Here is a 72,089-nt window from a genome sequence, read left to right as displayed (position 1 = left end):
GACATGTACACGTGCTATAATTACAATAAAATGCATTTCCATGGGGAAAAAAACTAAAAAGTATCTGCAAAACAAAATACATAATCAACAAATGAAAAAACAACCTAAAGAATGGGAGAAGATATTTATAAATCATATATCAGGTAAGGGGTTAACATACAAAATGTATAAAGAACTCATACTACTCAATAGCAGGAAAAAATTTTTCAATTTTAAAACAGGCAAAGGAACTGAATAGATCTTTTTCCAAACAAGACATACAAATGTCAACAGGTATATGACAAGGTGCTCAACATCGCAAAACATCAGAGAAATGCAAATCAAACTCACAATGAGATATTACTCAACATCTGGAGTAGGTTGCCATTTCCTTCTCCAGGGGATCTTCCCAACCGAGGGGTCAAACCCAGGTCTCTGGGTTACAGGCAGATTCCTTACCACTGAGCCACCAGGGAGGCCCTCTATTAGAATAGCTAGAGTCAAAAAGACATGAGGTAAGTGTCAGCAAGGACATGGAGAAGAGGAAATCCTTGTGCACTCTTCCTGGGGATATAAATCGGTACAGCCACTTGGAAAAACAATATAGAGGTTTTTCAAGAAATTGAAGGAGAACTACAAATGATCTAGCAATTCCACCTCTGGGTATATATCCAAAGGAAATGAAATCAGGGTCTAGAAGTATAAGAACTCCCATGGTCATTGTAGCTTATTCATAATGCCCAAGATATAAAAACAATCTAAGTGTCCATCAGTGAATGAATGGATAAAGATGTGGGTAAATATATATAATATATATAATATAAATAAATATAAATATATACTAAATATGCATTTAAACATATTTATATAATTATATATTTATATTTATATATAATATAATATATTATACATATAATATATTATATTATATTATAATTAAATATATATAATTATCATATTATTTTATTATTATATAATAGTATATGTTATATAATTACAGTATATTATATATTATATTATTTATATTTATATATTATATTATTATTATTATCTTATAATAATATAGTATATAATATAGTATAATTATATAACAGTATATACTATTATATATTTTATTGTATAATACCTTATTATATATTACAATATAGACAATATATAATATATTATATTATTATCATAAATTATAATATATATTATCAGATCAGATCAGATCAGTCGCTCAGTCGTGTCCGACTCTTTGTGACCCCATGAATCGCAGCACGCCAGGCCTCCCTGTCCATCACCAACTTCCGGAGTTCACTCAGACTCATGTCCATCGAGTCAGTGATGCCATCCAGCCATCTCATCCTCTGTCGTCCCCTTCTCCTCTTGCCCCCAGTCCCTCCCAGCATCAGAGTCTTTTCCAATGAGTCAACTCTTCACATGAGGTGGCCAAAGTACTGGAGTTTCAGCTTTAGCATCATTCCTTCCAAAGGAATCCCAGGGCTGATCTCCTTCAGGATGGACTGGTTGGATCCCCTTGTAGTCCAAGGGACTCTCAAGAGTCTTCTCCAACACCACAGTTCAAAAGCATCAATTCTTCGGTGCTCAGCCTTCTTCACAGTTCAACTCTCCCATCCATACATGACCACAGGAAAAACCATAGCCTTGACTAGACGGACCTTTGTTGGCAAAGTAATGTCTCTGCTTTTGAATATGCTGTCTAGGTTGGTCATAACTTTCCTTCCAAGGAGTAAGCGTCTTTTAATTTCATGGCTGCAGTCACCATCTGCAGTGATTTTGGAGCCCAGAAAAATAAAGTCTGACACTGTTTCCACTGTGTCCCCATCTATTTCCCATGAAGTGATGGGACCAGATGCCATGATCTTCGTTTTCTGAATGTTGAGCTTTAAGCCAACTTTTTCACTCTCCATTTTTACCTTCATCAGGAGGCTTTTTAGTTCCTCTTCACTTTCTGCCATAAGGGTGGTGTCATCTACATATCTGAGGTTATTGATATTTCTCCCGGCAATCTTGATTCCAGCTTGTTTTTCTTCCAGTCCAGCGTTTCTCATGATGTACTCTGCATATAAGTTAAATAAACAGAGTGACAATATACAGCCTTGATGTACTCCTTTTCCTATTTGCAACCGGTCTGTTGTTCCATGGCCAGTTCTAACTATTGCTTCCTGACCTGCATACAAATTTCTCAAGAGGCAGGTCAGGTGGTCTGGTATTCCCATCTCTTTCAGAATTTTCCACAGTTTATTGTGATCCACACAGTCAAAGGCTTTAGCATAGTCAATAAAGCAGAAATAGATGCTTTTCTGGAACTCTCTTGCTTTTTCCATGATCCAGAAGATGTTGGCAATTTGATCTCTGGTTCCTCTGCCTTTTCTAAAACCAGCTTGAACATCAGGAAGTTCACGGTTCACATATTGCTGAAGCCTGGCTTGGAGAATTTTGAGCATTACTTTACTAGTGTGTGAGATGAGTGCAATTGTGCGGTAGTTTGAGCATTCTTTGGTATTGCCTTTCTTTGGGATTGGAATGAAAACTGACCATTTCCAGTCCTGTGGCCACTGCTGAGTTTTCCAAATTTGCTGGCATATTGAGTGCAGCACTTTCATGGCATCATCTTTCAGGATTTGGAATAGCTCAACTGGAATTCTATCACCTCCACTAGCTTTGCTCGTAGTGATGCTTTCTAAGGCCCACTTGACTTCACATTCCAGGATGTCTATTAATTATTATTTATTATATGTAATATTATATGTATGTATTAATATAGTATTATATATAATATAATATAATTATATGATTATAATATATATGTAATGTGTATATATGAATTTTTTCATATGTACATATAATATATACATATATATTATATGTACATATATATTTTTATATATGCATAGATAATACATATATATTATTATTATTATTATTATTTACTGACTGAGCCACCAGGGCATAAGTCAATTATATTTCTACAAAGGTGGGAAAAATACTCATCTCAAACACACAACAAGTATACATAGAGTTTTTATCATGTAGACTAGTTTAATATACTAAAACAAAATCGAAAGCAGGTATATTCAAAGCCATCAGCATTCTAGAAATAAAGCACATTCTATATGAAATGAAACCGTTTGATGAATTGAATTGATATTAAATTACTATAATTGTGTGGACAACGTTACTAACGTCCTTATCTTGCTGTGTGGAAACAGAGTCCGCGTGGGTGCACTATTGAAAACAAGAACGCCGTGTGGTCCCCAAACATCACCTCAGTCGCGTTTCTCTCTGTGAGGAGACCCATGAGACTGCGAGCACCCTGTGCAGACTCCGAGACCAGACGAACAGCAAAGGATTTGAGGTCCAGTTTTCTTTTTCTAGCTTTTGGCAGTGGAATTAAAACTCACTGTCTGTGGTGTCCTCTGAGCCTAACACCCCAGCAACTGGACCTTCAGGTCTCTCGGAAACAGTCAGTGTCGTGTGTTAACAAAGTTCTGATTGAGCTGTGGACAAAGGCACAGATTTCACCAGCTGCCTCTAAATAATCTGGACACCAATTAAAATGTGTGTATGTTTGTGTGTGCATCTTGGTGACTTTTAATAGCTCCCACTGAAAATTCATCACCAAGGGCGTGCTCAGGCACCTGACTTCCCTTCCTTGTCCAGTAATATTCCGTCCCCAGTTCTTCTATGAGGCCAGACGTCAAGGGAGCTGTGCGTAAGACACACTGACAGAACCTGAAGATGTGAGCCTTTGAATCTGCCCTTTCGCTCCTGAAAGGGGAGAAGAGACACTAAGATATTTAGTCTCCAAAGGGCTTTACCTTCAGAAACAAAATTTTCAAGATAATGTCACCAGCTTTTTGTTCTGCACTTGACCCAATGGCACACACTTCAGACTTGGAGTTTCAGGATCAAAGGAATTAGGTAAAGACATTTAACTTCTAGCTGAGGTTAAAGATTATACACAGAGAAATTCAGATGTCATTACTGACTTTGTAAAAATAGTTAGATGTTTATACTTCTCAGTTCTATGAAATATTTCAGAGCTAAGATGGTCATCTCAGTGACAGCAAAGGTGGGTGTTAACCATTGGAAAGAAGGGTGTTATGTTAAGAGGAATCCAGAAATGTGATCCATTCGCTGTGATTTTCAGAGCCCCATTCTGCCAACAGCTTATCTTCAAACAGACTTTATCAAACACTTTTGTTATACAAAATTAGTATGTCTATATATATGTGTGTGTGTGTATTTAATATATATCATTCTAATGATACCAGTGTCTCTCCCCACTGTGACCCCCAGCTCTTTATCCTTGACCCACAGAAGGAGAGAGGCAATGGAGAGCTTGCCCGATACAGTCTAGACTACGTCTCAGAACGGGGCCGCTGTCCTTATTGTCTCCCTCAGATTCAAACAAGAATCACGTCAGTTATACAAGATGAACATGTTCCGGAGATTTGCTGCGCACGACTGTGGCCACAGTTAACAATAACTAAGTCTGCATGTGAAACTTTTGATGAGAGGGTAGCTCTCATGTTTGTGTTTTGACCACAATAAGAAATATTAAAACATCCTTGGAGGTTTCGATTTACACATTGTTTCAGCCTGGAGTATTGCAGTTCATGCGGTCACAAAGAGTCAGACACAACTGAGCAACTGAACATCGTTTCAGTCTGTTCTCCAACAGCAAATATAAAATATTTTCAAACACTTATTAGGTAAATTGTCTCATCAGTATAATCACAGTGACAAGTTACCTACACAAAATAGTAAACTGTAGTTCTAAGAAATTCTGTATAAAACAGCCTAGTCAAAGGAAACTGACTCATACACAGCAACACTGTAATCAGAAACAGGTGATATCTCTTTTTTTAGCACGTCAACAGAATATTTAGGGAATTCCCCAGTGACAGATTGGTAAAGTATCTGCCTGCAATGCGGGAGACCTGGGTTCAATCCCTCGGTCAGGAAGATCCCCTGGAGGAGGGCATGGCACCCCACTCCAGTATTCTTGCCTGGGGAATCCTCATGGACAGAGGGGCCTGGTGGGCTACACAGTCCATGGGGTCGCAAAGAGACAGTCACGACTGAGCTACTAAGCACAACAGAACATTTACTAAAAGCATGTTAAACTTGTAGACTATCGGTTCACAATGCCTAGAACTATGTCTTCTCTTTTAACAAAGATATGGTTTGAATATGAAAAATGCTTCAGAAAGCTCCTGACACCAGTGGAGAATGAACTTATGATTGCCAGAGGGGAAGAAGGGCAGGAAGAGATAGTTGGGGAGTTTGGGATGGGCATGTACACTCTGCTGTATTTAAAATGGATAACCAACAAAGCCCTACCGTGTAGCACAGGAATTGAGTTACCTGGGACCCTAGACGGGAGGTGCGTTTAGGGGAGAGTGGACACATGTGTATGTATTGGGCAAGTCCCTTTGCTGTCCAACTGAAATGACCACAATGTTGTTAACTGGCTATATGCCAATATAAAATAAAAAGCTTTTTAAAAAGTAAAGAAAAACATGATACAAATAAAAAAGAGAACATCTAATGAAAAATTAATTGGTGTGAAATTAAAAATGATAATATTTTAAAACAAAAGCATATTAAATGAAATTAGATGTAAATTAAAAGTCCCTACTTAACACAAATGCTTTTTCTTTTCAAAAATAGTTTTATGGGAAAACAATTAACTGAATGATTTCTCATATGATAATTTGATTGAGTCACCAAATGGATTGCAATCTTAAAAATTTGGACAATTCAACGCATTGCAAACACTGCAGCAACCTGAGGAATACCTGAATTGCCTTCATAGAAGAAAACAAAATGAATACGTGAGCACTGCCATATGAAGTAGACTTCAGAATACAGACAGAAAGAGGATGAGTCCATGGAGCTGGGAAACGGCACCAGGGTGAAAGAATTTATTTTCCTTGGCCTGACCCAGAATCAAGAACTGAGCTTGGTCTTATTTCTCTTCCTCCTTTTGGTGTACGTCACCACTCTGCTGGGAAACCTCCTCATCATGGTCACGGTGACCCGGGACTCTTGCCTTCACACCCCCATGTACTTTTTGCTCCGGAATTTATCTGTTGCCGACATCTGCTTTTCCTCCATCACAGCCCCCAAGGTCCTGGCAGACCTTCTGGTCCAGAGAAAGGCCATCTCCTTCAATGGCTGCTTCACCCAGATGTTTTTCTTCCATCTTATTGGAGGGGTGGATGCATTTTCTTTGTCGCTGATGGCACTGGATCGGTACGTGGCCATCACTAAGCCCCAGCACTACGTGACCGTCATGAGTCGGGGGCGGTGCATTGGGTTGATAGTGGCCTCCTGGGCGGGGGGCTTCGTCCACTCCATCATGCAGATCTCCCTGTTGCTCCCACTCCCCTTCTGTGGACCTAATGTGCTGGACACTTTCTACTGCGACGTCCCCCAGGTCCTCACACTCGCCTGCACTGACACCTTTGCCCTTGAGCTCCTGATGATTTCCAACAATGGCTTGATCTCTACCCTGTGGTTCGTCTTCCTCCTTGTATCGTACATGGTCATATTATTACTAATAAGGTCTCAGGCCAGGGAGGGCAGGGGGAAAGCCATCTCCACCTGCACCGCCCACATCACGGTGGTCACCCTGCACTTCGTGCCTGCATCTATGTCTACGCCCGGCCCTTCTCCGCCCTCCCCATGGACAGGGCTGTCTCCATCAACCTCACTGTCATCATTCCTGTCCTGAACCCCATGATCTACACCCTGAGGAACCAGGAGATGAAGGCAGCCATGAAAAGACTAAGCAGAAGATTCATGCAGTTTGAAAAGGGATAGTCTCCTTATAGGCAGTGGACCAAGATGCAAGTATACAACTGAGATATTTTTTAAATATTAGCTGTCATATACTGGGGCTCAACCATACATAGACAATTCACTATACCAGGATGCACAGATACAAGGGACCAGTGACCCAGCACATCAGTATCGAACAGGAACATCAGCAGGAATCCAGATACACAGAAGAACATATCCCTGGAGTGCAGTTGACAGCAAGCCAGGCACAAATGTGAACTGTAATGGAAGTGGGGTTCCGAGAAATGGTGAAGGATAGCACTGCAAGGTCCAGGCAGGGAGAAGGCCACAGGGACCCTTGTCTCAACAGAGCAGGGACCCAGCAGCTGGGCCCAGCTCAACAACAGTTACCCTATAACTGTTTCCTAATCCCTGGGCCGGGAAGATCCCCTGGAGAAGGCAATGGCCACCCGCTCCACTATTATTGCCTGGGAAATCTCATGGACAGAGGAGCCTAGTGAGCTACAGTCCATGGGGTCCCTAAAGGGTAGGACATGACTTAGTGACTAAGCACCAAAAGTACCAAACACTGTAAATCTTCTCTATCATTTCTGTTTTGTCAGCCACTTTGGGCCTTCTTTTTAGTCAGTTCATCTGTAAAATACACCAGCAGAGCCCACCACAATCATTCGGTATATGTAAAGAGTCTCAGTTTTTAAGGATTTCCATTGCTTTTCACTTCTCATGATTTTGTCAGACTTGCATGTGACCTGGGTCTTATACTGTTTGATTTTGTAAAGTCCCCATATGTAACGATAGCCATGGCAGCATCCGCAGCTGCCTGCCCTGCTGTTCACGTCACTTTCTCAGGCGTAAACTAGTTCGACTGGTTGAAAAAAGAAAAAGCCATACCAACTCAACAAATACTTTTATTTTTCCCTGTGTATACTTCTTCATCATTCCCCTTACCACTGTGCATTTTGTTTCTTTCTAATATTTTTATGAAATATAGTTGATTTACAATGCTCTGTTAGTATCTGCTGTACAGCAAAGTGACCAGTTACACATATACATGTATGCACTCTTGTGTAGATTCTATTCCTATACAGGTCATTACAGCATATTGAATAGTCTCCTGTGCTTTTCAGTGGGGTTTTTATTAGTTACCTATTCTATATACATATTAGTTATCTATTCTATAGATAGAATATATCTATTCTGTATATACATATCTATTCTATATATAGCATATGTCAAGTCCAGTCTTCCAATTTTTCCCTCCCCACAAATTTGCTTTCTACATCTGTGACTTAACTTCTATTTTGTAAATACATTGATTTGTACCATTTCTTTTGATTTAACATGTAAGCAATAGATGGGGAAACAGTGGAAACAGTGTCAGACTTTATTTTTCTGGGCTCCAAAATCATTACAGATGGTGATTGCAGCAATGAAATTAAAAGACGCTTGCTCCTTGGAAGGAAAGCTATGACCAACCTAGACAGCATATTCAAAAGCAGAGACATTACTTTGCTAACAAAGGTCCATCTAGTCAAGGCTATGGTTTTTCCAGTAGTCATGTATGGGTGTGAGAGTTGGACTATAAAGAAAGCTGAGTGCAGAAGAACTGATGCTTTTGAACTGTGATATTGGAGAAGACTCTCGAGAGTCCCTTGGACTGCAAGGAGATCCAACCAGTCCATCCTAAAGCTAATCAGTCCTGAATATTCATTGGAAGGACTGATGCTGAAGCTGAAACTCCAACTCTTTGGCCACCTGATGAGAACTGACTCATTGGAAAAGACCCTGATGGTGGAAAAGATTGAAGGTGGGAGGAGAAAGGGACAACACAGGATGAGATGGTTGGATGGCATCACCTACTCAATGGACGTGAGTCTGAGTGAACTCCGGGAGTTGGTGATGGACAGGGAGGCCTGGCGTGTTGCAATCCATGGGATCACAAAGAGTCAGACATGACTAAGTGAACTGAACTGAACTCATAAGCAATATTTGTCTTTCTCTGACTTTCTCAGTGTCACAATCTCCAGGTCCATCCATGTCGCTGCAGATGGCGTTATTTCATTCTGTTCTATGGCTGAGGAACACCCTGCTGCATACATGCACGTCTTCTTCATCCATTCTTCTGCCGATGAACACTCAGGTTGTTTCCACACCCCCACTCTTGTAAAGAGCACTGCAATGGTCACTGGGGTGCACCTATCCTTTCCAGCTATGATTTTCTCTGAATATATGCCAGGAGTGGGGTTACTGAACCATATGGTAGCTCTATTTTTAGTTTTTTAAGGATCTCCATACTGTTCTCCATATCCCTTTTCTCTACACCCTCTCCAGCATTTACTGTTTCTAGGGCTTTTTGATGATGGCCAGTCTAACCAGTGTGAGGTGGTACCACATTGTACTTTTGATTTGCATTTCCCTAATAGTAATGATGTCAAGCATGTTTTCATGTACCTTGAAATGAGAATATTCTCTCACATTATACACAAAAATAATTTCAAAGTGAGTTAAAGACATAAATGCAAGACTAGCTGCTATAAAACTCCAATAGGAAACATAAGCAGAACACTCTGACATAAATCATAGCAAGATCTTTTTGATCCTACCTCTAAGAGTAGTGAAAAGAAAAACAAAAATAAGCTAATGGGACCTAACCACGTGCATTTAGACTGGTGCACCACAACTAGAGAGCTTGCACACTGGAGCTGTGCACCAAAACGGAGACCCAATACAGTCAAAAAATAAGTGATAATTTTTTAAAGAATGTGGCCCTGGGATTTCTTTGGAAGGAATGATGCAAAAGCTAAAACTCCAGTACTTTGGCCACCTCATGTGAAGAGTTGACTCATTGGAAAAGACTCTGATGCTGGGAGGGATTGGGGGCAGGAGGAGAAGGGGATGACAGAGGATGAGATGGCTGGATAGCGTCACTCACTCAATGAGTTTGAGTGAACTCCGGGAGTTGGTGATGAACAGGGAGGCCTGGCATGCTGTGATTCATGGGGTTGCAAAGAGTCGGACATGACTGAGAGACTGAACTGAACTGAACTGAATGTAAACAAGACACTAAAAAGATAACAAAAGAAAAAAGTAGATTTGTAAAAAGAATGAAAAAGAACTCTCAGACATGAAGGCTATAAAACTGAATAACTACCTGAAACTACTGAAGAAGAGATCTTTGTGCCCTGTCGGTGGAAATACAAACCGACTCAGCCACTATGGAAAGTGGTACAAACATTCTTCAGGAAATTGAAAGGTAGAATTACAAAAGACCTAGCAATTCTACCTCTGGCTACATGTCCAAAGGAAAAGAAATCAGGATTTAGAAGAGGTATCAGAAATCCCATGGTCATGGTAGCATTCTTCATAACATCCATGATATGGAAATAATCTAAGTGTTCATCAACAGATGAACAGATAAAAGTGTGGGTAAATACATATATAATCAGCCATTTAAAAAAAAAAAAGGAAATCCTGCCATTTACAATAATATGGATGGACCTTGTAAAATAAGTCCTAATGAAATACATCAGCCAGAGAAAGACAAAGACTGTGTGATCTCATTTATATGCGGAATCTAAAAACCTAAATTTAAACAGAGCTGGTTTCCAGGTGTGGGGAGGGTGAAAGAAATGAGGAGATGTTGGCCAATATGCATAAAGCGTAGTGTTAGTCCCTCAGTCATGTCTGACTCTTTGGGACCCATGGACTGCAGCCTGCCAGGCTCCGCCATCCATGGAATTCTCCAGACAAGAATACTGGAGTGGATAACCATTCCCTTCTCCATGGGATCTTCCCAAATTGGGGTTTGAACCCAGGTCTCCTGCATTGCAGACAGATTCTTTACCATCTGAGCCACCAAGCAAGCCCCAATGAGCATAAATTTCCTGTTAAAATATAATAAAGTTTGAGAGATCTAATACCCAGTGAGGTGATTCTATTCACAATATTGTATCATTTGCTTCAAAGTTTCTAAAGGAGTACATCACAACTGTTGTTGTTTTGTTGTTGTTGAGTCATTAAGTCATGTCTGACTCTTTTGTGACCCCATGGACTGTAGCCTGTCAGACTCCTCCGTCCATGTGTTTCTCTAGGCAGGAGTACTGGAGTGGGTTGCCATTTCCTTCTCCAGCGGATCTTCCAGACCCAGATATTGAACCTGCAACTCTTGCACTGGCAGACAGATTCTTTACCACTGAGCCACCAAGAAAGCTCACAGCTTAAATGATCTCACCTCAGTAAAGAATTGGTATATAGGTGAGATGATGGAGTTTTTAGTTAATACTACTAAGATAACCATTTTGCAATATTCCATAGGGACCTGGAATGTCAGGTCCATGAATCAAGGCAAATTGGAAGTGGTCAAACAAGAGATGGCAAGAGTGAATGTAGACATTCTAGGAATCAGCAAACTAAAATGGACTGGAATGGGTGAATTTAACTCAGATGACCATTATATCTACTACTGCAGGCAGGAATCCCTCAGAAGAAATGGAGTAGCCATTATGGCCAACAAAAGAGTCCAAAATGCAGTACTTGGATGCAATCTCAAAAACGACAGAATAATCTCTGTTCATTTCCAAGGCAAACCATTCAATATCATAGTAGTCCAAGTCTATACCCCAACCGGTAACGCTGAAAAAGCTGAAGTTGAACGGTTCTACGAAGACCTACAAGACCTTTTAAAACACCCAAAAAAGATGTCCTTTTCATTATGGGGGACTGGAATGCAAAAGTAGGAAGTCAAGAAACACCTGGAGTAACAGGCAAATTTGGCCTTGGAATATGGAATGAAGCAGGGCAAAGACTAATAGAGTTTTGCCAAGAAAATGCACTGGTCATAGCAAACACCCTCTTCCAACAATACAAGAGAAGACTCTACACATGGACATCACCAGATGGTCAACACCGAAATCAGATTGATTATATTCTTTGCAGCCAAAGATGGAGAAGCTCTATACAGTCAACCAAAACAAGACCAGGAGCTGACTGTGGCTCAGACCATGAACTCCTTATTGCCAAATTCAGACTGAAATTGAAGAAAGTAGGGAAAACCACTAGACCATTCAGGTATGACCTAAATCAAATCCCTTATGATTATACAGTGGAAGTGAGAAATAGATTTAAGGGCCTAGATCTGATAGATAGAGTGCCTGATGAACTATGGAATGAGTTTCATGACATTGTACAGGAGACAGGGATCAAGACAATCCCCATGGAAAAGAAATGCAAAAAAGCAAAATGGCTGTCTGGGGAGGCCTTACAAATAGCTGTGAAAAGAAGAGAAGTGAAAAGCAAAGGAGAAAAGGAAAGATATAAGCATTTGAATGCAGAGTTCCAAAGAATAGCAAGAAGAGATAAGAAAGACTTCCTCAGTGATCAATGCAAAGAAATAGAGGAAAACAACAGAATGGGAAAGACTAGAGATCTCTGCAACAAAATCAGAGATACCAAAGGAACATTTCATGCAAAGATGGGCTTGATAAAGGACAGAAATGGTATGGACCTAACAGAAGCAGAAAATATTAAGAAGAGGTGGCAAGAATACATAGAAAAACTGTACAAAAAAGATCTTCACGACCCAGATAATCACGATGGTGTGATCACTCATCTAGAGCCAGACATCCTGGAATGTGAAGTCAAGTGGGCCTTAGAAAGCATCACTACAAACAAAGCTAGTGGAAGTGATGGAATTCCAGTTGAGTTAAATCAAATCCTGAAAGATGATGCTGTGAAAGTGCTGCACTCAATATGCCAACAAATTTGGAAAACTCAGTAGTGGCCACAGGACTGGAAAAGGCCAGTTTTCATTCCAATCCCAAAGAAAGGCAATGCCAAAGAATGCTCAAACTACCGCACAATTGCACTCATCTCACATGCTAGTAAAGTAATGCTCAAAATTCTCCAAGCCAGGCTTCAGCAATACGTGAACCGTGAACTTCCAGATGTTCAAGCTGGTTTTAGAAAAGGCAGAGGAACCAGAGATCAGATTGCCAACATCTTCTGGATCATGGAAAAAGCAAGAGAGTTCCAGAAAGACATCTATTTCTGCTTTATTGACTATACCAAAGCCTTTGACTGTGTGGATCACAGTAAACTGTGGAAAATTCTGAAAGAGATGGGAATACCAGACCACTTGACCTGCCTCTTGAGAAATTTGTATGCAGGTCAGGAAGCAACAGTTAGAATTGGCCATGGAACAACAGACTGGTTCCAAATAGGAAAAGGAGTACGTCAAGGCTGTATATTATAACCCTGCTTATTTAACTTATATGCAGAGTACATCATGAGAAACGCTGGACTGGAAGAAAAAGAGGCTGGAATCAAGATTGCCGGGAGAAATATCAATAACCTCAGATATGCAGATGGCACCACCCTTATGACAGAAAGTGAAGAGGAAGTCAAAAGCCTCTTGATGAAAGTGAAAGTGGAGAATGAAAAAGTTGGCTTAAAGCTCAACATCCAGAAAATGAAGATCATGGCATCTGGTCCCATCACTTCATGGGAAATAGATGCGGAAACAGTGGAAATAGTGACAGACTTTATTTTTTGGGGCTCCAAAATCACTGCAGATAGTGACTGCAGCCATGAAATTCAAAGACGCTTACTCCTTGGAAGGAAAGTTATGACCAACCTAGATAGCATATTCAAAAGCAGAGACATTACTTTGCCAACAAAGGTCCATCTAGTCAAGGCTTTGGTTTTTCCTGTGGTCATGTATGGATATGAGAGTTGAACTGTGAAGAAGGCTGAGCGCCGAAAAATTGATGCTTTTGAACTGTGGTGTTGGAGAAGACTCTTGAGAGTCCCTTGGACTGCAAGGAGATCCAACCAGTCCATCCTAAAGGAGATCAGTCCTGGGTGTTCGTTGGAAGGACTGATGCTAAAGCTGAAGCTCCAATACTTTGGCCACCTCATGCGAAGAGTTGACTCATTGGAAAAGACTCTGATGCTGGGAGGGATTGGGGCCAGGAGGAGAAGGGGACGACAGAGGATGAGATGGCTGGATGGCATCACTGACTCGATGGATGTGAATCTGAGTGAACTCCGGGAGTTGGTGATGGACAGGGAGGCCTGGCGTGCTGCGATTCATGGGGTCGCGAAGAGTCGGACACGACTGAGCGACTGATCTGAACTGAAGCATTTTGCAGTGTATAATGTGTCAATCAACACCTTGTATGTGCCCTAAACTTACACAACTCATGTGTCTGTTTGTTGTTGTTTTGTTCAGTTGCTCAGTCGTGTCCGACTCTTTGCAGCCCCATGGACTGCAGCATACCATGCTTCCCTGTCCTTCACGATCTCCTGGAGTTTCCTCAAGTTCATGTCCATTGAGTCTGTGATGCTATCCAACTATCCCATCCTCTGTTGTTCCATTCTCCTCCTGCTTTCAACCTTTCCCAGCATCAGTGTCTTTTCCAATGAGTCAGCTCTTCGCATAAGGTGTCCACAGTATCCTCTGCTAGCATCTTCTCCTTTGCCTTCAATCTTTCCCACCATCAGGGTCTTTTCCAGTGAGTCAGCTCTTTGCATCAGGTGGCCAAAGTATTAGAGCTTCAGCTTCAGCATCAGTCCTTCCAACGAATATTCACGGTTCATTTCCTCTAGGATTAACCGGTTTGACCTCCTTGCTGTCCAAGGGACTCTCAAGAGTCTTCTCCAGCACCACAGTTTGAAGATATCAATTCTTTATATCTCAAAAAATGTGGGGAAAAATACCCATCTCAAACACACAACTTGTATCTGGCAGTTTTTATCTTTGTAGATTAATATACTAAATGTACATATATCATATGTAGTTAATATACTAAAACAAAATAAAAAAGCAGGTAAATCCAAACCCATCAGCATTCTGTAAACAAAGTATGTTCTATATGAGATGAAACCATTTAATACATTGAATTAATCCTAAATTACTATGATTGTGACGGACAGCTTTACTAAGGTACTTATCTTGCTGTATGGAAATGAGAGATTCCACGTGAGTAATTTTGGAAAAAAAGAAAATTGTGTGTTCCCCAAAACACTATCTAAGTCATGTTTGTCTCCCTGAGGAGACTCATGAGACTATAACCATTCTGAGTAGACTCAGAAACTGGACTACTAGCCAAGGATTTGCGATCCAGTTCACTTTTCCTAGTTTTTTGGCAATATAATTAAAACTCGCTTGTCTATGGTGTCCTCTGAGCCTTGCACCCCAGCAAAATTGCACCTTTAAGTCTCTTGGGAACAGCAGCTGGCATGGATTGTGGATAAAGCCCTGGGTTTCATCTACTGTATTATGTGTTTCTTGGTGACTTTTTAATAAATCCCATTGAAAATTCATCACCAACACCACAATCAGGCACTTGACTTCCCCTTTCTTGTCCAGTAATAGTCCCTTTTCCATTCTTATATGAGGATATAGGCTGAGGGACTTATGGGTAAGACACAGTGAAAGGATCTTGAAGATGTGATTCTTTTTTCTTTCAGATGTGAGTCTTTGAAACTGCCCTTTCTCTCCTGAAAGTGGAGAAAGATGTTTAGTTTCCAAAGAGCTTTGCCTTCAGAAACAAAATTTTCAAAAAATAATATCACCATGTTTTGATCTGCATTCGACCCAATGGCATACAATTCACACTTGGAGTTTCAGGATCAAAGGAATTAGGTAAAGACATTCAACTTCTAGCTACGATTAAGGTCATGCATAGTGAAACTGAGATGTTGCTATTGGTTTTGTAAAAATAGTTTGACTTTAATGTTTCTCAGTTATATTAAATATTTCAGTACCAACACGGTCTTCTCAGTGACAGAGATGACAAAGGCGGGTCTTAACCATTGGGAAGAGGGATGTTGTGCTAAGCGGAGTGGGGAAATGGGGTCCATTCTTTGTGATCTTCAGAACTCCTTTCTACCTACAGTTTATCTTCAGACAGATTTTATCAAACACTTCTGTTATACAAAATTAGACTAAGTATGATTAAAGGGCTTTTAAAAAGATATTTTTTGTTTGTTTGTTTCTTCCCATCCTATTTCCATCTCTACCTTCCCTTCAACCAGATATAAACTCATAATATACTCCATATGAGAACTAAGAATAACATTAATACTTACTAAGTGATCAGTGTAAAATTAAATACTTTTAATATTTCTTCACTTATAGTAAGCTCAAAAAATAGTAGTTTTTTTATGGCAATAGAAATGAGAGCAGGGATTACCTCTTGGGTAAAATCAGGGGGGTGGCTGAAACAGTGCACCAGGAAACACTCTTGTGCAATGAAAATATTTACTATTTTGACTGTAATGACTATCTGGACCTATATTCTTGTCAAAACTCATTAAAATCTGAGCATTATGTTCTATATAAATTTTACCTTAATTGAAGAACCAGGAGGTCTTCCCTCACCATGAGTTGCAGTCACTGATTAAAACTGTAAAGGTTCTTTTAAAAGAAATTTTAAAAACCATTAAAAACTATTTTGGCCTTTAAAAAAGTAGCTTTTATTTCTGCTGGAAATTAAGACATCACTTATCACATGTCCTATTCCACCCAATTTTGCTTCTTCTCTTTTCATAACACATTTCACATTTCATCATGTGTTACATTCATCAATTTATACAACTCATTTATTTCATTAGGCTGTAAGCCTGATGAAATGGTTCAATTTATCTATATGCATTTGAAGATTGCAATAAATGGTCACTTGCTGAGTATAAGAAGGAACAAATAATAATTATAAGATCTCTTAAGAATGGTTAATTTTGTTATTCAGTGGCTCAGTCGTGACTGACACTTTGCAACCCCATGGACTGCAGCACACCAGGCGCCTATGTTCTCCACTATCTCGCGGAGTTTGCTCAAATTCCTGTCCGTTAAGTCAACCATGTTCTCTAACCATCTCATCCTCTGCTGCCACCTTCTCCTTTGCCTTCAATCTTTCCCACCATCAGGGTCTTTTCCAGTGAGTCGGCTCTTTGCATCAGGTGGCCAAAGTATTAGAGCTTCAGCTTCAGCATCAGTCCTTCAAATGAATATTCACAGTTGATTTCCTTTAGGATTGACTGATTTGATCTCCTTGCAGTCCAAGGGACTCTCAAGAGTCTTCTCCAGCACCACAATTTGAAAGCATCAATTCTTCGACACTCAGCCTTCTTTGCAGTCAACTTTCACATCATACATGACTACTGGAATAACCAGAGCTTTGACTATATGGACTTCGATGTCTCTGCTGTTACACACATTGTCTTAGTTTGTCATAGTTTTCCTTCCTAGGAGCAACAGTCTTTTGTAAATAAAAACTGGGCATTAATCTAATGATACTGGTGTCTCTCCCTGCTGTGATCCTTCCACTCTTAATCTTTGATCCACAGAAGGAAAGAGGCAGAGGATAGCATGCCTGATATAGTCTGGACCACCTCTCACAAGTGGGCCATTATTTTTAATGGCCCAGACTCAAACAAAGCTCACATTGGTTATACAAGATGAATATGTTCTAGAGCTTTGCTGTACAAGACCATGGTCACAGTTAATAACACTGTATTGTGCACTTGAAATTTTTCTTAAGAGGGTAGTTCTTATGCTTGAATTTTTATGAAAATTTTAAAAATTATGATATCATTTCAGATTTGGATTTACACACTATTTCAATGTTTTCTGATACCAAATTTTAAATATTTTTACAGAATTATTAAACAAATTATCCCATAGTATAAAGTAATCACAATGACAAGTTACCACCACAAAATTATGGGGTGCGATTTTAAGAAATTCAGCATAAAACATCCAAGGCAAAGGAAACTGGCTCATGCACAACAACACTGTAATCAGAAACAGATGATATCTTTTTTCAGCAAATCAACAGAATATTGCTAATAAAAATATTAAACTTGTAGACTACAATTCCACAAAGGCTGGGGCCATGTCTTACTTATCTTCAGATACACAGGTATGGTTTGAATATAAGAAATGCTTCAGACAACTCCTGACATCAATAAACTTGTGAGAAATTACAAATAATAATATTTTAAAAACAAATAAAATAGGCTGTATATATAAATGTCACTAACTCAACACAAACTTTTATTCTTTCCAAAATAGTTTTATAGGAAAAGAATTATTGAATGATTTTTCAGGTGATGATTTCGTTGCACCACCATACTGATGATAATATTAAAAACCTGGACAATTCAATAATTCAACACATTGCAAACACTGCAGCCAGATGAAGAACACCTGAATTACATTGATAGTGTGTAAGAGGAAAACAAAATTAGTAGCTGAGCACTTTTATGGGAAATAGCGTCTAATAGAACAGAGGAAAAGAGGATGAGTCCATGGAGCTGGGAAACGGCACCAGGGTGAAAGAATTTATTTTCCTCGGCCTGACCCAGAATCAAGAACTGAGCCTGGTCTTATTTCTCTTCCTCCTTTTGGTGTACGTCACCACTCTGCTGGGAAACCTCCTCATCATGGTCACGGTGACCCGGGACTCTCGCCTTCACACCCCCATGTACTTTTTGCTCCGGAATTTATCTGTTGCCGACATCTGCTTTTCCTCCATCACAGCCCCCAAGGTCCTGGCGGACCTTCTGGTCCAGAGAAAGGCCATCTCCTTCAATGGCTGCTTCACCCAGATGTTTTTCTTCCATCTTATTGGAGGGGTGGATGTAGCTTCTTTGTCGCTGATGGCCTTTGACCGCTACGTGGCCATCACTAAGCCCCTGCACTACGTGACCGTCATGAGTCGGGGGCGGTGCATTGGGTTGATAGTGGCCTCCTGGGCGGGGGGCTTCGTCCACTCCATCGTGCAGATCTCCCTGTTGCTCCCCCTCCCCTTCTGTGGACCCAACGTCCTGGACACTTTCTACTGCGACGTCCCCCAGGTCCTCACACTCGCCTGCACGGACACTGCTATCCTTGAGCTCCTGATGATTTCCAACAGCGGACTGCTCACCACCCTGTGGTTCGTCTTCCTCCTTGTATCGTACATGGTCATATTATTACTAATAAGGTCCCACTCTGGGGAGGGCAGGGGGAAAGCCATCTCCACCTGCACCTCCCACATCACGGTGGTCACCCTGCACTTCGTGCCCTGCATCTACGTCTACGCCCGGCCCTTCACCGCCCTCCCCACTGATAAGGCCGTCTCCGTGACCTTCACTGTCATCTCCCCTCTGCTGAACCCCCTGATCTACACCCTGAGGAACCAGGAGATGAAGGCAGCCATGCGGAGACTGAGGGGAAGACTCGGGCCTTCTGACAAGGAATAGAAAATCTCCCAACTCCTCAGTACCAAAGAGCCCTTCTATTATTTTCCTCATAGATTCTTATTCATATACTCAAATACATTGTCCAAGAACCCAGTGCCTTTACTAAGTAATCCTTTCTTTTCCTATTTAAGTCAATAGGTTACTGATAGCTCAAGCTTCTGGTCAGAAAAGTACTCAGACATCTTGATGGGCTAGATCACTGACGCTCTTCTATACACTACCTACATTTCATTTTGTAATATTTATACCCATGGCTTCAAATTTTGAAAATGTTGCTTATAAAATTAAATATTTGACTTCCCATGTGGTCCAGTGGTTAAGGGTCTACCTGCCAAAGCAGCGGACATGGGTTCCACCTCTGGTTCAGGAAGATTTCCACACGCCTCAGAGCAGCTAAGGCCTTGGAGCACGCCTACTGAAGCGTGCGTGCCTAGAGCCTCTGCCCCCAGAAAGAGACGCCACCACAAGGAGAAGCCTGTTCACCGCAGCTGGAGCCACCTCCACTAGAAGCAGCTAGAGAAAGCCTGTACACAGCATGAAAGCCCAGTGCAGCCGAGAACCAATCAATTAATTAAATCAGATTTCTTTTAAAGCTAAAAAAAATGTTAAATTAAATATATTTATTAAATGACTGCTAAATATGTTTTGTTTTCTTGAACAATATATGCAACATTCAGTTCAGTTCAGTTAAGTCACTCAGTCATGTCCAACTCTTTGTGAGCCCATGCGCTGCAGCACGCCAGGCCTCCCTGTCCATCACCAACTTCCAGAGTTTATTCAAACTCCTGTCCATCGAGTCAGTGATGCCATCCAACCATCTCATCCTCTGTCATCCCCTTCTCATCCCACCCTCATTCTTTCCCAGCATCATTAGATATGCCTCATTAGATTTATATTATATGTGTGTGTATCAAACTTCCTATCAGCATTAGTTGATATAAATAATAATAATTTAAACAGATTTCATGCATCAAAGAAGAAACAAAAGGAAAACTGCTAGCAAATGTATATGGATTTGCAGTGCAACTTTTAAAGATGATTAATCAAGGTCTATTCAGACATTACTTTTACATTTCTGCTCATTTTACAGAAAAGGAAAGTAAGCTCTCACTCTCTCATTCTCTCTCTCTCTGCTGTGAACTTCTCATGGAGAGAGGTTATACTTTACTTCCTTGCACAGCAACAAAAACATACTACCACTTCAACAAAAACTTATTGAATTAATGCGAGAATTCTGATTGAACACTGTCTTTTTTTAATTTATTTATTTTAATTGAAGACTAATTACAATATTGTAGCGGTTTCATACAATTGACAATTCATACATTGACATGAATCCACCATGGGTGTACATGTGTTCCCCATCCTGAACCCCCCCTCACCTCCCTCCCCATCCCATCCCTCAGGGTCATCCCAGTGCACCAGCCCTGAGCACCCTGTCTCATGCATCAGCCTGGACTGGTGATCTATTTCACATATGATAATGTACATGATTCAATGCTATTTTCTCAAATTATCCCACCCTCGCCTTCTCCCACTGAGTCCAAAAGTCTGTTCTTTACATCTGTGTCTCTTTTGCTGTCTCGCATATAGGTCATCGTTATTATCTTTCTAAATTCCACATATATGCATTAGTATACTGTATTGGTGTTTTTCTTTCTTACTTACTTCACTCTGTATAATAGGCTCCAGCTTCATCCACCTCATTAGAACTGACTCAAATGCATTCTTCTTAAGCTGAATACTACTCCATTGTGTATATGTACCACAGCTTTCTTATCCATTCATCTGCTGTCGGACATTTGGGTTGCTTCCATGTCCTGGCTATTGTGAACAGTGCTGCAATGGACATTGGGGTACACAAGTCTCTTTCAATTCTGGTTTCCTTGGTGTGTATGCCCAGCAGTGGGATTGCTGGGTCATATGGCAGTTCTTTTTTTTTTTCTCTCTCATTAAACTTTTTTTAATGGGTCTCAAATTCTGTGACAGATTTTTGGTCAAGTTGTTTTCATTAAAAAGTACTGATTTTAAAAACTAATAACTTAAACTGCCACACACAAAACATATGGTCCACAAAAACATTCTCCTTTCCTTCTGAAGGTTTTACGATGCATTGTTGCAGTTCTATTTCCAGTTTTTTAAGGAATCTCCACACCATTCTCCATAGTGGCTGTACTAGTTTGCATTCCCACCAACAGTGTAAGAGGGTTCCCTTTTCTCTGCACCCTCTCCAGTATTTATTGTTTGTAGACTGTTTGGGGTTTTTCTCCCTGGGACTTGGAAGCAACGAACCTGAAAGAAGGACACTTGGACAGTCTCTTGCAAGGACTGACAAGTTTATTTCTGCAATCAAGCTTTTTTATAGAAGCAGGAACAAAGAGCTTAAAGTATGTGGCCAGCAGAGCGCATACGGAGTTAACACATAATCAGTAGAAACATTTCAAGGACAGCGTGTTCTAAATGATTCATGGGCTTCTCCCACAACCCGCTCTCACAAGTAACATCCCTATTTATTATTAACTCTTGGCGCCGAGCATAACCAAAGGCAGGAGATGTCTTTCTGTCCGTAGTGCAAAGCCGCGTCCTTCTGGCCCTTCGCCATTTTCCCAAGGACTTTCTCCTTTTACGCCTATTTTGCACTACGCTTCCCAACATATACTCCTTTTGTTTTTAAATCAAGCACTGCGGGCGGCTAGTTGGACTCCATTGTGGGAGGCACGGAGTCTTGAGTAGAGACTTCTGTATGCTATAATCAAGGACAAAAAGAGCAGAGTGATTAATATATATATGAAAATATTGCTTCCTGAAAGCCAAGCTCTAGGGTCTAGAGACGATAGGGTTTTGGTTAAAGTATCATAGAATTGAGTACTATAAAATTCCCTAGGTACCCTAACTTGAAAATTAGCAACTTGTTGTTTCAACAAATTGATGTCTCAACTTGAGTTACTTGTGAGATCCTGCAAATGCGCCTTAACCTTATTCCAAGGATATTCAGTGCTGTTATAGGGCATGTTAGTCAGACAAAAAGAAGTAAAATTCCAGTGACAGCGTATATGTGTTCAGAAAGTCAGTTGCTGCATTTGATCTCCTAAGTGGATAATCACAGTTTGTAACTCATTAATTCGTGTTTGTAATTGCTGATCTATTTGAGCTTGTCGAGTCCACAGATCATGAGAGTCTTTGTGCCAAGCAGTGATAAAATCATGATTTTGTATAGAATTATGTAAAGCCATACCAGACAAATTTCCTTCAGTCACAATGGAGATAAGGCTTATGATGCCTGCAATAATCCACCCAAGGATGCGCTTAGATCGCCTAAGCCTAGGTTTCAACAATACAGAAAGAAATACAGAATCAGTCCAAGGCTCAGTTAAGTTTACAGGAAGCCATAACTCAGATCTTTGTTTAACTAGTGCAATGCTAGCATTGTGATATGAAATGGTGTGATTAAGGCAGGTATACAATGCACATGCAGTACAATTGACAATCTTGGCTGAAAAGTCAATATCAAAATGCCCTACAATAAACAAGTACGGAAGGTGAACACACGATTGAATATAGCCAGTACTATTGTATAGGAAGGTATAATTAGAAGGACGAAACACACCCACAGTCCCATAAACACTAGCAAAGTGCTCTAAGGCTGCTGGAATTTTCCAAATGTGCCATTGCTCCGGCCCCACAATGGGGATGATGATCCTGGGTCGTGGGGGTGATAAGCCCCCATTATACCAATTCAGCAATATGTCCTTATCAGTCCAGAAACTTGTCTTAGATTTATGAAAGCCTCCAATGCTTGATCTATTAAACCAGGAGCAGTTATGATGTTCCTCATACTCTTCAGTGTCTGCTCAGCCGGACGAGTCATGTTTTTTCACTTCAGCCCATGTCAGGTAAGGATTCAGATGATGGCATTTCCTCATTGGCTCCTCCAGGGTCATTAATGAGACCCTTCGCCTCAACTTCATCACTTCCCGAGGGAGTCTGGTCTTGGGGTCCTTCTCGGTAGCGGACATGGCGAAGGGGAACCCAGATTTCCTCTCCATCTGCAATGACAAGACCATAACCCTTGCCTAGAAATCGTAAGATTCCTGGCAGCCACTGATTAAATTGCTTATACCATATTGGTGTATTGATTTCTAATTTGCTGTTTTTGTCTTCTGTAAAATGTCTATCTGCACGAGTGTCAGAATTATTTTTTGTTAAGTTTAGTTAAAGATAATAGTAATTGAGGGTTCATGGGATAAGAAGTGCATCTCCTCTTCCATATTCCCCCTTTCTGTTTTAATAAATGAGTTTGAGGGTGCGGTGGGCTCTTTCAATAATGGCTTGACCCTGAGGATTATAGGGTATTCCTGTAATGTGTGTTATGTTCCATTTTGATAAAAATGAATGAAATGAATGTGAGGTGAATGCAGGTCCATTGTCTGTTTTCAAGACAGAAGGAATCCCCATAATGGATAAGGTGAGTAAGAGTGCAGAAATGGTGTGTTTGTTGAATTCTGAAGAGACAGGTACTGCCCAGACAAAGCCTGAAAATATATCAAGTGAGACAAAAAGCAAAGAAAACTTTCTTAAGGAGCAGTGCGTGAAATCAGATTGCTAAAGGGAATTAGGTGGTTGCCCCTGGGGATTAACTCCTGAAATCGTAGTTCGTAAGTGCAGAGGGGCGCAGACATCACAGGTTTTAATAATATGTCGTGTTTCCATGAGAGGAATATGGTATTTAGAGCGCAATCTGTTAGCATTGGTATGAAGATTAGCATGTTCGTCACTGGCAGATGTAAAAATGAGAGCTATGAGCCTGTCAACAGCATCATTTCCTGCAACTAGAGGGCCAGGTAAACCTGAATGAGCATGTATATGTGCAATAAAGGAAGGTTCCGTACATGAGCGAATTAAAGCTTGAGTCTGTGAAAAGAGAGTATATAATTCTTCATCTAGGTTGTATAAAAAGGTGGTAACAAAATTGGGAAAAAGGGAAGCAAGGCATTTGGAATCAGTATATTCGTTGAAGGATAATGGTTGAAGAGACAAAAGAGCATATAAAGCATACAATTCAACTCTTTGTATTGAAGAATAGGTAGTGGGTAATTTCCCTTTGATATCAGGGCTGACAATCCCTGTTATGCCTTTCTTGTTGCCATCAATGAAATAGGTGGGTGTATTGATAATAGGCTGGGATGCAATGATATTAGTTACAATTAATTTAGTACATTGTAGAAAGTCCCATAATTTTCCTTTCGACAGATGAAATGAGATAACAGTCTGAAAATCACTTAATGCCATTTGCATGGTCAGGTTATACTGTAAGGCAATTTGCAATTCCCGTTTTGTCAAGGGAATGTGTATTGCATATGGATCAAATCCAGTCAAAGTTTGTACATGGCTTCTTCCTGACACAATTAAGTGCCCTATTTTCTCATTATATGATACAATTTTTTTAGACTCTTTAGTGTGTAAATATACCCATTCTATTGGGCTATGTTGAGCTATAATTGCAGTGGGCGAATGTTCAGTAGGGAATATATATAAAGAAACTGGTTGATCATAATCTAGCCGAGTTGAAAAAGATTGTTGGATGCGTTTCTCCACTAAGGCCAGTTCTGCTTTGGCCTCTTTTGTTAGTTGCCTAGGGCTATTAGGCTCTGGGGAATCCCTCTAAAATTTTAAATAGATTTTGTAAGGCCCAGGTGGGGGTGCCAACAGATGGCCTCAGCCAATTAATATCTCCTAGCAATTTTTGAAAATCATTCAGCGTGCGTAGAGATTGCACAGAAATTTGAGTTTTTGAGGTTTGATTTTAGATTCTTCCATAACATGCCCTAAATAATTAAAGGGTGCTTGCCATTGAATTTTATCTGGCGCAACAAGCAGGCCATGATTTTGAAGAGTAATAGTGACTTCATTATATAACTGTTGTAAACAGAGTTCAGATTCCATAGAGAGAAGTATATCATCCATATAATGAATTATAAATGCAGTAGGATACTTGTCTCTAATGGGTTGTAATAAAACAGATATGAGATATTGGCAAATGGTAGGGGAGTTCATCATTCCCTGAGGTAGCACCTTCCATTGGAATCTTTTAACAGGACGCCATGTGATTCATAGAAGGAACTGAAAAGGCAAAACGTTTTCTATCTTTAGGGTGCAAAGGTATAGTAAAAAAAGCAGTCTTGTAAGTCAATAATAACTACAGACCATCCTTTAGGTACCATAGAAGGGGAGAGCAATCCGGGTTGTAAGGGCCCCATAGGTGACATGGTATTATTAACATTTCTTAAATCTATGAACATTCGCCATTTTCCTGACTTCTTTTTTATTACAAAAACAGGGGAATTCCACGGGGAAAATCAAGGTTCTATATGGGCTTTTTGTAATTGTTCATTAACTAATTGCGTAAGAGCTGCCAATTTTTCTTTAGTTAGGGGCCATTGAGGTGTCCATATTGGGGTATCAGATTCCCAATCGAGGGGCAGCGGTGTTAACTCAATGGCCCCCACTAAAAAGGTTCATTTAAAGAAATTGTGGCTTTTGTTTGTTCAAGAAAATCCCGTCCCCATAAATTGATAGGGATATTAGTAATATATGGTTTAAGATAAGCTACAATTTGATCAGGACCAAACACTTGTAAATAGGATGCATTGACAAAAGTTTGTGTGGCATCAGTTTCATCCATTCCTAATAGTCTAGAAGGAGCCATGATCTTACCCCAATCGAGGGGCCACTCTGCAGCTCTAATGATTGAAACGTCAGCTCCAGTATCTAACATGCCTGTGAAATTCTTTCCCCATATGCATAAAGTAAGCATGGGTTTCTGATTTTCCTTTAATAAGGTGGATAGTGCAGCAGTAAGGCTGGTGCTGCCAAAGCCTCCCTGTCGAACTTTATCAGATGCCTTCATTGGTTTAACATATGGCAAAAGTAATAATTGTGCAAAATGTTCCCCTTTTTGTAAGTATGCATTTCCCGTTTTCACAACATTTACCATAACATGTATTTCCCCTTCATAATCTTCGTCCACAACACCGGTCAAAACCATTAAACCTCTCATTGTGCAGCTACTATGACCCAAAATCAGTCCCATCGTCCCGGGTGGAATCGGGCCATAATATCCAGTGGGCATTTTGTGGGGGTTGTATAATTCTATTAGTTCCCTATCATAAGGACTAGGTATATCAGTGCAAGCACTCTTGGATGTAGCTGCTTGTAGCGTCATAACGCTAGGTCCTCCTTTTGTAGCGGGGCTAGAGGACGGCCCCTTTATCAGTTTCCCTGTTGTTTTTGCTGTGCACTGGGGTTCAAAGTGTTTCTATCCTTATCAAATTTAGAATGACATTCATTCAGCCAATGAAACCCCCTTTTACATCTTGGACATACTCCTGGGAGTCTCTTCCTATTAGAAGTAGTATTATTTTTCTGGCCTGTGTTGGCAGGCGACATTGTTTTTTCATATGGCTGGGCTTCCCACAGTTAAAACATTTGGTATTATCAGCCTTTTGTACATTAAAGGTTTGCAATGCTGCCAATTTTGCTCTATGGGACATAGACCTGATGTCCCTATATGCTTTCAAATATTCCATAAGAGAGCCAGTCTCTCGAATAGGTCTGAGCACGGATCGACATGCTTCATTAGCATTTTCAAAAGCAAGTTGTTTTAAAATAATATTTTGTAAAGTCACATCCTTAATAGATTTTTCAATTGCATCCTTTAATTTTCCTATAAATTGAGAGTATTCCTCCTCATGTCCTTGAATAATCTTAACAAGTGAACCATCAGAGTTAGTGCTGTCAACCTTTGCTTATGCCCTGCAGGCAGTTTCTTTAATGAAGTGCAACATCTGAGGGGTGATATTAACTAATTGCGCAATCATATCGGCCATGGCTCTTCTTCCAGTCAGTATATCATAGGTTAAATTGGCAGGGTTACCATGAGATTGCTGGTCAATCATCAGCTGTCGGGCCTCATCACTAACCCACATTTGCCATTGCAGTAATTGTTGAGGATTTAAAACCATCTTTGCTACTTGAAAAAAATCATATGGCATCCAATGGTCAGCCCATCCTCTGAGAAATTCTATACAGTAAGGAGAAGTAGGTCCATACAGAGTACATGCTTTCTTAAAGCTAGACAACATGCCAAAATGTAGATTAGCCCAAGTATTTTGGTCTTGGGTAGGTTGATTAAATTGCATTGGGAAAGCAAAAGTGCAAGCAGGCATCTCCCGAGGAGGAGTGAAATGATTAGTATGAGCAAAGTTAGCAATTGCTGTTACAGGCGGAGCAGAAGGAAAAACCTCAGATTTGGGCTGTCCATTGAATGAAATGACTCCCATTCCAAGTGGCTTCAGTTTTGACATATCCTGTATATATATATATATGTCTCTAAGTTGTTTTTCTAAGGATTGTGTCTGATTGAGCATAACATTCTTATATTTCAAAGCACCTTGCATATCTTGTTCCTTAAGCTCATATTCATGTAAAGATCAAATAGTTTTTACTTCCAAATCAACGTTATGCCCTTCAATTTGTTCTCTGATAGCCCGTATGAGTGACCATGTAACCCTTGCCGATATGCTCGCAAAATATTATTCTTAACTCTTTTCCATACATCAAGATCAAGCGTCCCTTCCTCCGGGAACCATGGATTATGTTCCACTAGTATATGATAGCAGTCATTCAACTGATCTCTTGAAACATTAACACCGTTTTGTTTCAAAAAATAATGCATTATAGAAATGAAAGGAATTTTACTGCTATGTTGTCCATCCTGCTTACCTCTTTCTGCAGGGGCTCGTCTCTTTGTTCAAACTTTCTCTTAAGTCCCTGTTCCTGGCGCCACTTGTTGGGGTTTTTCTCCCCAGGACTTGGAAGCAACGAACCTGAAAGAAGGACACTTGGACAGTCTCTTGCAAGGACTGACAAGTTTATTTCTGCAGTCAAGCTTTTTTTATAGAAGCAGGAACAAAGAGCTTAAAGTATGCGGCCAGCAGAGCGCATACGGAGTTAACACATCAGTAGAAACATTTCAAGGACAGCATGCTCTAAATGACTCATGGGCTTCTCCCACAACCCACTCTCACAAGTAACATCCCTATTTATTAACTCTTGGCGCCGAGCATAACCAAAGGCAGGAGATGTCTTTCTGTCCGTAGTGCAAAGCCGCGTACTTCTGGCCCTTCGCCATTTTCCCAAGGACTTTCTCCTTTTATGGCTATTTTGCACTATGCTTACCAACAGTAGACTTTTTGCTAGCATCCATTCTGAGTGGCATTAGATGGTACCTCATTGTGGTTTTGATTTGCATTTCTCTGATAATGAGGGATGTTGAGCATCTTTTCATGTGTTTGTTAGCCATCTGTATGTCTTCTTTTGAGAAATGTCTGTTTAGTTCTTCGGCCCATTTTTTGATTGGGTGGGTTATTTTTCTGGAATTGAGCTACAGGAGTTGCTTGTATATTTTTGAGATTAATTCTTTGTCTGTTGCTTCATTTGCTATTATTTTCTCCCATTCTGAAGGCTGTCTTTTCACCTTGCTTATAGTTTCCTTCATTGTGCAAATGCTTTTAAGTTTAATTAGGTACCATTTGTTTATTTTTGTTTTTATTTCCACTACTCTGGAAGGTGGGTCATAGAGGATCCTGCTGTGATTTATGTCAGAAAGTGTCTAGCCTATGTTTTCCTCTAGGAATTTTATAGTTTCTGGTCTTACATTTAGATCTTTAATCCAGTTTGAGTTTATTTTTGTGTACAATGTTAGAAAGTTATCTAGTTTAATTCTTTTGCAAGTGGTTGACCAGTTTTCCCAGCATCACTTGTTAAAGAGATTGTCTTTTCTTGTATATTGTATATTCTTGCCTCCTTTGTCAAAGATAAGGTGTCCATAGGTGCATGGATTTATCTCTGGGCTTTCTATTTGTACCATTGATTTATATTTCTGTCTTGGTGCCAGTACCATATTGTCTTGATGACTGTGGCTTTGTAGTAGAGCCTGAAGTCAGGCAGGTTGATTCCTCCAGTTCCATTCTTCTTTCTCAAGATTGCTTTGGCTGTTCGAGGTTTTTTGTAGTTCCATACAAATTCTGAAATTATTTGTTCTAGTTCTCTGAAAAATACCATTGGTAGCTTGATAGGGATTGCATTGAATCTATAGATTGCTTTGGGTAGTATACTCATTTTCACTATATTGATTCTTCCGATCCATGAACATGGTATATTTCTCCATCTATTTGTGTCCTCTTTGATTTCTTTCACCAGTGTCTTATAGTTTTCTATATATAGGTCTTTTGTTTCTTTAGGTAGATTTATTCCTAAGTATTTTATAATTTTCATTGCAATGGTGAATGGAATTGTTTCCTTAATTTCTTTCTGTTTTCTCATTGTTAGTGTATAGGAATGCAAGGGATTTCTGTGTGTTGATTCTATATCCTGCAATTATCTTCAATGATTAGCTCTAGTAATTTTCTGGTGGAGTCTTTAGGGTTTTCTATGTAGAGGATCATGTCATCTGCAAACAGTGAGAGTTTTACTTCTTCTTTTCCAATCTGGATTCCTTTTATTTCTTTTTCTGCTCTGATATAGTAGTGGTGAGAGTGGGCACCTTGTCTTGTTCCTGACTTTAGGGCAAATGCTTTCAATTTTTCACCATTGAGGATAATGTATGCTGTGGGTTTGTCATATATAGCTTTTATTATGTTGAGGTATGTTCCTTCTATTCCTGCTTTCTGGAGGGTTTTTATCATAAATGGATGCTGAATTTTGTCAAAGGCTTTCTCTGCATCTATTGAGATAATTATATGGTTTTTATTTTTCAATTTGTTAATATGGTGTATTATATTGATTGATTTGCAGATATTGAAGAATCCTTGCATCCCTGGGATAAAGCCCACTTGGTCATGGTGTATGATCTTTTTAATATGTTGTTGGACTCTGTTTGCTAGAATTTTATTAAGGATTTTTGCATCTATGTTTATCAGTGATATTGGCCTGTAGTTTTCTTTTTTTGTGGCATCTTTGTCAGGTTTTGGTATTAGGGTAATGGTGGCCTCATAGAATGAGTTTGGAAGTTTACCTTCCTCTGCAATTTTCTGGAAGAGTTTGAGTAGGATAGGTGTTAGCTCTTCTCTAAATTTTTGGTAGAATTCAGCTGTGAAGACGTCTGGTCCTGGGCTTTTGTTTGTTGGAAGATTTCTGATCATAGTTTCAATTTCCGTGCTTGTGATGGGTCTGTTAAGATTTTCTACGTCTTCCTGGTTCAGTTTTGGAAAGTTATACATTTCTAAGAATTTGTCCATTTCTTCCACATTGTCCATTTTATTGGCATATAATTGCTGATAGTAGTCTCTTACGATCCTTTGTATTTCTGTGTTGTCTGTTATGATCTCTCCACTTTCATTTCTAATTTTGTTGATTTGATTTTTCTCCCTGTGTTTCTTGATGAGTCTGGCTAATGGTTTGTCAATTTTATTTATCTTCTCAAAGAACCAGCTTTTGGCTTTGTTGATTTTTGCTATGGTCTCTTATTTCTTTTGCATTTATTTCTGCCCTAATTTTTAAGATTTCTTTCCTTCTACTAACCCTGGGGTTCTTCATTTCTTCCTTTTCTAGTTGCTTTAGGTGTATAGTTAGGTTATTTATTGGACTTTTTTCTTGTTTCTTGAGGTAAGCCTGTATTTCTATGAACTTTCCCCTTAGCACTGCTTTTACAGTGTCCCATAGGATTTGGGTTGTTGTGTTTTCATTTTCATTCATTTCTATGCATATTTTAATTTTTTTTATTTCTTCTGTGATTTGTTGGTTATTCAGTAGTGTGTTATTCATCCTCCATATGTTGGAATTTTTAATAGTTTTTCTCCTATAATTGAAATCTAATCTTACTGCATTGTGGTCAGAAAAAGATGCTTGGAATGATTTCAATTTTTTTGAATTTTCCAAGGCTAGATTTATGGCCCAGGATATGATCTATCCTGGAGAAGGTTCCATGTGCACTTGAGAAAAAAGGTGAAATTCATTGTTTTGGGGTGAAATGTCCTATAGATATCAATTAGGTCTAATTGGTCTATTGTATCATTTAAAGTTTGTGTTTCTTTGTTAATTTTCTGTTTAGTTGATCTATCCATAGGTGTGAGTGGGGTATTAAAGTCTCCCACTATTATTGCATTATTGTTAATTTCTCCTTTCATACTTGTTAGCATTTGTCTTACATATTGTGGTACTCCTATGTTGGGTGCATATATATTTATAATTGTTATATCTTCTTCTTGGATTGATCCTTTGATCATTATGTAGTTTCCATCTTTGTCTCTTTTCACAGCCTTTGTTTTAAAGTCTATTTTATCTGATATGAATATTGCTATTCCTGCTTTCTTTTGGTCTCTATTTGCATGGAATATCTTTTTCCAGCCCTTCACTTTCAGTCTGTATGTGTCCCCTGTTTTGAGGTGGGTTCTTGTAGACAACATATGTAGGGGTCTTGTTTTTGCATCCATTCAGCCAGTCTTTGTCTTTTGGTTGGGGCATTCAACCCATTTACATTTAAGGTAGTTATTGATAAGTATGATCACATTGCCATTTACTTTATTGTTTTGGGTTTGAGTTTATACACCCTTTCTGTGTTTCCTGTCTAGAAAGATCCTTTAGCATTTCATGGAGAGCTGGTTTTGTGGTGCTGAATTCTCTTAGCTTTTGCTTGTCTGTAAACCTTTTGATTTCTCCTTCATATTTGAATGAGATCCTTGCTGGGTACAGTAATCTGGGCTGTAGGTTATTTTCTTTCATCACTAAGTATGTCTTGCCATTCCCTTCTGGCCTGAAGAGTTTCCATTGAAAGATCAGCTGTCATCCTTATGGGAATCCCCTTGTGTGTTCTTTGTTGTTTTTCCCTTGCTGATTTTAATATTTGTTCTTTGTGTTTGATCTTTGTTAATTTGATTAATAATGTCTTGGCATGTTTCGCCTTGAGTTTATCCTGTTTGGGACTCTCTGGGTTTCTTGGACTTAGATGGCTATTTCCTTCCACATTTTAGGGAAATTTTCAACTATTATCTCCTCAAGTATTTTCTCATGGCCTTTCTTTTTGTCTTCTTCTTCTGAGACTCCTATGATTCGAATGTTGGGGTATTTAACATTGTCCCAGACGTCTCTGAGGTTGTCCTCATTTCTTTTATTTCTTTTTTCCTCTCTGCTTCATTTATTTCCACCATTCTCTCTTCCACCCCACTAATCCTATCTTCTCCTTCAGTTATTCTACTGTTGGTTCCATCCAGAGTGCTTTTGACCTCAGTTAATGCAATATTCATTATTGATTGACTCTTTTTTATTTCTTCTAGGTCCTTGCTAAACTTTTCTTGCATCTTCTCAATCCTTGTCTCCAGACTATGTATCTGTAACTCCATTTTGTTTTCAAGATTTTGGGTCATTTTTACCATCATTATTCTGAATTCTTTTTCAGGTAGACTCCCTATCTTCTCCTCTTTTGTTTGGTTTGGTGGGCCTTTACCTGATGAATATTTCTCTGCTTTTTCATCTTGTTTATATTTTTGTGTTTCGGGTGGCCTTTCTGTATGCTGGTAGTTTGTGGTTCTTTATTGTGGAAGTTCCCCCTTGTGGGTGGGGTTGAAAGAGTGGCTTGTCAAGGTTTCCTGGTTAGGGAAGCTTGTGTCAGTGTTTTGGTGGGTGGAACTGGATTTCTTTTCTCTGGAATGCAATGAAGTGTCCAATAGTGAGTTTTGAAGTGTCTATGGATTTGGAGTGACTTTTGGCCACCTGTATTTTAATGCTTAGTGTTATATTCCTGTACTGTTGGAGAATTAGCTTGGTATGTCTTGCTCTGAAACTTGTTGGCTCTTGGGTGAAGCTTGGTTTCAGTGTAGGTATGGAGGCTTTTGGATGAGCTCTTATCAATTGATGTTCACTGGAGTCAGGAGATTTCTGGAGTTCTCAAGTTTGGGATTTAAGCCTCCTGCCTCTGGCTTGCAGTCTTATTCTTACAGTAGTCTCAAGACTTCTCCATCCATACAGCATCAATGATAAAACATCTAGGTTAATGGTGAAAAGATTCTCCACAGTGAGGGGCACCCAGAGAGGTTCACAGAGTTACATGGAGAAGAGAAGAGAGAGGAGGGAAATAGACATAACCAGGAGGAGAAGAGGGGGAATCAAGAGGAGAGAGAGCAATCTGGCCAGTAATCAATTCCCTATGTGCTCTCCATGGTCTGGAACACTCACAGACGTTCACAGAGTTACACAGAGAAGAGAAGAGGGAGGAAGGAGATAGAGGTGACCAGGAGGAGAAGAGGGGGAGTCAAAGGAAGAGAGACAGATCTAGCCAGTAATCAGTTCCCTAAGTGTTCTCCACAGCCCGGAACACCCAAAAAGATTCCGAGTTGGGTACAGAAGAGAAGAGGGAGGGAGGGGATAGAGGTGACCTAGGGGGAGAGAGCAATCAAGCCAGTAATCACACTCCTAAAAATGGATACTGAATATTGGATTCTTAAAGGTACAAAACTGATAACAAAAATCAAAAAGCAAAGATTAAAAATCTAGAGTAGAGGTTCAGTTCAGTTCAGTTCAGTTGCTCAGTCATGCCCAACTCTAACTCTCAAAAATACAATATTAAAAAACAAAACAAAATCACAAAAATTATTTTAAAATACATGTATGAAATTTGCTTTGAAAATAGGGTCTTTTTTTGCAAGGTAATAGTAAGTTATAAAAATGAAAATTAAAGGAGTAATAACTTAAAATAAAAATTTTTTAATTAAAAAATGATAATAGTAAAGTATATCGAAGAATTTCTCTGGAGTTGTTCAGGGCAGTGTAGGGTCAGTTCAGTTTCAGATAGTTCCTTGTTCCAGCTTATACTTCTTCTCAAGGTCTATAGGCCCCTTCCAATGTAGTCAGTGCTAACTGCAGGGTTTTAATCTGTTGCACCTGTCACTTCCAGGTCAGTTCCCTCTTCTTCATTTATTTTGGCTTCCTCTGTTTCCAAGTCTCTTCAGTGTCTAATTTCCGCCCTGACACAAGGGGGTGAAGGTGGTCCCTTATTTAGGCTAACTTGTTCGTTTGTGCTGTGGGGAGGGAGGAACACTGCAAACAAAGATCACTGGCATGTGTGGGGAGTGCTCACAGCGTCTGGGCCACACCAGGTTTGCCCCCACTTACGGCGTGTGTGCTTTCCTGGTCTACACTACTCAGGCTCCAGGTTGCTTTGCAGGGGGACTATCTAAAATGGGACCTGGGCTGTGCGCACTTCCCGGGTCTAAGCCGCTCAGGTTCAGGTTCTCGGGAACTCCACAAAGGCACAGACTCTGTTGGGCCTGCATTTTGTGCCCCTCCCAGGTTTGAGCAGCTCAGGCAACCAGGTGCTTGGCGAGCGCACTCTCCCAGTTTGGTGGTGGGTCTTATCACCTCCCCCATCCCAGCCGCCCGGTTTCCTGGGTGCGCCGGCAAAAGCGTCATCTCAAGTGTGCTGTGTGTCTCCTCTGGGAGGCTGATTTCTGACTGTGACCCTCCTGGCGGATGTAAACTGTCCAAGATCCTAGGAAGACATGGTTAGTAACTGAAAGCCTGCTCACAGTTTGGTGGAGGATGCCATCTCTGGGGCAGAGATTGCCCCTCGCCTTCCAGCTCTGGCTGCTGCCCGCCTGCCTCTCTGCCTCTGGCCGGGGGATTGGGGGGAGGGGCTGGTCCACAGCTAGCTAGCTCTCCTCTGGTGTTTGCTCAGTCCTTATCCTGTGAGCAGGCCAGGCTCTTGTGGGAAAGTTCTCTCTCTGACTCTTTTTTTTCCTCTCTCTCTCTCTCTCTGGCTATCTCACGTTTGCTCCCTCAGATTGTCCTCAGGGCATTCAGGCCCAGCACCCACCCTAAGTACGCAGCCCGTGCCTCCCTGTTCAACCCCACTTGCTGCTGGCGGACTCGCGTCCAGGCTACCTCTCCACTGGGAGTTGCGGCTAGGCACGTAATCTGTGGGTTTTTTTCTTCCCCCTCCTGGTTATGTTGCCCTCCAAGATTCCAAAACTCCCCAACAGATCCTCAAGTGAGAGGCTTTCCTGGTGTTTGGAAACTTCTCCTCCTTCACAACTCCCTCCCTGGGACAGGTCTCCATCCCTAACTCTTTTGTCTCTCTTTCTATCTTTTAAATTTTGTCCTGCTGCTGCTGCTAAGTCGCTTCAGTCGTGTCTGACTCTGTGAGACCCCATAGATGGCAGCCCACCAGGCTCCCCCATCCCCAGGATTCTCCAGGCAAGAACACTGGAGTGGGTTGCCATTTCCTTCTCCAATGCATGAAAGTGAAAAGTGAAAGGGAAGTCACTCAGTCATGTCCGACCCTCAGCAACCCCATGGACTGCAGCCTACCAGGCTCCTCCATCCATGGGATTTTCCAGGCAAGAGTACTGGAGTGGGGTGCCATTGCTTTCTCCGATATTTTGTCCTACCTCCTTTCAAAGAGATTGGGCTGTCTTTCTGGGTACCTGGTGTCCTCTGCCAGCGTTCAGAAGTTGTTTTGTGGAATTTGCTCAGCGTTCAAATAATCTTTCAATGAATTTCTGGGGGAGAAAGTGGTCTCCCCATCCTATTCCTCTGCCATCTTAGGACCACCTGAACATTGTCTCTTACACAATAGTCAGTGAGACTGTATAAAAGACAAAAACATGTGAAGCTACCTTGTGCATATTTATGCTAAAACTTTGAATAAATGGAAACTGTTATTTTATGTAATTCTGGAGTCATATTTTTATTTGTTTACTTAATATTTTTTCACAGCTACCAAGAGTTCTTCCTGTTGAAACTGAGATTATTTTCTGAATCTGATACCAATATCATCCTATAATTTAGGCATACCAAAAAAAAACATAGCATTCTTTAATTTTTGTGTAACAATTTAATTTCTATTTCAAGCTACCATTCAACTTTGATGTTTGAAGATTAATGAAAGTTCCCCACCACACCATAGTGTTTTCTGAGTTTCAGGAAAATAAGTAAAAAATAAGGGTAAAAAGAGATGCATAGTTGTATAACAGGAGTGTTTTTATAACCCAGTTATAGCAGAAGCCATAAATGAAATACAATTGTCTAATGTCTCTATCACTCTAACAAATCACCAGAATACTCTGTGAATGTATTTCTCCACATTCAGATTAAAGAAAAAAAAGTTATCTCACTAAATGTAGAAGCATTTGACAGTATTCTATACCAATTCATGACCAAACTCATAAATATATGAGGAAAAGAAAGATTTTTTTTAATAAATAAAAAGTTAATGTAAAAAAAAAAAAAACATGTAATGGTGAACAGAAGCAATTTATTAAGTGCTACCTCCTATATCCATTCCAATAAATTCCCTATTTTTTCCCATGAGAGACACAGAGAGACTCTGAATTCAACTACATATGTAATTTAGCAATCTGTATTATTAAATTGTGCTTCCCTAGTGGCTAAGGCAGTAAAGAATCTGCCTGAAATGCAGGAGACCCAGGTTCAATCCCTGGACAAAAAGATCCCCTAGAGAAGGGAATGGCTACCCACTCCAGTATTCTTGCCTGAAGCATTCCAGGGACAGAGGAGCCTGGTAAGCTACAGCCCATGGGGCTGCAGTCAGAGGTGACTGAGTGACGAATGCACTTAACATAATTAAATTATGGGTCTGATCTCAGTGAGATCAGTCCTATGTCAGCAAGAAATAAGAAGTTCAACACTTCTAAGAAGGTCTCTAGAACTTGTACTTCATCTTGAGCTGGGAACATAAAACTAAGCTTTTCATTTCCTTAGTGTAAATTATCCAATGTAGTTAGAAGAGCCACCTCTTCCTCCACAGTCGCTATAATATTGACTCAGTCAACTATGGTCACCACCTAGTGATCCAAGACACTTGTTTTACTAGGAAAACTACCACAATCAATAATATGTGACAGTTAGTTTTAATGCCTTTATATGCCATGGCTTACCAACTCCTTAATTCCCATCTGTAAAAAGGTCGGCATGATGTTTAAGACTAAATTCATCCAGATACTTCTAAATAATGCAGATGTCAAAGAAAAAAGTCACAAGATAGTATTCTGAACTAAATCATAATGAAATCACCATATCCCAATTTGTGGAATGAATAAAGCTAAGAAATCATTTATAATTTCACTGCTTACACTAGAAAAGAAAGATACTCTAAAATCAGTAATCTAGCTTCCAACATTTCAGTTTTTTTAAGGAAATGATAAAATTAAAAATCAAAGCAAGTTAAAGAACTAAAACAATAAATGTAAAGACAAAACATCAAAAACTCCACAAACAACAAGTGCTGGAAAGGGTGTGGAGAAAAGGGAACCCTCCCACAATGCTGGTGGGAATGGAAATTGATACAGTGATTATGGAAGACAGTATGGAGATTCCTTAAAAAACTAGAAATAAAACCACCATAGGACCAAGCAATATCACTTTTAGGCATATACCCTGAAGAAACCAAAACTGAAAAAGACACATATACCCCAAAGTTCATTGCAGCACTGTTTACAATAGCCAAGACATGGAAGCAACCTAGACATCCATCGACAGATGAATGGGTAAAGAAGCTGTGGTACATGTGTGCAATGGAATACTACTCAGCCATAAAAAGGAACACATTTGAGTCGGTTCTAATGAGGTGGATGAACCTAGAGCCTACTTCACATAGTGAAGTCAGAAAGAAAGAAACAAATATCATGTATTAACGCATATATATGGAATCTAGAATGGTACTGGTGAGTCTGTTTGCAGAGCAGCGATGGAGACACAGACATAGAGAACAGACTTATGGACAAGGGTGGGGGAGAAGAGGGAGAGGGTGAGGTGAATGGAGAGCGTAGCATGGATGTATATGCAGTAGCAAATGTAAATAGATAGCCAATGGGAATTTGTTGTATGACTCAAGGAACTTAAATTGGGGCTCTGTAATAATCTAGAGGGGTGGAAATGGGCGGAAGGAGGGAGGGAGATACAAGAGGGAGGGGACATATGTACACCTATGGTTAATTCATGCTGATGTATGACAGAAATAAAACTAATATTGTAAAGCAATCATCAATTAAAAATAAATAAATATTTTTAAAAGTCAATAAAGTAGGAAATGACTACACAATAGAGAAAATCAATGACACCAAAAGGTTAGGAGGGTTCCTTTTTGCCACATCCTCACCAACATTTGATATTTGTAGACTTTTTCATGATAGCCATTCTGACAAGTATCAGATGACACTAAAATAGGATTCTTTGAGAAGATCAACAAAAGTGATAAAGGTGTAGATAACAATCAAGAGAAAAGGAGAGAAACAAATTATCAATATCAGTAATGAAATAAGGCAGCTCACTACAGATTGCACAAACGTTAAGAGGGTATTAAGGGAATATAATGACCACATGCCAAATGTTGACTATTTACATAAACAAATGAAGTGATATCTCCTTGTGGTTTTGGTTTGCAAATAAATTGAAATTTTAAATTGTAAAACCTTCCTACGAAGAAAACTCTAAGCCTAGTTAGCTTCATATGTAAATTCTAACAAAAATTTAAGGAAGAAATAGTAACATTACTACAGAACTACTTCAAAAAATAGGAGGGACCACTTCTCAACTCAGTTTCTAAGAACAACCTAACTCTGATAGCAAAACCAAAGACTATAAGAATCTCAAAGACTAGATCAAAATCCCTCATTAACACAAATGTACACTGAAAACTAAACCAAAAAATTGCTACAGAAAATAAAGAAGTCTTTAAAAATGCAGATGTATATCATATTCACAGATTGGAAAACTCAATATTGTGAAGATTTCAATTCTCTCCCAAATTAATCAATAGTTTCAATGCAATTTGAGGCCTTGCAAATTGCTAAATTCCAGCAGGACTTCTTTTTTGTTAAGTTGATTATAATAGTTTTAAGCAAATGCAAAGAATCTGAATACCCAAAACAGTTTTGTAAAGAAAACAAATTTGGAGAACTTCTTCTACCTGAATTCAAAAACTATTATACAGTTCAATCATCAATATCATTTAAAAAATGGGCATGAAGATAGAAACAAATCATTGGAAAAACATAGAGAGCCCATAAATGGGCACACAAACATACACACACATATGTATGTATGTATGTGTATATATGTAGATATATACACAGTCAAATGAATTTAAATAAAGGTGCCAAGATAAATCAATCTGGAAGAGAGTAAATAATAAATTTTTCAGCAAACTGTGGTGAAAAAAACCAAATGTCCACATAGGAAAAAAATTAACCTTCATCCTTACCTCACAACTATACAAAAAATTAACTTGAAATCTATTAAAGACAAACATAAAAGCTCAAACTATTAAACTTCCGAAAGAAAACATTGGACAAGAATGTTTACAATCTTGGGGTAGGCAAGGATTTTTTTAGAAAACACATAAAGATCTTAACAAATATTGACTTCAAAATTTTAAATTTATAATTTTCCAAGTACATCATTAAGAAAATTAAAAGAGAGTTGTAGGCAAAACTATTTCCAATAGGCATTTCTAAAAAAAGACTTGTATCCAAACTTTATTGTTAAAGAGAAAATTATTCATGGCACTTGTTATAGAACACTAAGAAAACCTTTATTAAATAAGAGGGTGTCATGATAGTCTATAAGGACCATAGTGATGAAATTTTACAATAGGGGAGAGAAATTGGGTTCAACTCTGAATACAGCGTGGAAGAGCAGGAAATTACAGCCAGGGAGCAGGGTTGGAGCTGCGGAGTGGCAGTAGATGGAAGATTACTAAAAAGCAACATCAGGAACAACACTGGCTAACTTGACCTAAGAGAATTCTCTCTGAAGGCAGTCCTGGGTGATTTGATGTCACTTGGGGGTGGATGGTAGAGAGTGAGAAACCCATTCAGATAGCAAAGGTGATCAGATGTGAAAGATGGAAGAGTCTGGCTAAACTGACTTAGCAGAGTCCTGCCTAATATTAAGAAAATGCAGAGATGAAAATTCAAAAACCAAAGCATCACTGGAAAAGAACTCAGACTGAATAGGGTTTGCTCAAAGACAGAATCTTTCTCAATGCAGAGAATCCCTAAACTCAAAATAGGTACTAAAGAAATCCAATGTTCATCGCAGCACTGTTTATAATAGCCAGGACATGGAAGCAACCTAGATGTCCATCAGCAGATGAATGGATAAGAAAGCTGTGGTACATATACACAATGGAGTATTACTCAGCCATTAAAAAGAATAGATTTGAATCAGTTCTAATGAGATGGATGACACTGGAGCCTATTATACAGAGTGAAGTAAGCCAGAAAGAAAAACACCAATACAGTATACTAACGCATATATATGGAATTTAGAAAGATTGGTAACAATAACCCTGTGTACGAGACAGCAAAAGAGACACTGATGTATAGAACAGTCTTATGGACTCTGTGGGAGAGGGAGAGGGTGGGAAGATTTGGGAGAATGGCATGGAAACATGTAAAATATCATGTATGAAACGAGTTGCCAGTCCAGGTTCGATGCACGATACTGGATGCTTGGGGCTAGTGCACTGGGATGACCCAGAGGGATGGTATGGGGAGGGAGGAGGGAGGAGGGTTCAGGGTGGGGCACACATGTATACCTGTGGCAGATTCATTTTGATATTTGGCAAAACTAATACAATTATGTAAAGTTTAAAAATAAAATTAAATTTAAAAAAAAAGAAATAATAAAAAGTAAAACAATTTAAATAGCAGTAAATATGAAAACACTCCACAAAATGAATTATATGAATCCTCAGTAATTACTTGAAAAGATGTTCAGCATCACTAGTCATCAGAAATGCAAATCAACACCGTAACGAGATACCACCACACACATACCCCTCCAAACAGTTAAAATAACATTGTCTTGCAAAGCAGAAACAGAGACACAGACTTTGAGCACAAATGTATGGAAATCAGGGAGGGAAGGGGAGGAGGAATTGGGATATTGAGACTGACACGTACACACTATTGACACTATGCATAAAAGAGAAGATGAATGAGAACGACCTGTGTAGCACAGGGAAGTCTACTGAATGCATGTGGTGACCTGAATGCGCAGGAAGTCCAAAAGGCAGGGGATATGTGTACCTGTACAGCAAATCCATTTCACTCTATAGCAAAAACTAATGCAACGTTTTAAAGAACTATACACCACAAAATTAAAAAAAGAGAAAAAAACATTGTTGAGGAGAACCTGGGCCCACTGGAGCACTGCTAGTGGCAAGGTCAAATGAACATACAATAAACACGCTTTCCAGTAAGAGTCAACGTGTGCTTACCGTGTAACTGCCCTTACACCTCCAGGTACTTACCCAAGAGACATGAAAAACTAGGTACACAAAAACACTTGCACAAATATTGATAGCCAACATTTACCCATAAGAGCCAAAAACTGGATACAACTCAAACATCATTTAACATAATTAGATAATCAAACTGTGGTGTATATATACATATATAATCTAATACCACTCAACAACAAACAGAAACAATCGGTACGTGCAATAACATGGATGAATCTTAAAAACAGGAAAAATTCAAATATGAAAGTTCCCCTATGTTACAACTCTATAGGCTTGGTTTTTTTAATTGAACTGAAATTAATGTGTCCAAATATTAATATTTATATATTCCTGATAATGAATACATAGTTTTCTATTGCTCTTCTTCAGTCATATTTCTACTGCTGCAAGAGATATCCCCAAAGACCAATCTTGTCAGTTCTCTGTTAAGAATCTTTCGTTTTCAGAATAAACCCTCATCACCTTTTGACATCATCACATAATCAGTGGCATTCTCCATGCCTCACTCAACTATTCTTTCTGTACAAGTGTAAATTGAAACAATACAGGGCTATAATCATCCTGTGTGTAATTAGAAACTGGGATTGTAAAAACAGGATTTGTCCAGTTGTCTTCTTCCAGCTCTTTGGCAATCTAATTAAAACTCACTTGTATATGGTCCTCTGAGCCTTGTAAGTCCTAGAAATGGAACCCTTGCAGTCTCTTGGGCACAGAACTTGGCATGTTTTAACAAAGGTCTGATTGAGTGGTAGATTAAGGCATAAGTTGGACACTAATTAAAATTCGTATGTGTGTGTGTGTGTGCATGTGTGTGTGTACATGTGCATGTCCTGGTGACATTTTAATAACTCCCATTGAAAATTCATCACCAACAACACAATCACGCATTTGACTTTCCCTTCCTAGTCCAATTATATTCCCTTTCCAGTTCTTATATGAGATCAGAGGCTGATGGGTTTGTTCATTAGACACAACAAAAGAGCCTTGAAGATGTGATTCTTTGAATCTGCCCTTTCTCTCCTGAAAGGACAGAAAAGACACTAAGATATTTAGTCCTCCAAAGAGCTTTACCATCAGAAACAAATTTTTCAAGAATTAATGTCACCAGTATCTTATTCTGCACTTACCTAATGGCATACAATTCACACTTGGAGTTTCAGGATCAAAGGAATTAGGTAAAGACATTCAACTTCTAGCTAAAGTTAAGGTCACGCAGAATGAAATTGAGGTGTCCTTCTTGATTTTGTATAAATACTTTGACTTTCATATTTCTCAGTTAAATTAAATATTTCAGAGCCAAGATGGTCTCCTCAGTGCCAGAGACAAAGATGGGTGGTAACCAGTGGGAAGAGAGATGTTGTGTTAAGAGGAATGCAGAGAGACCATAGTCCATTCAGCATGATTTTCAGAGCCCTTTCCACCAAGTGGCTTATCTTCAGACATACTTTATCATACATTCTTGTTATACAAAATTATTGTTATATATTCATCTTTTATGTATACACACACACATATATTTTCTTATTGTTGTTCAGTCGCCCAGTATTTGCAACCCCATGGACTGCAGCACACCAGGCCTCCCTGTCCTTCATCATCTCCTGGAGTTTGCCCAAGTTCAAGGTAAAAAAAATGGATAGTATTTCTTTCCATCCTATTTCCATCTCTTTATTTCTTTTAACCAGACATAGATTCATAACATATTCCATGTAAGAACCAAGAATAATATTAATACTTACTAAAAGATGATGATAAATAAACTTTTGGTAACTCTTCACATATAGTAAGATCTTTAAAATAGTAGTTTTGTTACTACCGAAAACCATGACATCTCCTATCAGATCTCTTATTCCACCCAAATCTACTACTTCTCTCCTCATAACACATTTCACTTTGTATCATGCTGAATTTATATATGTTCATCAATTTACACATACCATCAATTTTGTTAACCTGTAGACACTTTGACAACGTGGTGCGATGTATCTATATACACTGGGGTTTTGTATACCTATAATTTTTAAGCTGGAATATACTTGCTTTACAAGGTTGTGTTAGTTTATCTGTATGCATTTGAAGATTGCAACAGATGGTCACTAGCTAATGAGGAACGAATGATAATTATAAAATTTCCTAAAAATTAGCAGTAACAGCTTATGGAAAAATGCTGATGATACAAGTATCCCTGCCTGCTATATGAACACTCCACCCTTTTATCTTTCATCCACAGAAGAAAAGAGGCAGAGGAGAGCATGCCTCATACAGTCTGGACCACCGCTCAGAACTAGGCCAGTGTCTCTACCGTCTCCCCCAGATTAGAGCAAGAACACGTCAGTTGTACAAGATGAATATGTTCTAGAGCTTGCTGCGCACGACCGCGGCCATGGCCGGCAGTACTGCGCTGTGCACTTGAAACTCTTGTTAAGAAGGGAGCTCCTACATTCCTGTTTTTACCAAAATAAAAAAATTACGATACCATTTGAGATTTGGATTTGCACAGTTTCAAGCTGTTTTCCAAGAGCAAATTTTAAATGTTTTAAAGAATTATGAAGTAAGTTATCTCATTAGTACAAAATAATTGCAATGACAAGTTATCTACCCAAAATAGCAGCAGCAGATTTAAGAAGTCCCTCAGAAACAGCCAAGAGCAAGGAAACTGACTCATGGACAGCAACATGGCAATGAGAACCAGACGACAGCTTTTTTTAAGCAAGAAGTCAGCAGAATATTTCCTAATATGAAATTGAAACTTGCTAATATAAAGTGAAAGTGGCTCAGTCATGTCCGACTCTTTGTGACCCCATGGGCTAAACATCCATGGAATTCTCCAGGCCAGAATACTGGAGTGGGTAGCCTTTCCCTTCTCCAGGGGATCTTCCCAACCCAGGGATCAAACCCAGGTCTCCCGCATTGCAGGAGGATTCTTTACCATCTGAGCCACCAGGGAAGCCCAAGAAGACTGGAGTGGGTAGCCTATCCCTTCTCCAGCGGATCTTCCTGACCCAGGAATGGAACTGGTGTCTCCTGCATTGCAGGCAGACTCTTTACCAGGTGAGCTACCAGGGAAGCCCAATGAGAAACAGATGACATCTTTTTTAAACAAGAAGTCAGCAGAATATTTTGCTAATATGAGTATTAAACTTGTAGATTCGTTAAGTCCACAATGGCTGGAGCCATGTCTTACTTATCTTTGAATACAAGGATATGGTTTGAATACAGGAAAATACTTTAGACAGCTTCTGATATCAATAAATGTGTGTGAAATAAAAATAATAACATTTTAAAAATAAAATTAATTAATTAAATAAATTAGGTTGTGTAAAGGTCACTCAGTTCAGTTCAGTTCAGTTGCTCAGTCGTGTCCAACTCTTTGCAACCCCATGAATTGCAGCACGCCAGGCCTCCCTGTCCATTACCAACTCCCAGAGTTCACTGAGACTCATGTCCATCGAGTCAGTGATGCCATCCAGCCATCTCATCCTCTGCCGTTACCTTCTCCTCCTGCCCCCAATCCCTCCCAGCATCAGAGTCTTTTCCAATGAGTCAACTCTTCACATGAGGTGGCCAAAATACTGGAGTTTCCGCTTTAGCATCTTTCCTTCCAAAGAAATCCCAGGGCTGATCTCCTTCAAAATGCACTGGTTGGATCTCCCTGCAGTCCAAGGGACTCTCGAGAGTCTTCTCCAACACCACAGTTCAAAAGCATCAATTCTTCGGTGCTCAGCTTTCTTCACAGTCCAACTCTCACATCCATACATGACCACTGGAAAAACCATAGCCTTGACTAGACAGACCTTTGTTGGCAAAGTAATGTCTCTGCTTTTTAATATTCTATCTAGGTTGGTCATAACTTTCCTTCCAAGAAGTAAGCGTCTTTTAATTTCATGGCTGCAGTCACCATCTGCAGTGATTTTGGAGCCCAAAAAAAGAAAGTCTGACACTGTTTCCACTGTTTCCCCATCTATTTCCCATGAAGTAAAGACTACTACTTAACACAAATGCTTATTCCTTCCAAAAACAGGTTTACAGGAAATGAATTGTTGAATGGCTTCACATATGATGATTTGAATGGATCACTAAACTGAGTGCAATCTTAAAAATTTGGACAACTCAACCAATTGTAAACATTACAGCCACGTGGGGAAAGTTCTGAATTGCATTCACAGTGTTTAAGAAGAAAACAAAATAAATAGCTGAGCACTTTCATATGAAGTAGCTTCAAACAAAACAGACAGAAAAAGGATGAGTCCATGGAGCTGGGAAACGGCACCAGGGTGAAAGAATTTATTTTCCTCGGCCTGACCCAGAATCAAGAACTGAGCCTGGTCTTATTTCTCTTCCTCCTTTTGGTGTACGTCACCACTCTGCTGGGAAACCTCCTCATCATGGTCACGGTGACCCGGGACTCTCGCCTTCACACCCCCATGTACTTTTTGCTCCGGAATTTGTCTGTTGCCGACATCTGCTTTTCCTCCATCACAGCCCCCAAGGTCCTGGCGGACCTTCTGGTCCAGAGAAAGGCCATCTCCTTCAATGGCTGCTTCACCCAGATGTTTTTCTTCCACCTTATTGGAGGGGTGGATGCATTTTCTTTGTCGCTGATGGCCTTTGACCGCTATGTGGCCATCACTAAGCCCCTGCACTACGTGACCGTCATGAGTCGGGGGCGGTGCATTGGGTTGATAGTGGCCTCCTGGGCGGGGGGCTTCGTCCACTCCATCGTGCAGATCTCCCCGTTGCTCCCCCTCCCCTTCTGTGGACCCAATGTGCTGGACACTTTCTACTGCGACGTCCCCCAGGTCCTCACACTCGCCTGCATGGACACTGCTGTCCTTGAGCTCCTGATGATTTCCAACAGCGGACTGCTCACCACCCTGTGGTTTGTCTTCCTCCTTGTATCATACATGGTCATATTATTACTAATAAGGTCCCACTCTGGGGAGGGCAGGGGGAAAGCCATCTCCACCTGCACCGCCCACATCACGGTGGTCACCCTGCACTTCGTGCCCTGCATCTATGTCTACGCCCGGCCCTTCACCGCCCTCCCCACCGATAAGGCCGTCTCCGTGACCTTCACTGTCATCTCCCCTCTGCTGAACCCCCTGATCTACACCCTGAGGAACCAGGAGATGAAGGCAGCCATGAGGAGACTGAGCGGAAGACTAGGGCCTTCTGACGGCGTAGACTGATAGCTCACTCCATTTCACCACCTTTGAAAGTCTTTGTGCATCAACAATCTATATTTATTAAAGGATTTCTGATTAATTTTTAAAGTCTACTAAGATACATTGTTCTTGCTGTTATTGTTGTTTAGTCACTAAGTCATGTCCTACACTTTAGGACCCCATGGACTATAGGCTGCCAGGCTCCTCTGTTCATGGGATTCTCCAGGCAAGAATACTGGAGTGGGTTTCCATTTCCGTCTCCAGACAATCTTCTCAACCCAAGGATCGAACCTGCATCTCCTTCATTGGCAGGCAGATTCTTTACCTCTGAGCCACCAGGAAAGCCCCACTAAGAAACATATGACTTACAAATGTTCTGATCAGCATGCAATCATAATTTTAAAATGGATTTTATATTACAAAAGAAGTAGAGAAATTGAGTAGATAGCTAGAGAAATGAATGTCACCTACAGCCTTGGAAGAAATAAAGAAAATGGAATCCAATTCACTCAGATAATTTTATCACATTGGATAGCTATGGGGTTTTTTCAGCTCTATTGAGTTGCAATTGACAAATGCAAATGGCATATATTTAAGATGTACAACTTGATGTCTGGATATACATGAATATTGTGAAATGGTCACTGCAGCAAAATGAGTTACAGTGGGGTCTCTCTTGCTATCTCTTACAACTACATGGGAATCTACACTTATCTAAACAAATTTTTCAATTTAAAAAAAAAGCAAAATATATACCCAGACATTCTCTCTGCATTCCTACACTGTTCACAGGAAGGGAGATGAGACACATTAAAAAATAACGCAGTTTGTGCATTTGGATTCTATCAGGTTTTCACATCTTGAGGAAGTAAATATATCCAAAAGAAGTTCCTCCTCTGACTTTAGACTATGAATAAATTAAGTAACTATTTGCTGAAGGTCTTCCTTTCCAAAGCCCACACTTTAGTGGTTGAAAGAAGGTGCCCTGAAGTTAGCAAAGCTTGAATATGGATGTCACTGAGGAGTTCTGTCTGAGCCACAGAGGAAGCATGGCCGAGAGGAGCTACCCCACGTCCGAGGTAAGGAGCAGCGGCTGCACTTTGCTGGAGCAGCCATGAAGAGATACCCCATGTCCAAGGTAAGAGAAACCCAAGTAAGACAGTAGGTGCTGAGAGGGGGCATCAGAGGGCAGACAGACGGACACTACAATCACAGACAACTAGCCAATCTGATCACATGGACCACATCCTTGTCTAACTCAATGAAACTAAGCCATGCCATGTGGGGCCACCCAAGATGGACAGGTCATGGTGGGGAGGTCTGACAGAATGTGGTCCACTGGAGAAGGGAATGGCAAACCACTTTGGTATTCTTGCCTTGAGAACCCCATGAACAGTATGAAAAGGCAAAATGATAGGATACTGAAAGAAGAACTCCCTAGGTCAGTAGGTGCCCAATATGCTACTGGAGATCAGTGGAGAAATAACTCCAGAAAGAATGAAGGGATGGAGCCAAAGCAAAAACAACACCCAGTTGTGGATGTGACTGGTGATAGAAGCAAAGTCCGATGCTGTAAAGAGCAATATTGCATAGGAACCTGGAATGTTAAGTCAATGAATCAAGGCAAATTGGAAGTGGTCAAACAGGAGATGACAAGAGTGAACATCAACATTCTAGGAATCAGCAAACTAAGATGGACTGGAATCGGTGAATTTGACTCAATGACCGTTATATCTACTACTGTGGGCAGGAATCCCTTAGAAGAAATTGAGTAGCCATCATAGTCAACAAAAGTGTCCAAAATGCAGTACTTGGATGCAATCTCAAAAATGACAGAATGATCTCTGTTCGTTTCCAAGGCAAACCATTCAATATCACGGTAATCCAAGCCTATGCCCCAACCAGTAAAGCTAAAGAAGCTGAAGTTGAATGGTTCTATGAAGACCTACAAGACCTTTTCTAATACCCCAAAAAGATGTCTTTTTCATTATAGGGGACTGGAATGCAAAAGTAGGAAGTCAAGGAGCACCTGGAGTATCAGGCAAATTTGGCCTTGGAGTACCAAATCAAGCAGGGCAAAGGCTAATCAAGTTCTGCCAAGAGAACACATTGGTCATAGCAAATATCCTCTTTCAACAACACAAGAGAAGACTCTACACATGGACATCACCAGATGGTAGACACCGAAATCAGATTGATTATATTCTTTGCACTCAAAGATGGAGAATCTCTATACAGTCAGCAAAAACAAGACCAGGAGCTGACTGTGGCTCAGACTATGAACTCCTTATTGACAAATTTAGACTGAAATTGAAGAAAGTGGAGAAAAACACTAGACCATTCAGGTATGACCTAAATCAAATCCCTTATGATTATACAGTGGAAGTGAGAAATAGATTTAAGGGACTAGATCTGATAGACAGAGTGCCTGATGAACTATGGATAGAAGTTTGTGACATTGTACAGGAGACAGGAATCAAGACCATCCCCAAGAAAAAGAAATGCAAAAAAGCAAAATGGCTGTCTAAGGAGGCCTTACAAAGAGCTGTGAAAAGAAGGGAAGCGAAAAGCACAGGAGGCAAGGAAAGATATACCCATTTGAATGCAGAGTTCCAAAGAATAGCAAGGAGAGATAAGAAAGCCTTCCTCAGCGATCAATGCAAAGAAATAAAGGAAAACAACAGAATGGGAAAGACTAGAGATCTCTTCAAGAAAATTAGAGATGCCAAGGGAACATTTCATGCAAAGATGGGCTCAATAAAGGACAGAAATGGTAGGGACCTAACAGAAGCAGAAGGTATTAAGAAGAGGTGGCAAGAATACACAGAAGAACTGTACAAAAAAGATCTTCATGACCCAGATAATCACTATAGTGTGATCACTTACCTAGAGCCAGACATCCTAGAATGTGAAGTCAAATGGTCCTTAGGAAGCATCACTATGAACAAAGCTAGTGGACGTGATGAAAATCCAGTTGAGTTATTTCAAATCCTGAAAGATGATGCTGTGAAAGTGCTGCACTCAATATGTCAGCAAATTTGGAAAACTCGGCAGTGGCCACAGGACTGGAAAAGGTCAATTTTCATTTCAATCCCAAAGAAAGGCAGTGCCAAAGAATGCTCAAACTACCGCACAATTGCACTCATCTCACACACTAGTAAAGTAATGCTCAAAATTCTCCAAGCCAGGCTTCAGCAATACGTGAACCATGAACTTCCAGATGTTCAAGCTGGTTTTAGAAAAGGCAGAGGAACCAGAGATCAAATTGCCAACATCCACTGGATCATCAAAAAAGCAAGAGAGTTCCAGAAAAACATCTACTTCTGCTTTATTGACTATGCCAAAGCCTTTGACTGTGTGGATCACAATAAACTGTGGAAAACTCTGAAAGAGATGGGAATACCAGACCACCTGACCTGCCTCTTGAGAAACCTATATGCCGGTCAGGAAGCAACAGTTAGAACTGGACATGGAACAACAGACTGGTTCCAAATAGGAAAAGGAGTACGTCAAGGCTGTATATTGGCACCCTGCTTATTTAACTTATATGCAGAGTACATCATGAAATGCTGGGCTGGAGGAAGCACAAGCTGGAATCAAGATTGCCAGAAGAAATATCAATAACCTCTGATATGCAGATGACACCTCCGTTAAGGCAGAAAGTGAAGAAGAACTAAACAGCCTCTTGATGAAGGTGAAAGAGGAGAGTGAAAAAGTTGGCTTAAAGCTCAACATTCAGAAAACAAAGATCATGGCATCCAGTCCCATCACTTCATGGCAAATAGATGGGGAAACAGTGACTGATTTTATTTTTCTGGGCTCCAAAATCACTGCAGATGATGATTGCAGCCATGAAATTAAAAGATGCTTACTCCTTGGAAGGAAAGTCATGACCAACCTAGACAGCATATTAAAAAACAGAGACATTACTTTGTCAGCAGAGGTCCGTCTAATCAAGGCTATGATTTTTCCAGTGGTCATGTATAGATGTGAGAGTTGGACTATAAAAAAAAGCTGAGCACCAAAAAATTGATGCTTTTGAACTGTGGTGTTGGAGAAGACTCTAGAGAGTCCCTTTGGACTGCAAGGAGATCCAACCAGTCCATCCTAAAGGAGATCAGTCCTGAATATTCACTGGAAAGACTGATGCTGAAGCTCCAATACTTTTGGTCACCTGATGCGAAGAGCTGACTCCTTTGAAAAGACCCTGATGCTGGGAAAGGTTGAGGGCAGAAGGAGAAGGGGACAACAGAGGTTGAGATGGTTGGATGGCATCAATGACTCAATAGACATGGGTTTGGATGGACTCCGGGAGTTGGTGATGGACAGGGAGGCCTGGCATGCTTCGGTTCTTGGGGTGGCAAAGAGTTGGACACGACTGAGTGACTGAACTGAACTGACCTGGGGAGTTCCGTCACCTCACGAAAGGTCCTCACTGTGCCCTTCCTCTGAAGCCCTGGCACTGACCACCATCCACTGTCTCCTTCAGCGCCCAGTGCTGGGCTCCAAGCCAGCACTCAGGACACTGTTTCCCATTCCTGATTCTCTTTACGCTGTGTTTACGGTTTTGTCCCCAGCACCTGGCAGAGCAAGCAGACCATAGAAAACACTTATAAAAATTGCTGAATTTAAAAAAACAATGGGACTTCCATGGTGGTGCAGTGGATCAGAATCTGTCTGCCAGTACAGGAAACATTGGTTCAGTCCCTGGTCCGGGAAGATTCCACGCACCGTGGAGCAACTAAGCCCGCACACCACAAGTACCAGAGCCCGCACCCAGAGCCGGGAAGCCACGACAAGAGAAGCCGCCACGATAAGAAGCCTGCACACCGCAACTACGTGCACCCAAAGCCCAGAAGCCACGACAAGAGAAGCTGCCATGATAAGAAGCCCGCACACCGCAGCAAAGGGTAGCCCTCCCGCTACGCACCTAGAGAAAGCCCAAGTAAAGCAGGAAGACCCAGGGCAGCCAAAAATAAACAAATTAAATTTTAAAACTAAAAAGCCAATAAATGAATACTGCCTCACAGTCATTTTTTTGCTGCTCAGATCATTGGATAATAGGTTAAGAAAACAACCGACCGTTTTTTTATGTCCTGACAACCTGACTTCCTAAAACAGAAACTTTGGAGCTGTTTCAGAAGATGTACATATACTTAAAAGAGTTGGGATGAAGTGGAAAACATGTTTCCACATATTTTTCCATATATCCATATTTCATTTGTTTACTGCTTACAGGTGATGGGAGAGTTTTTGTTTCTCTCCTTTTCTGAAGGTAAATTATAGATGTCTTAAAATTTTTGAAATTAGAAAAATGTTCACGTTGTGATATAACTATCAGCCTACAAATCAGACGTGCAAAAGCCCTAAGTTTGGGGCAGGAGATGTGCCCAGAGTATCCAAGAAACAGCAAGAAAGACTTTGTAATTAGATGGGAGGAAGCAAGGAGAGGGGCAGTCACTGAGGTCAGAGAGAAAACTAGGTCATAAGATCAGCTCACTAGGACTTTTTAAACCATTGTAGGGATTTTGGCTGTCACAATATGTAAGATGAGCTGCACTTGGAGGACTTTGAAAAATGGACTAATTATGCACGTTTTAATGGAATTGTAGGTGCTACTGTTTCGAACAGACTAAAGAGGGTTGAGGACAAAAACATGGAGCCCAGTTAAGAAGTGACTACAGCAGAAATAATGAAGACATGACTTCGGGTAGTCATGGTGGAGGTAGCAAGACTGTTGAAAAACTCTGAAGGTCGAGCAAGTAGGATTTGCTGATGGAGCCAGTGTAGACCTTATGAGAACTCCATCATCTGCTTTAGTCATCACCCTGCCGAGCCCTCCTTCACTCTCACCTACATGACCCTTCCGATCTAAGAGCTCCTGCCAACACCTGTGTCTTCAGGAATCTCCCCCCAACGGTGAAACTGCCTGAGGAAAGTCACAATCCTTAAAGACAAACATTTATTTCCCAACAAGAAAATTACAAAGGAAACCATTAGGGTAAGGAGGCATCCTGGCTAACCTGACCTAACGGGATTCTTGCTGAAGGCAGCCAGGATGATCAGACATCACGTAGGAGGAGGTGGAGGATGAGAAAGCTGATTAGACAAGGAAGGCAATCAGATCGGGAGGGTGGGGAATTATGGCCAAAGTAACTTAGCAGGATTTTTGTTAAAATTGGACAATGCAGAGACAAACATGGCGGTCCAAAGGTGGAGGGTTTGTTGAAACATTCAGGGGAGGCTGTGCAGTATTTGGTCAAGGAGAGAACCTTTACCACTGCTGGAAAATGTTAGACCCCAAACAAATGTGTTTCAAAGTGTATGTGCCTGCATGAAAAGATGTTCAGCAATCTAATTATTAGAGAAATGCAAATTAAAGCTACAATGAGATATCACCTCACACCAGTCAAAATTGCTATCATCAAAAAATCCGCAAATAGTAAATGCTGGAGAGAAGGGACCCCTCCTACACTATTGGTGGGAATGTGAATTGGTACAGCCACTGTGGAGAACAATATGGAGGTTCCTTAGAAAACTAAAGATAGAACTATAGAGCTACCATATGACCCAACAATCCCACCAGGAGGCATATATCTGGAGGAAAACACGGTCCAAAAGGATGCATGCACCCCAGTGTTCACTGCAGCGCTGTTTACAATTGCCAAGACACGGAAGCAACCTACATGTCCATGGACAGATGGACATTACCCTTAGAAGATTTGGTACATACATACATATTCAGTCATCAGAAAGAATGCAATAATGCCATCTGCAGCAACATGGATGAACCCAGAGATTGTCATACTGAGTCAAGTCAGACAGAGAAGCAGAAACATCATGGAATCCCTTATATGCAGAATCTAAAAAGGTTTGATACAAATAAACTTAATTACAAAACAGAAATAGACTCATAGACTTAGAGACCACCTTCTGGTTGCCCGAGGGGGAAGGATGGGAGGAGAGTTCAGGAGTTAGGGATGGACATGTACTCACAGATATGTTTAAAATGAATAACGAACAAAGACCCGCTGCACATGAACTCTGCTCAGTGTTACGTGGCAGCCTGGACAGGCGGGGCGTGTGGGGGAGAATGGATGCATGTATATGTACATCTGAGTCCCTTTGCTGTCCCCCTGAAACTACCACCACAGTGTCGATCAGCTATACTCCAATACAAAATACACAGTTTAATAACAAAGTGTATGTGCCTGAGTAGCCTTTTAATTACTCCCACTGAAACCACCTCTCCATCAGCAGAATATTTCCAGAGCCACATCCATCTGCTTTCCCTGTGATAATTCTCACACTGGCTTGGGGATTAAGGAATTGGTAAATGTGGTGTGGCAGAGTCTGAGCATGGAAAAGTCAAGAAAATGTGGCTCCCTGTGTCTGCCCTTTTCCTCATAAAAATGGAGGCCACTGAAGTCACTGGCTTTCAGAGAGGTATTTAACAGAGTTTTCTGAAGCTTAGTGATTTGTGTGAATGTTATTTAGGATGTCGGAGACCTGGAAAGGAGGCTGAGATTTTAGGTAAGATGTATAACTCTATCTGGGTTTCCCAGGAGACGCTAGTGGTAAGGAGCCAATGCAGGAGACATAATGCATGCGGGTTCGATTCCTGAGTCGGGAAGATCCCCTGGAGGAGAGTGTGACAACCCACTCCAGTATTCTTGCCTGGAGAATCTCACAGACAGAGGAGCCTGGCGGGCTACAGTCCAGAAGTTCGCAGAGTCGACACGACTGAAGCAACTTAGCACTCACACACAACTCTACCCGGGTATGTACATCTGTGATGTCTGGGTGTTTGGGCATAAGAGGGAGAAAAACTGAAATCTAGATTTAATTGTTAATATTTATAAATATATTGTAACTACAAATAATAAGTACACAAGATCCCAGAGGCAGAAGAGCACAGACAAGAAATGTTAACAAAGAAGACATTGCAAGATGAGAGACATGAAAACAAGTTCAGTTTGGAATTGGGAAAAAGCACCTTTTGCTTTCTGGCACCTTTTGAGCTGCACAAAGGAGAGATTTTTCTTATGCTAAATTTAAAACGACAGAGAAAAATAAAATAGTTACAACCCTCAAAGATATGGAAAGAATTGTACAATGATGAACATCTACATATCTTTTCTTACATTTACAAAGAAAGAAAAGGTATAGCCATGATTTTCTTTCCTGTGTCTTTCCAGGTCTGCCTCTTTACTCTTCTTCATTCCCACAAGACTTCCCACTCGCAAGCAGCTTTCATCATCCAAATGGTCCCCGAGAGTCAGAGCTCCCTCTCTCTCCATTCCTACGTGCCCCAAATGTAAATGCCACCTCCTCCACACAGGATTCCCTGAGCCTCTCAAGGAGAAATCACCCTTTCCTTGCACACAGCTCTTCATCTGTCTTTAGATGATCCCCATCATGGCCTTCCTACTGTTAGATTTCAATTGTTTTTCCACTGGTTTAGGGTTACACTGTTTTCTCACAAATAGCATAGAACTCTGCCAATTTTCCTTTAATACTTGCTAAATAATCAGATGGATTCAAAATAGCAAAAAGATGGAGCAGCAGCCAGAGGATGGTATCTGAATCATCAAAGGTAGTTGGTGAACATGGGACCTGCTCCTTTCTGATACATGGGCTCACCTCAGGGCCTGAGGTTCCTTCTACCCTCCTGTGCAGACCACAGTCTGTTATTTACTTGGGGGACCCTGTGGAAGGCTTCTGTAAGTAGGATGGATTCTCTCAATCTCTCTAGCAAATATATGGAGTTGGTTTTTGCTGGTAACCATTTCCTCTCTTTTTAAACTGGTCAGGATTGATAGCTCAGCTACCACTTAGTTCAGTACACTCTTTTACTGATAAGCCTCTTGTATTAAGGCTACTCAACAGAGTACTAACCATCATATAGTCAAAGCTATGGCTTTGCCAGTAGTCATGTACGAATGTGAGGGTTGGACCATAAAGAAGGCTGAGCGCCAAGGAACTGATGTTTCAGATTGTGGTGTTGGAGAAGACTCTTGAGAGTCTCTTGGACTGCAAGGAGATTGAACCTGTCCATCCTGAAGGAAATCAACCCTGAATATTCACTGGAAGGGCTGATGCTGAAGCTGAAGCTCCAATATACTTTGGCCACCTGATGCAAAGAGCTAACTCATTGGAAAAGACCCTGATGCTGGGAAAGGTTGAAGGCAGGAGGAGAAGGGGACAACAGAGGATGAGATGGCTGGATGGCATTATCAACACAATGGATGTGAGTCTGAGCAAGCTCTGGGAGATGGTGAAGGACGGGCAAGCCTGGGGTGCTGCCATTGATGGGGTTGCAAAGAGTAGGACACGACTTACAGACTGAACCACAACAAGCCTGTGCACTGAGACCACTGCAGAAGTTAATTCCCTTAATCCTCCTAACCTCCCTGGGAGGCAGGTATTACAACCCCCATTCCATACATGAAGTGGAGACTCAGTAGGTCTCTTATTCACATGAATCACACAGGGGCAAAACCAGAACTTGAGAACCTGTGGTTCTCCATGCAGACATCCTGCCCCAGCCTTCTCTGGTCCGACAAGAAGCCCAATCAAGCAAGCCCTCTTCTTACGCCATACACTGCCGCCACCTTCTGGGTCACTCTGCTTGCAACGGAAAGAAAAACAGCCTTCTATTTTCCTCAAAGCAGGATGTTCTGATGAAGCTGTAAAACACACGTTCTCAGAAATATTTAGCTCCTCCAAGAGATGGTCAGTATATTTAAAGAAGCTGTGTGTCCCTATTATACTTAAAACAGATAACCGACAAGACAAACTGTACAGTACAAGGAACTCTGCTCAGTACTCTAATAACCTTAACGGAGAAAGAATCTGAAAAAGAACAGATACACGTATGTGTGCGTGTGCATACTCAGTCGCTTCCCACCCTGCAACCCCATGGTCCGCACCCTGCCAGGATCCTCTGACCATGGATCTCCTGGGCAAGAATACTGGAGGGGGTGCCGCGTCCTTCTTCAGGGGATCTTTCTGACCCAGGGATCAAACCCGCGTCTCTTGCATTGGCAGGCGGGTTCTTTACCACTGAGTCACTTTGGAAGCAGACACATGTATAACTGAGTCGCTTTGCTGTATACCCAAAACTGATATTACATTGTTAATCAGCTATGCTGCTGCTGCTAAGTCGCTTCAGTCATGTCCGACTCTGTGCGACCCCATAGACAGCAGCCCACCAGGCTCCCTCGTCCCTGGGATTCTCCAGGCAAGAACACTGGAGTGGCTTGCCATTTCCTTCTCCAGTGCATGAAAGTGAAAAGTGAAAGTGAAGTCACTCAGTCAACTATGCGCCAATATAAAATAAAAAAATTTTTAAAGTAAAGAAGAGGAAGGTATTTGGGCCCACAGCATCCCACAGAAGCAAATAAAGGACTCAGAGATTAAAGAACAAAACTATGCCTGGTCTCTGAGCCAATTGTTATTCTTATTTCATAGAAGATTTCATGAGTTTTAAATGTTAAAATAATAATTATTATAAAGCTCTCAAATGTGACTTTCATGTCTTCAAAAGGAATTTAAAAAGGGAAGCTTCCAGAAAAAATAAAAGTTGTATGTCTGTAGAACGAATAACCTAAAGCTTTCCTTTGAGGTGGCACACATGTAATCACGCTTATCGCGGATCAGGCAGGGCTCCCACTGCTGCTGCTTTGCTGCTGTTCGGTCGCTCAGTCGTGTCCGACTCTTTGCAAACCCATGGACTGCAGCATGCCAGGCCCCCCTGTCCTTCACCAAAGCCCGGAGTTTCCTCAAACTCATGTCCATCAAGTCAGTGATGCCATCCAACCATCTCATGCTCTGTCATCCCCTTTGCCTCCTGCCTTTAGTCTTTCCCAGCATCAGGGTCTTTTCCAGTGAGTCAGTTCTTCGTATCAGGTGGACAAAGTATTGGAGTTTCAGCTTCAGCATCAGTCTTTCCAATGAATATTAAGGACTGATTTCCCTAAAGATTGACTGCAAAGCATCAATTCCTCAGCGCGTTCTTTATGGTCCAACTCTCACATCCATACATGACTACTGGAAAAACCGTAGCTTTGACTATGTGGACCTTTGTTGGCAAAGTGATGTCTCTGCTTTTTAATATGCTGTCTAGGTTGGTCATAGCTTTTCCTTCAAGGAGCAAGCATCTTTTAAATTCATGGCTGCAGTCACTGTCCACAGTGATTTTGGAGCCCAAGAAAATAAAATCTGTCACTGTTTCCATTTTTTCCCCATCTATGTTTCATGAAGTAATGGAACTGGATGCTATGATCTTCATTTTATTAAAGTTGTGTTAAGCCAGCTTTTTCACTCTCCTCTTTCACCTTCATCAAGAGGTTCTTTAGGTCTTCTTCACTTTCTGCCATTAGAATGGTATTATCTGCATACCTGAGGTTGTTGATATTTCTCCCGGCAGTCTTGATTCCAGCTTGTGCTTCATCCACCCTGGCATTTCACACAGTGTACTCTGCATATAAGTTAAATAAGCAGGGTGACAACATACACCCTTGACGTACTCCTTTCCCAATTTTGAGCCAGTGTCTGGCTCTGATTGTTTCTTCTTGACCTGCATTTAGATGTTTCAGGAGACGGGTAAAGTGGTCTGATATTCTCATCTCTTTAAGAATCCTCCAGTTTGTTGTGATAGACACAGACAAAAGCTTTAGTGTAGTTAATGAAGCAGAAAGTAGATGTTTTTCTGGAATTCTCTCTTTTTCTAAGATCCAACAGATGTTGGCAATTTGATCTCTGGTGCTTCTACCTTTTCTAAATCCAACTTGTACATCTGCTGAAGTACTGATGTTTTACATAGGTGAGTTCATGTAATCCTTATAAAAATTATATAGAAGAGTTGCTACTGTTTCTAAACACCGGTGCAGAGCCGGAGGCCAAAGGGATGAAGCAACTTGCCCATTTTTGTATAACCAGTTAGGGTCTATCTGGGACTTGAACAGGTTTTGTGACGCCAGAGTTCCCCAGGTTTCTGCTGTATGCCGTGAGACCTCTCGTAGCTTTTTTAGTTTTCCATACTAAATAGACTGTGGACAAAACTGCACCCAGAGGAAAGACAACCTGAAGGGAAATTGAGCAGGGTGGAAAGAAAGATCTTCGTTGGAACTGAAAGATATACCAAGAAAGTAGGAGGGGAACGTATCTCACCTTTGTTTCTGATGCTAGCAAGAAAAGGGAGGCAAACTGCAAAGAAATAAGAGCCATCTCAAAGATTCACACACACACATACACACACCAAAAAAGTAGTAACTCCAAAGCCATAAGACTAAACAGTAAGTGTATGTTTAGCATTTTAAGAAACTGCCAAAATGTCTTATTTGTCTCTCTATTTTTGGCTTCACTCGGTCTCCATTGCTGCTCCCGAGCTTTCTCTTGCTGTGGGCACGGCTCTAGGCTGCGGCGCTCAGGCTGCAGAGCTCGGCTTGGCGGCGCTGGCACACGGGCCCGGTTGCTGCTCAGCACGTGGAGTCTTCCCAGCCCAGGGATGGAACCTGCGTCCTCTGTGCTGGCAGGCACAGTCTTATCCACGGCGCCACCACAAAAGTCCTTAACAAACACTTTTTAAGAAATCGCAATATTTGGGTCTCATTTGTATCAGGAAATGTGAGGCATTTTTGTTTGCTAGGTGTGCTAATGGCATGGTAGATAGATCATTATATGTTAGCATACTAAGTAGTAATGGGTAAATTTATGTACAATGTGGGATTTTCTTTAAAATAATAAATCAAATAATTGGGTAGGGGGAAGTGTGGTTTGACAAAGAGAGGAGTGCTTCTATAAAAATCAGTCCAAAGAGAACCATTCTAAAGATAGCAGTTTTTAAGCCATTTACATAAGGCATCATCTGAGGGAAAAAATGGAACTCCTGAGAACTAAGTCATATCAAACAGGCACTCATGGAAACCCAGCAGTATCAGACACTGCCACTCACCAAGCCAACTCCAACTTCATATTCCTCATGCTACAAATGGTCACTTAATCTTGAATACTTAGAACTTATATATGCAGAGCATCACTGTATTCATTTTCTAAAACATTTATAGTCTACATAGGAAATAATAACTAAATGCATGCTTGTGTCATGAGGTACCACTTTGCTCATGTTAGCCATAACCCCAGAACAGATATCCACTGGGTAAAATATCTCACTTGTTTTTAGACCTAATACCTGACTCTCTAAACCTGACTCTGTTAAGGTAGGGCGAACACTCTCTGAAATAACACTTTTCATTTTTCCCCAGGTACACAGGAAGAGGACACATGATTCAATGGAGTTGGGAAATCGTAGCAGAGTAAATGAATTTGTGTTTCTGGGGCTTACTCAGTCCCAAGACCTGAGCTTGGTCTTATTTCTCTTTTTGTGCTTTGTGTACATGACCACTCTGCTGGGCAACCTCCTCATCATGGTCACTGTGAGCTGCGAGTCTCGCCTCCAGACCCCCATGTACTTCCTGCTCCGCAACCTCTCCGTCTTGGACATCTGCTTCTCCTCCATCACCGCCCCCAAGGTCCTGGTGGACCTTCTTTCAGAGACAAAGACCATCTCCTTCCGTGGCTGCCTCACGCAGATGTTTTTCTTCCACCTCCTCGGGGGCGCAGACATCTTCTCTCTCTCGGTCATGGCCTTTGACCGCTACGTGGCCATCTCCAAGCCCCTGCACTACGTGACCGTCATGAGTCGGGGGCGGTGCATTGGGTTGATAGTGGCCTCCTGGGCGGGGGGCTTCGTCCACTCCATCGTGCAGATCTCCCTGTTGCTCCCCCTCCCCTTCTGTGGACCCAATGTGCTGGACACTTTCTACTGCGACGTCCCCCAGGTCCTCACACTCGCCTGCATGGACACTGCTGTCCTTGAGCTCCTGATGATTTCCAACAGCGGACTGCTCACCACCCTGTGGTTCGTCTTCCTCCTTGTATCGTACATGGTCATATTATTACTAATAAGGTCCCACTCTGGGGAGGGCAGGGGGAAAGCCATCTCCACCTGCACCGCCCACATCACGGTGGTCACCCTGCACTTCGTGCCCTGCATCTACGTCTACGCCCGGCCCTTCTCCACCCTCCCCACCGATAAGGCCGTCTCTGTGACCTTCACTGTCATCTCCCCTCTGCTGAACCCCCTGATCTACACCCTGAGGAACCAGGAGATGAAGGCAGCCATGCGGAGACTGAGCGGAAGACTCAGGCCTTCTGTAATGAAATAGAGTAAGACTTTCCAGCTTCTTCATCAGCAAGGACCCCTTTCATTATTTTTCCCATAGAGTCATATTTATATAGTTAAATACATTGTCAATAAACCAACTGCATGTACTAGGTAACACTTTATTTTGCAATTTAAATGAAGAGATTATTGGTAAGCCAAGCCTCTTGTGAGCACAGAGTATCAGGGTTACAGGATGAAGCTGACTGATGTATTTTTACTCAAAGACCAAAGTAACAATGTGTCAATCGCGAAAGCTATATGGCAGATGAAGAGACTGACTGAATCTAGTCAGTCTCTTTTCTTTCAAAAGGCAAGTAAATAGAAGAATAAAGATAGAGTGATTTGCTCAAGCTCTTATCTCGAGTTAATTCCAGAGAGAAGTCTTCAGATACTCAGTCATTGCCATCACCATATGAACGCAACTCACTTCATTACTGGACCTGTCCATGCCAAACTGCAATGCTCTATGAGGAAGTTCACATGATCAGTGCCCCTGAAATACACGTATATGAATACATATGGCCTATCACAGATTAAGGAATTTGTTCTGCTGAGCTAAACTCCATATGGGCTCCCAACCTAGTGAGCACCTCAAAGGTGCCTAATGGTTGTACCCCTGGATTCCTATCAGAATGAAGAAGCTTGGGAAGATTTCCCATGATGGCCTCAAGGCATTTACCTTATGCAGAACTAAAGACAGATTCAAATTCTTATAAGGTTAGACAAAGGCAGGGAGAACCTCAGGGATCCTACACAAAGAGTAACCCATTCTCCTTATTCAAGAGCTAGTTTTCAGTTGCAAACCTTTCTAGGCCCGAACTCAGATAGGATTTACATTCTTCCCACTGGAAAGAGAGAGAAAGATAGATAAAACTCTAACCAGACTGTCCGCTTTTCATCTGTTAGTGTTTGTGAACAGGCAGCATAGGCTAGCATTTTTGTCTACAAATACGGTCAATGTAAAAAGTAAAGCGTGGCAGCTGAGAGCTCTAACTTCAGAGTTATACAAACCCGGCTCTAAATCCTACCTCTGCCACCCATCGAGTGTGTGATCTTGAGTCAGTCTAACTTTTTTCTTTTTTAGGTATTTATTTTGGCTGCGCTGGTCCTCACTGCTGTGAGCAGGCTTTCTCGAGCTGCGGTGAGAAGGGGCTCCCCTCCGGAGACGCGGAGTGTGGGCTTCTCTTTGCAGGGGCTTCTCCTTTCATGGAGCCCCAGGGTAGTGGGCTTTGTCATGGCTCACAGGCTTGGTTAGTCGCGAGTCTTAACCACTGGGCCATCAGGGAAGTCCCTTGAGTTACTTTAACGCTTCACAGGCCACAGTTCGCCCATCCAAATGTACTTATACGATCTCCTGGCGTTGCTGTGAGGGTTAGCAGGCATTGGTATATGTGGAACACAGTCCCTGGCAGATAGTAAATGCTCAGTCACAGGCAAATAGGTCCATTTTATTTATTTATTTTATATTAGTGTTCATGCTTCTCTCTTTTCCAAAATGAAAATAACTGTATTTTAAAATTACACTTATAATGTATTTCTTACCTAAAATGCAGAAAGTTTAGAAAGCATAAAGCAGATAGTTAAAAATCTCCTACAGCTAACTGCTTTGCTCATCTGTGGTAAAAACCACAAATGAGTCCATTTTAATATGACCCTTTTAGCTCTTCCTAACACACATTCTGTCCCCCATCAGGCTGTTATACTCTTCTCCTATATATGGCCCGTATTCATCATTATTAGAAAAAAAAAATAGTGTGGAAAAGGTGGGAGTGTACAGTGAATTCAAAGCGGCTATCATCTTAAACGCTGGGCTGGAAGAAGCACAAGCTGGAATCAAGATTGCCGGGAGAAATATCAATAACCTCAGATATGCAGATGACACCACCCTTATGGCAGAAAGTGAAGAGGAACTCAAAAGTCTCTTGATGAAAGTGAAAGTGGAGAATGAAAAAGTTGGCTTAAAGCTCAACATTCAGAAAACAAAGATCATGGCATCTGGTCGCATCACTTCGTGGGAAATAGATGGGGAAACAGTGTCAGACTTTATTTTGAGGGGCTCCAAAATCACTGCAGGTGGTTACTGCAGCCATGAAATTAAAAGACGCTTACTCCTTGGAAGGAAAGTTATGACCAACCTAGATAGCATATTCAAAAGCAGAGACATTACTTTGCCAACAAATGTCCATCTAGTCAAGGCTATGGTTTTTCCTGTGGTCATGTATAGATGTGAGAGTTGGACTGTGAAGAAGGCTGAGCACAGAAGAATTGATGCTTTTGAACTGTGGTGTTGGAGAAGACTCTTGAGAGTCCCTTGGACTGCAAGGAGATCCAACCAGTGCATTTTGAAGGAGATCAGCCCTGGGATTTCTTTGGAAGGACTGATGCTAAAGCTGAAACTCCAGTACTTTGGCTACCTCATGTGAAGGGTTGACTCATTGGAGAAGACTTTGATGCTGGGAGGGATTGGAGGCAGGAGGAGAAGGGGACGACAGAGGATGAGGTGGCTGGATGGCATCACTGACTCGATGGACGTGAGTCTCAGTGAACTCCGGGAGTTGGTGATGGACAGGGAGGCCTGGCATGCTGCAGTTCATGGGGCCACAAAGAGTCAGACACGACTGAGCAACTGAACTGAACTGACTGATCATCTTAAAATTTCTGGCTTTCTGAGATTTCCCTGGTAGTTAAGCCTCCCCAGTAGTTAAGTCTGCATGCTTGCAATGCAGGGGGCCTGGAGTCCCGGTCCTGGTCAGGGAACCACATTCCACTAAGAGTTTGCATGCCTGCAACTAAAAATAGTCTTGCATGCTGCAATGAAGAGCAAAGATCCCGCCTCTGCAACTAAGGCCTGGGGCAGCCAAATAAATTAATAATTTTGTTTTAATTCTAGCTTTCTGTCACTTAAGCACTACAACAGGGCTTCCTATTCACGTAGCTTGGAGCACCACCCTGAAGCTGCTGCAGTGCAGCACAAGAGAGCTTTGCAGCAAAAGAAAACCATGGCTCAAAGAGAAGCCACGGCTTTGAGAGCAGAGATAAGGGATCAGACGGAGAAGGCAGACCCAAGCTGATGAAAGAGAGCCCCGAGGGAGTTAGTTAGCCAAAGGATGGTGCGGATTGAGGGGGCTTCCCAGGGGGCTCAGCGGTAAAGAATCCGCCTGCCAACTAGGAGACTCGGGTTCAGTCGCTGGGTGGGGAAGATCGTGGAGCAGAACATGGCAACCTGCTGCACTATTCTTACCTGGAACATTCCGTGGACAGAGAAGCCTGAGGGGCTGCATCTGTGAGGCTGCCCGGTTGAGCACACACAGTGAGTCTTAAAGACAGACTTCCTTCACACCCCTCACTGGATCTGGGCTGACCCCACAAGGACCCATGAACTAACCAGCTCACTTGGTCATTTCCTGCCCCTGATCAATCAGCTCTAACTTTTCACAGTACTAACCCAGCCTGCAAATGCCAAGAAGAATCCGCACTTGTCGTCACCACTCCTATGGTCCTGCTAACATTGATCAGGTAGCTCTGGTCTCTAGACTCCTGAAGGTTTTCTTTATGAAACTGCCTATGAAAACTGCATACCACAAAGCACCTTATAGCCCATTTCATGCAAATGCATCCTTCCCTTTCCTTCCTGTGACTCACTCACACCAGAGTTTTATCACTGCGTAGGCACTGGACCTGTGGAGTGTGCGTCACTGTATCGCAGAAGCATAGTCCCCAGGGGACAGGAACTCAGAACCCCAGCCACAGCATTGTCCCCGATACTCCCTCCAACTGTGTCTAAAAACATGGCGTAGCCTGATTCAATGACCCCAGAGAAGGGGAAAGCAGCTGCGTCTCATCATACCAAGATTTATTGTTTCTCTGGATGACATAAAAGTCACAAGCTGGGCTGCATTTTTCCCATTTAAATAAGTTGTTATTATTGCTTAAGCTCTATTGTTAAGAGCCATAGAAAATTTAACAGGCTCTGGTCATATACATGGGATTCCCTCATGACTCAGCTGGTAAAGAATCCAGCTGCAATGCGGGAGATCTGGGTTCGAGCCCTGGGTTGGGAAGATCCCCAGGAGAAGGGACAGGCTACCCACTCCAGTATTCTGGCCTGGAGAATTCCATGGACTGTATAGTCCATGAGTTCACAAAGAGTCAGACACGACTGAGCGACTTTCACGACCATAGGTCATATACATAGCTTTCAAACTACCCTTTCCTACCTCACGCCCTTTAATCAAGCATTGTAATGATAAACATCTCTGGGCATGAACCCGATGCCATAAAATAATTCTGAAGTAACTAAACAGATGAATATCAAGAACTATCACCATTCTACCTCCCTAGGATCCAAGTGAGCCGTGGATCTCAGAGATGTAGATTAAGACAGTCACGTGGGGCAACATGCATGTCACATTCAACAGAAAGTGCAGGGAATTCCCTGGCGGTCCAGCGGCTAAGACTGTGCTCCCATTGCAGGGGCCAGGTTCCATCCCTGGCCAGGGAGCTAGATCCCACATGCCTCAACTAAGATTTTACATTCTTGTCGCTTAATGTTCTGCATGCTGCAACTAAAGACCCCACATGCTATAACTAAAAAAAAATCCCGAACGCCACAACTAAAAAAGATCCCGCGGGCCACAGTGAAGATCAAAAGTGCTAAGTGCGGTGGCTAAGACCCGGTGCAGCCAAATAAATTCATTTTTAAGAAAAGAAACTGCATCTACAAGCCACGCCATATGGCCTCTGAGAGCTACCCTGACTGTGGCCACAGAGCTTTGATTTTTCTATTGTTGCCTTTTTACTTAAGTTTCATTTCCCAGCTGGCGGCAAGCAAACCAATTTTGGTGAGGAAGAAAGTTGCGTGATCCACGGTGTGTTTTCACAGAACATTTTCTTCCTAAGCCAAGGAGGGTAACACACGTCTCACGTGCTTCCTCTAGAGAAAAGGGTATGACCTGGGTGTTCACTAGTGTCTCTGCAGGTCCCTGTGAGACGGGTCGGAGTGGGGATGAGGGAGACGGAGAGAGAGAAGGAGGGCTTGGTGACCCTTTAATGACTCCCACAAGAACACCACTGAATTGGCCACTTAGCTTCTGCATTCATACCCAACAACACTCCCAGTGCAAATTCCTTGATTAGGCTGCGGCTGGGGGACTAACAGAGGTGGCCGAGGCACTGCAAGGCAACACAGAAGAGACGAGATGATGTGACTTCCCGAGGTTGCCATTTCCCACCTGAAGGAAAAACATAGCAAAATCACTCGCCTTGAGGTAGGCTGTCCAGGAAACAGAATTTCCCCAGAACCGACTTCTTCTAAGATGCGGTGGGAGCGTCATAAGAGGATCAACTTTTCCCTTAGAGACTGAGTCGTTTAGCGCTGGCGGATGTGAACTTTCTAAACTGGAAGACTGCAGATTTTTCAGAAATGGTGTAAGTATGCAGAATATTCTTCTTGAAAGCAAACTCTTAATGAAGTCAAGAAAAGTGGTAGCTTTTCACTATTAGGAAAAAGGGAACTGGGGCTTGCAAAATAGAAGAAGGTCAGGTGGCTCCAAGGACACGAAACATGTTTACTTGGTGAGATGTTGAGATGCGAATTGTTTTCAAGGTAGAGAGGGTGCCGATACCCCAGTCCCCAGGGGCGACAGCCTTGGAAAAACTGCTCTCCAAGACAGCAGTTCCTGGTTCCGAATGTGCACTCTGGCCAGCCTTGCTTCTTGGCTGGGAATGGCATTTGGAAAGCTTTGAGTAAGGTGTTTTAACAGCTAGCTAATCTGTACTCCCATGTGCTACTGAACATGAACAACGTTCCTAAAACTTGGAGGGATTCAATCAAGAGTAGGCACCCTTCAATCCAGGAAAAGAGACAGTTGTGACGGGGGCCCCTCTGAGATTCCACTCCGTGCAGGGCCTGGGGCAGCACACTCGGTGGGAAGCTGGGCTGGAAGGGAGCCTGAGTTTGCCGGCTCTGCGGTGTCCGATAAGCTTGTTTCCCAAGGGTGGTCCCCAAAGGGGGTGATTTCTAAGAAAACTTCATGATCCCTTTCATCTTGTAAAAGCACAGAAAATTGCATTTCTTTTTTTTTTTTTGATTGAAGTATAGTTGATTTACAGTGTTGTATTAGTTTCAGGTTTGTAGCAAAGTGATTCAGTTATGCATATATATATATGTTCTTTTTCAGATTATTTTCCCTTATAGATTATTACAAAATACTTAGTTCCCAGTGCTATCCAGTAGCTCCTTGTTGGTTATCTAATTTATATATAGTAATGTGTATTTCTTTGAGCCCCTTTTTTGGGGGAGGGGGCAAGAATACTGGAGTGGGTTGCCATTCCCTTCTCCAGGAGATCTCTTCCCAACCCAGGGATTGAACCCAGGTCTCCCACATTGTAGGCAGACGCTTTACCATCTGAGCCACCAGGGAAACAGGGAAGTTGGCACAGATGGTAAAGCATCGGCCTACAATGCAGGAGACCCAGGTTCGATCCCTAGGTTGGGAAGATCTCCTGGAGAAGGAAACGGCACCCCACTCCAGTACTCTTGCCTGGAAAATCTCATGGACGGAGGAGCCTGGTAGGCTACAGTCCATGGGGTCACAAAAAGTCAGACACAACTGAGCGACCTCACTTTCACTTTCACTTTCAATGTGTGTTAATCCCAAACTCTGAATTTACCCCTCCCCACAATTGTATTTCTTTATCCACTACCCACCCCCCACCCATCCTGTGCCTGTGTTTCAATGCAATGTGCATAATCTTACAGTTTCAAAGCATCCTCACTCTGATCAAAGACAGCATCCTTAGGGACCCACAAGATTCATGATTTTCAGGAGTTTGTGTTTGAGGGAATGCTACTGAGAACTCATTTCTGCACCTTGCGTTGGAACACTATGTGGTTGATGGAGGTTCTTGGTGAAGGTACCTCTGAAAAATGCAGTCTACTTATCAAACCCTGCATTTTTTTCCCATCACTCTGACACCCTCTCGTGTAAGTTACTCCCAGTCAAGCCTTCCACTCACCGTGTGCTGGCTTCTGCCCTCACCATCACACACCCACGTTCTACTCTCACTTGCTTTGCGAAAGATGTTTTTTCTCTTCAGGGTTTTCTGAGAAGGGCTAATCGACACCAGGAAGAAGTATAGTTGCGGTAGTTAATAGCATCAGTCTTTGGATTAAGACAAATCTTGGTTTGAGACATGGATCTACCAGTAGTCAGATCTTGACCAAGTTACTTAATCTTTCTGTGCCTCAGTCTCCTCCTCTATAAAATCAGGATAATCATATTTATTTCACATGGATATGATGGGTTTTAGAAGCAATAAAATGAACATAAATATTCACAAAAAGGAAGAAAAAATTAGCAAAGCAGGGCTCCATTATTCTGCTCAGATTTCTATAATGCTGAAACCTTGCAAGTTGCCTGGACTCCCAACCCACCCCACTCCACCCCACCCCAAAGCCAAATATCCAGATGACTGGGTTTCAAAGTGAGGGTTATAGTTTATTTTCTTTCTGTAAAGATTTTTTTAATATAAATACCTATATTTATGACTGCATACAGAGATAAACTTACCTATGGTTATAAGCAGGTGTGTGATATAATACCCTGATTTTTTTTTAACATATGCCTTAGTTTAAATCGCTGTGTAAAAAAAGAAAAACATCCCTAGAGGATAAATGGCATTTTACACTTATTCCAAAGTGCTGGGAAGAGGGCTTTGAACCACAGAGTCAGTGGCAAGATGACCCACTCTCAGTCAAGTCCGCAAAAGGGACCTGACTTGTGTGAGGAAGCAGCGTGTGCCTGAAGCTGGTGAGACAGGGTAGCGACTGGCAACTCAGGTTCCTCAATGGCTTCTAGTTTGCAAAACAGACATACTGTCTTGCCTGCGCCTTAGAAGAGCCCTGCGTATGAGGTAGGTCTGAGTAACTCGCCAAGTCGTGTCCAACTCTTCGAGAGCCCAGGGACGGTGGCACACCGGGCTTCCTTGTCCCTCCCACCTCCCAGAGTTTGCCTGAGTTCCTGCCCAGCTGTCACCAGGTAGTAAATCAGCTCTAGTGCTGCAGCCTGAGAACTGACTCTAATTCACGTCCTGTGACCCTCACATGTATTTCTCATGAGTTTGGTACTATTATCGAGTAATTTGCCCAAGGTCAAACCAGCTAGGAAGTGGTCAATCCCAAACTGCATACACGCTCCAGATGATCCACAAAGGTGTATCCAAAATGCGAGTGTAGGATGTGATACTGTCCCAGCAGGCCTCTTGGACAAGGTTTGCAAATATTCTATGTCCAGTGGGACGGTTTTTCATATATCTCCCCGTGATTTTGTACAGCCGCACTTTTCTTTCTGCCGATTCCACGAGCTGCAACATGCTTCTTGTCTTCACTGTAAATGCCTTCAGGAGAGGATCTGTGTTAGACTCACCATTTCCTTGATGTCATTATGATGATTACTTTTATGTGTCAGCTGGACTGGCCACAGGGATTCAGATTAAAACTGGTTGCTGGGTGTGTCTGAGAGGCTGTTTCAGATGAGATTTGTGTTTGGATTTGGGGACTCAGTAAATCAGATTAGTCACCCATCCCCCAGTAGGTGGATATCATCTCACCTGTTGAGGACCCCAATAGAACAAAAGAGGTGGAGGAGGGAGAAATGGAACCCCCATTCTTTTTTTTTTTTTTAAGAAAGAAAGATAAAAAGAGAAAAGAAAAAAATTTCCAGTTTCCATTTTATTATTTATTTTTGGCCACACAGTGCAGCATGTGGGATCTTAGTTCCCTGACCAGGGATCAAACCCATGCCCCCATCAGGGGAAGCCTGGCGTCTTAGCCATTGGACTGACAGGGAAGTCCTTGGACCCCTTATTTTGGCCTCACAGCTCAAGTTCGGCCATCTCATCATTTTATACCATTGTCTCCTCTAGTCCTCAGGTCGTTGAGTTAGGACTGAATTCCACTATCAGCTTTCCTGGGTCTCCAGCTCACAGAAGGCAGACTGAGGGACTTCTCAGTCTCCATAGCAGCATGAGTCAATTTTGCATAATAATTCTTTCACTAAATGTGCATATGTGTGTATATATATGTACATATATATATATCCATATGATGGATACAAATATAAATACTGATCTTACTGGTTCTGCTTCTGGAGAACCCTAACATGGCCATGGAAATGGTATGTAGAGGAAGGAAAGAAAAAAAGAAAACCCAGGTCTCCCACATTGCAGGTGGATTATTTACCAGCTGAGCCACCAGGGAAGCCCAAGAATACTGGAGTGGGTAGCCTATCCCTTCTCCAGGGGGTCTTCCCGACCCAAGAATCGAACTGGGGCCTCCTGCATTGCAGCCGGATTCTTTACTGGCTGGCTACCACGGAAGCTCCATATATGTGATGGATACAGATATAAATACAGATCTTATTGGTTCTGTATTAGGTTTCTAGAGAACCCTAGAAATGGTATATAGAGGAAGGAAAGAAAACAGAAATAGAGAAGAAAAATAGGAGCAGGAAGGAAGGGAGAACAGTTGACGCAGAAGCTTTTAATCTTGTCACAGTGGTTTCCTGAGCAGAAGATTTGAAAACCAATCACTTATCACTCCAGTATCCGAAAGAAAGAGTCTAGAATAAGATGCTGTCGTCAATTAAAATACTTCTACGTTCCGGATTAACCAAAGACTTTGAGGATGATTTCTCCATTGGTTATGGTAAGTAGTTAGTGTGGGGAATATTAGGATTCCTGAGAGCCAAAATTTTCTGTATTCATGATTCTGAACATTTACTCTTATCACAATAACATTATTCTCATCACTCCATGTTGTTGACATAAACAACAAGCACTAACAGCAATGAAATGAAAAAGGGGCTCTTCTCTTATTTTTCTATGTGAATAAAAGGAGAATGCTGCCTGGGGAAGTGTGCTCTTTAAAGGATCTTTTCCTAAGCTTTGGAGAAGGAAATGGCAACCCACTTCTTGCCTAGAGATTTCCATGGACAGAGGAGGCTGGCAGGCTACAGTCCACGGGTTTGCAAAGAGTTGGACACGACTGAGCGACTAACTTATAAGACTTTCTAAGATTAGAAAAGCAAAAGGAGTGGGGATGGGGGTGTGAGGAATTAAAACCGGAATCAGAGAAAGAGCCACAGCAGGGCCACTGCACGAGGCAAGAATGTGGGAGGACCCAACGCAAATAAACAAGGGAAAGACAAGATAATTTTCACGGTCTACTTGATAAAGGCTTTAAGTTTATTTGTTATAAAATAATAATTATGAAAATGTTGTTGTTCAGTCATTAAGGCATGTCCTACTCTTTTGTGACCCCTGGACTGTGTGTAGCCCACCAGGCTCCTCTGCCCTTGGCATTTCCCAGGCAAAAATACTGGAGCAGGTTGCCATTTCCTTCTCCAGGGAATCATCCTGAGTAGTCAATTAAATTTTCCTTGAAATGAAATGCAGCCTTTACACATGAGGCTAAAATATTATAAAGTCATTACCACATTTATATTTTTTAACACTTTACTGAAGTACAATGTACATACATATAGAAAAATGTACATAAGCCTAGAGTCTGATGAACTTCCACACAAGTTGAATACATCTTTGCAACAAGTACCCAGATCAAAGAAACATAACATTCTCAGCACCTCAAAAGCCCCCCTCACGCTCCCTTTAGTTTTGCACACCTCGGTTCTTTATGTGAACAAAATGGGAGTGTGTGTATCTTTTGTGCCTGGACCATTTGGCTCCACATATTCGTGAGATTCGTGTATGTTGTTACATGTAGTGAGAGCTTTCCCATTGCTACGCAGCAGTGTGTGAATTTAACAGTTTATCTTTTCTACTGTTAGCAGGTATTTGTGCCATTCTCCAGTTTGAGGCACTTACAAACAGTGCTATGACTATTCTAGGATATGTCTCCCAGTAGACACAACATATGTCCATACATCCTAAGAACAGAATAGATTGTTCTTAAGATGGAGATAGGTAGATGGATGACAGAGAGATACATATAGATCTCCATCTTAAAATAATAGCTAATAAAGGTATCAGAGAAGGCAATGGCACCCCACTCCAGTACTCTTGCCTGGAAAATCCCATGGATGGAGGAGCCTGGTAGGCTGCAGTCCATGGGGTCGCTAAGAGTTGTACACGACTGAGCGACTTCACTTTCCCTTTTCACTTTCATGCATTGGAGAAGGAAACGGCAACCCACTCCAGTGTTCTTGCCTGGAGAATCCCAGGGACGGGAAGTCTGGTGGGCTGCCGTCTCTGGGGTCGCACAGAGTCGGACACGACTGAAGTGACTTAGCAGCAAAGATATAGATATCAGTATTAGCAG

At 41.4% G+C, this 72,089-nt stretch overlaps 3 protein-coding genes, 1 long non-coding RNA gene and 1 pseudogene across 4 annotated transcripts; 4 read left to right on the top strand and 1 right to left on the bottom strand.

Annotated features, from left to right (window-relative positions):
* The first annotated feature begins 5,881 nt into the window (after window positions 1–5,881).
* Window positions 5,882–6,816, top strand: LOC102395347 (annotated as a pseudogene).
* An 11,289-nt stretch (window positions 6,817–18,105) lies between these two features.
* LOC102395048 (olfactory receptor 4D10-like) lies at window positions 18,106–19,041 on the top strand. Its single transcript, XM_006068082.4, has one exon. The coding sequence runs from the start codon at window positions 18,106–18,108 to the stop codon at window positions 19,039–19,041; it is 936 nt and encodes a 311-aa protein (XP_006068144.4).
* A 1,947-nt stretch (window positions 19,042–20,988) lies between these two features.
* LOC112579531 lies at window positions 20,989–28,268 on the bottom strand. The gene is made up of 2 exons (XR_003103838.3): window positions 27,823–28,268; window positions 20,989–23,087 (listed from the first exon to the last, which is right to left on the bottom strand). It is a non-coding gene; the product is annotated as an uncharacterized LOC112579531 (long non-coding RNA).
* A 17,338-nt stretch (window positions 28,269–45,606) lies between these two features.
* LOC112579586 (olfactory receptor 4D10-like) lies at window positions 45,607–46,545 on the top strand. Its single transcript, XM_025266286.3, has one exon. It carries the CDS (start codon window positions 45,607–45,609, stop codon window positions 46,543–46,545), a length of 939 nt encoding a protein of 312 aa, XP_025122071.1.
* Window positions 46,546–59,790: 13,245 nt separating this feature from the next.
* On the top strand, window positions 59,791–60,752 carry LOC102394720 (olfactory receptor 4D11-like). The gene has a single exon (XM_025265828.2). It carries the CDS (start codon window positions 59,817–59,819, stop codon window positions 60,750–60,752), a length of 936 nt encoding a protein of 311 aa, XP_025121613.1. The 5' UTR covers window positions 59,791–59,816.
* Window positions 60,753–72,089: the final 11,337 nt, after the last annotated feature.

Source organism: Bubalus bubalis, chromosome 16 (assembly GCF_019923935.1).
Source record: "Bubalus bubalis isolate 160015118507 breed Murrah chromosome 16, NDDB_SH_1, whole genome shotgun sequence".
Classification (NCBI taxonomy): Eukaryota; Metazoa; Chordata; class Mammalia; order Artiodactyla; family Bovidae; genus Bubalus; species Bubalus bubalis.
This window is presented reverse-complemented; position numbering and strand designations above follow the sequence as displayed.

Excerpts from the sequence above, each read along its gene's own strand:
- LOC112579586 (XM_025266286.3), top strand. The coding sequence starts at position 45,607 with ATGGAGCTGGGAAACGGCACCAGGGTGAAAGAATTTATTTTCCTCGGC.
- LOC102394720 (XM_025265828.2), top strand. The coding sequence starts at position 59,817 with ATGGAGTTGGGAAATCGTAGCAGAGTAAATGAATTTGTGTTTCTGGGG.
- LOC102395048 (XM_006068082.4), top strand. The coding sequence starts at position 18,106 with ATGGAGCTGGGAAACGGCACCAGGGTGAAAGAATTTATTTTCCTCGGC.